Source organism: Adiantum capillus-veneris, chromosome 23 (assembly GCF_014529385.1).
Source record: "Adiantum capillus-veneris isolate H3 chromosome 23, ASM1452938v2, whole genome shotgun sequence".
NCBI classification, from domain to species: domain Eukaryota; kingdom Viridiplantae; phylum Streptophyta; class Polypodiopsida; order Polypodiales; family Pteridaceae; genus Adiantum; species Adiantum capillus-veneris.
In genome coordinates this window covers 18,578,150-18,650,238 of record NC_140953.1, presented here as the reverse complement: position 1 = coordinate 18,650,238, position 72,089 = coordinate 18,578,150, and the positions used below count along the sequence as shown (strand labels likewise).

At 40.3% G+C, this 72,089-nt stretch overlaps 1 pseudogene; it reads right to left on the bottom strand.

Annotated features, from left to right (window-relative positions):
* Window positions 1–44,338: 44,338 nt before the first annotated feature.
* LOC147427479 (putative L-type lectin-domain containing receptor kinase S.7) lies at window positions 44,339–46,820 on the bottom strand (annotated as a pseudogene).
* Window positions 46,821–72,089: the final 25,269 nt, after the last annotated feature.

The window sequence follows — 72,089 nt, the reverse complement described above, 5'->3', positions numbered from 1 at the left end:
TATTACAATTACTGAGTGACTCTGACTCTCCATCCACTTTCATAATTATAGGGGCTTTCTCGAGATTTACAACATTAAAAGGTCTTCCCCTAATCATTGAGCTACAATAGCCGGCTTTAGGCAAAAATGATATAATTAATTAATGCGCCTCCGTTGACCACTTGGATTTGGTGTGCGTTGGTCAACCGCTTCAACACACATATGCTACACTTGTTCCTTGAAGCACCCATCAACTCCACATTGCATGCTTTTGTTTGACAAATTTTTTATATGCATATAGAGTGTCCCATACTTGGAATTTTCATTAGACATTGTTCCTTTGTTTCTCTCAAGCACTCACCTTGCATGAACATGTACTTAAATTCCAATTGCTCAATTCCAATAAGAGCGTATACCAAAGGCACTTTTTTTCCACCGGGTTTTTTTACTTTGTTCATCCAAGTTTTAGACCCTAATCTAGAAACACTCATCACTATCTTCTTGTACATATTCCTTCTACATGAGCAATAAGGAAATTGCTACCCATATCATTTATCAAATAATCAAAGCAATGCCTGTAGGAGTCAACAAGAGAGCTACCAACAACAATCATAAGTAGCTCACATAGTTGGCAAACCATTGTTGACAACTCGTATTGTAGTGGAATTCAAGGACAAAGATCCATCATAAAGTCAACAACCCAAAGCGGTTCAATTCCCAAAGAGGCAGGCAACACCAATAGCCATCTTCACGGCCATAAGTGACAAGAAAAGGAAAATGTCCAACAAACTATAAAATTTCCTTGACAATCAAAGTCCAACACATGCATCAACCATAAGACGGTAGATATGAATCACGCAAGGAAGGGGGGAGCATCATCAACTGCAAATAAGTTTCAAAGCTCAAGATCAACCTTAAATAAAAAGATGCGGACAATCCTAACAACAAGATTGCACATGGTTGTTTCAAGGGACAACTCGAGCTAGGAAGAGGGGAATATTAGACAAATACAATACACGGATGCCCACCTAGTCGAACACTTAGTCAAACACCACATTTGTACTCAAGTTATTCTTTCGAGCTAGTGTAGCTACATTGTGTGTAAATTTCAATTTGAGTGTAGCATATCTATTCCCGGAGTTGTAATTTTGTAATGATATCTGTAAAAGCCCATGTGAACCGGCCACTAGCCATTTAAAAAGCCCTACGTATAAAAGTTAATAACTTTAATGTGAAAGGAGGCTTATATTTTGAAGAGAAAAGAGCTCTGATATACGGATGCTCAAGCATCCAAGATGCTCCAACTTGTAATCAATATATCTTGGGATTGGGTAATCATATTTTGATTCCAAAACTTACATAGTGTTCCTCTTTCCTTGCTCTTTCAATTAAGTATAAGAACTTCTAGTTTTGTTGTGGTTCGTGATTACGCGTTTGTGAGCCTTAATTGTAGATTTAAGGCTTAAATCACTATTTTTCACATTTTGACCATAGGAGAGTGTTCATAGACCATAGGGTGACCTTCTCGGATAGTTTTGTTACAATTTTTGTGACTTGGGTCATGATGGATTGCGATCCATGTACCTTGCTAGAATGTGACAAGACTTTCCTTAGTTCCAATATAGCTTTTGTTAAAGTTTTATGATGGTCCTAGTCCATTTAGTCTTTGAAATGGCGTGATGACCGAGAGCAGTAAGAAGGACATAGGCAAATTTTCCAATCATTGAGTGGAGATTTTCTTGTTGAGCTGATACATTTTTTTTGTTAGGTTCACTTCTTGAGGACTAACAACCTCAAAGTCTCTCCGTACCCCATTTGAGTCACTTTCTAGAGTATTAACATATTATGTTAGTGCCAAATAGTTATGCTACAAACGTCCAATCATGATGAACTGCTAAATGTCCAATTGAGATGAACCGTTAACGGTATTGAACAAGACAAGAAGTATGTTAAGGTTTGCGAGAGGAAACAAAAGTTAACTATCAAACTTGATGACAACAAACATAAATTACCAGCAACTGTAAAATTCATTAGGCGGAAGAAAAAAGCTGAAGTTGAAGCCAAAGCACTGGACCGGGAAGCTATCCAAGATGATTAGGTTCCAGTTATTTGGGTGGACTACAAGCTGAGAAAGCAATGGAACCATTGTTAGAGTTATACTAGATGGTGGCGTTGGTGTGAATATTTTGGGGGAACATCTTAAGCAAAAGCTGGGAATCAAGAACTTAAAACCAACACCATTCAGGGTAAGGATGGCTGACCATAGGGTGGTTCAGGTTATTGGATTAGTTAAAAATATTGAAATCAAAGTGGGCAAGGAAAGACCAGATTCTAATTGTTGGATGTGCAAGGAGCATATGGGTTGCTTTGCTTTTAGATTGACCTTGGCTCAAAACCACTGGTGCTATACATGATTAGGCAAACTAGACATTGACTATTCAAGGGGTGAGCAGAAGGATTTAGATCAAGACTGACAACACCAGAAGCTGGAAGAAATCTTTGAGGCCTAAAGAATTATGCAAGAGCTATGGGACAAAGATAATTGAAAAGATGATTGCCTTCATGAACATCTTTCCCCTGATAGAGATCGATCTAAGTGATGTGCTTATGGATAAGGAACGTGTTGAGAGGCAAACAAATAATTATCCAAAATAATTTGCTAAACTAAATCCTAGAGAAAGATCAATCACCAAAATAACCATCACAAAACAAATTTTATTTTAGATCATTTGGGAAAACCAGTTTAGTAGATTCTGAAAAGGGAATCCATTAGATGGCCTTCTAGAATTAGATAATCCTTTCAATGATTACACCGTGCTGAATAGAGAAGGAAGCTGACTCAATGGCCAAACGTAGGGAAGGAGGTCCAAATTGGCTGCTTCCAGATGATAAAGAGGTTGAGGAGTGGAATATCGGCTCAGAGGAAAACCCCAAAATGATCAAGGTCAACAAGCATTGGAAGTCAAAGATCAAAGAAAGGGAGAAGGCAATGTTCCATAAATATAGGGATGTATTTGCATGGGAATATATGGATCTGAAAGGAGTAGATCTGGAAGTTGCCAACATCGAATTCCACTCAAACTAGATGCGAGGATAGTTAAATTACTGAGGTACATGATGAACCCCAATTATGCAAAGAATTCAAGGAGGAGATAGATAATCTTCTCAAAGTAGGGTTCATTACTGAAGTAGAAAGTAGTGACTGGGTGGCTATTTCTGACAGTTGGTGGCGGCTATTTCTGATAGTTGTAGTCCCCAAAAAGAATGGGAAACTCGGAGTATATGTGGACTACAGGAAGTTGAATGATCATACATAGTAATGATCCTTTTCCATTACCTTTTACATACATGATGCTATATGAAATTGAGGCCACGAAATGTACATCTTCATGGATGGATATAGTGGCTACAATCAGCTGAAGATTGCACCTGAAGACTGGGCCAAGACTAGATTTATCACTGAATGGGGAGGATTTATGCATTTGAAAATGCCATTTGAATTGTGTAGTGGTCCTACGACATTTCAAAAATGTATTATGGAAATTTTCAGTGAGTCTCTACACAAGTTCTTGGCCATATTCGTAGATGAATTTACCATCTTCTCTACTGAAGAGATGCATTTTTTATTTTTGGAAATGGTCTTTGAGATGTGCAAAAAAAAGAGGATCCGTTTGGATCCCTTCAAATCAAAGTTTATGGTCTGGAAGGGACAACTTCTGGGACACGTAATGTCCAAAAATGGGAGTGAAATGGCTAATGACAAACTCAAGTGTGTTCGGAAGGCCAGAGCACCCACAACAATATCAAGGTTGAGTTCCTTTCTAGGATATATCAACTTTTACAGGATTTTTGTTGACATGTTTGCAGTTAAGGCATTGCCTCTATATGAACTGACTAAGAAAGGAATCAAGTTTATCTGGACTGAAGAATGTGAGTAGAGTTTGCAGTGCTTAAAGGATGCAATCAACAAGAGGCCAACCTTCGCCAACCATACTGGGATGTGATTTTCCATGTACATGTAGATGCTTCTGGCATGGCTATGGGAGCTATATTGGCCCAGCCTAATGGGAAAACGGACACTATATATTTGGCAAACTATTATATTTTATTTATATCACTAAGCTATGTTGTTTTTGATCGACAAAGTTATTATACAAGGAAGGTTAATCAAGTGGATGATGTTTCTCATGGAGTTTGAATTTAAGATGTTCCACAAGCCACGGAAAACACAATGTGGGGCAGAATTCCTTTCTAAAAGCACAAAGGGATGTTTAGTAAGAGATGAGCCAGAAGACACTGAGTTATTTTAGAATACAACTGAGGAGTATCCATACCCAGAGTGGCAAGATCTTTATGATTTCCTTCATATAGGAATTTTTTCAGACGAGTGGTCCCAAAACAAGAAGAAGGCACTGATCATAAGAAGTATGAAGTGTACCATCATTGCTAGAGCACTCTACAGATTAGCCATTGATGGTGTACTTCACAGATATGTGCCAATGAAAGAACAAATGCAAGCTATTACTGAAGATCACAATGGAGATGCAAGGGGACACCTTTTGATTGATATAACTTATGCGAAAATGCTCCAGGTAGGTCTTTGGTGGCAAACAATGATAGATGATATCAGAGCTTTCTCTAAAACTTAGGATATTTTGACAGAGAATGGAAAGGCCAATAGCTGCTGATATGACACCACTGACTCCAGTACATCCATTGGGAATATTTGTGAAATATTCCCTCTCTCTACCACCACATCAGCTTCTTTGTCTTCACAAGATAACACAAAGGACAAATCTATGGCGAAGGTAAAGAAACCAACAGAGAAAATGTAGGAGAATGTGGACGAAGTCACACAATCTATTACTGAGTAGGTGACACACAGAAAACCAACAAAGTATGTACCTCACACTAAGATAGGGAAATATGTGTTCCATCAGCAAGAGAGAGCACTTCTCAAGCTCTAGGACATAGAGGTGGTACTAAAGGATGCATATCTGGCCAAGCAGGTAATATACACATTCGACCTAGAACAAACCTCTGCTGAGATCAATGGTCAAGAGATTTAAATCACAAGAGCGGCTCTAGGACACATTCTTAGAATGCCCTACCATGAAAATTCCAAGCCATGTTAGACAAGGGGAACTAGGACTTAGGAGTCCACCTCCCAACCACCCACTATATAGCATGGCTCCTAGCCCTTTGCCCTAGTTGGACTCCCTTTCCACACTGCCTAGACCGGCCTTGCCCTTGTCTAGTCCGGCCTTGCCATTGTCCTGACATTACATCCCCCTTAAAGAAGAGTTTTCATCCTCGAAAACAAAAGTGGGGAACTTCTTCTTAAGAACACTAATGTTTTCCCAAGTGGCACCTTCCTCAAGTCGATCTTTCCACTTGATTAAGGCTTGTTGACGCACATGATGACGTGTACGCAAATCATGATAGTCAAGAATACGTTCAGGTTCATGCGGTAAGGTAGGAGGTTTAATGAAATCAACCAAAATCTGTTGATCAATGACATTGTCATCCCCATGTAACCGCTTACGCACTATTGTAGGCAAACTCGAGAATAGGTAAGTATTCTTCCCAGTGTGACTGTTTTTTGCTAACGTATGCTCTTAGCATATCCTCTAGCACTTGGTTAACTCGTTGAGACTGACCAATTGTTTTTGGATGATCGACTGTATTGAGGTTTAGTTGTGTACCCAATTGTTTGAACACAGTCCTCCAAAAGTGACTGTTAAACTTGGGATCATGATCATTGACAATGTTACTTGGCAAACCATACAACTTGTATAGATTGTCCACAAATAACTTGGCTAGTTTTGGAGTCTTAACAATTGATCTGGTTGGAATAAACTTACATAGTTTAGTCAACCGGTCTACGACCACCCATACCAAGTCATGACCTTGTATAGTGGTTGGTAAACCCACAATAAAGTCCATAGAGATACTTTCCCATTTTCCATTGGGAATCTCCAAAGGATGTAAGAGTCCACCTGCTTTCACGCACTCTGCTTTGTTAACTTGACATTTTTGGCAATGCAAGACAAACTTGAACAAAGCCATGTAAACCTGGCCAGTAAAACTGTCCTCGTACGAGAGCATAAGTCTTTCTAATACCCGGGTGCCTTGCACTTGGAATATCATGACATTCATAAAGAATTTGGCGTTGAATGTCTGTGTCCGTCGGTACACAAACTCTCCCCTTATGGAGTAGGTATCCATTGTCGATGGTGAAATGCTTCCATCGCTGTAGTTCATCACTTGATAAAGGAGAACTATGTGTGGAGGTTAACGTTACACTACCATCATTGGAGTGAGAAGGATCCCACATTTGTACATGGCTCCACACTTTGGAATATGCTTCATCATGCTCATATTTGCCTTTGAGAGAATCCAAAAATTCACCGTGAAGTTCTGTGAACAAGAGAGAATTGATCTCCGGCATACGACTTAGAGCGTCAGCCACCACATTGTATCGTCCTTTATGATACCAAAGCTTGGCATCATATTCATGAAGAATCTCGGCCCACCTGGCTTTCCGACCCTTCAAATCAGTTTGTTGTGTAAACCATTTAATGCTTTCATGGTCAAACAAAATCTCAAACTGAGCACCATACAAATAATGCTGCCATGTTTTTAAGGCAAACACTATTGCATAGAGTTCGCGCTCATAAGCAGAGTAGTTCTGCTGAGCTGCATCAAGCTTCTTGCTTTCAAATGCAATTGGCCGTCCGTCTTGTAATAGGACTGCTCCAATAGCACGGTCACTAGCATCCATTTTCAAAACGAATGGTTTCAAAGGATCTACAATAGCTAGTATGGGAGCTATAGCTAATGCATCCTTGAGCGTATCGAAACTGTGCTATTGAGTGGGTCCCCACTGGAAAGCTTTGCCTTTGCCTTTCAGTTGATCCGTCATGGAAACAGCAATATTAGCATAGTTTTTAACGAACCTTCGGTAAAAACCTGCGAATCCTAAAAAAATTGTAACTCTTCCAAATTTTTAGGAGAAGGCCACTGCCAGATTGTATCCACTTTGGATTGATCCATATATATCCCATTAGCTGAAATAACATGCCCAAGATATTGAATTTCTTCTTTCAAAAAATCACACTTAGATTCCTTGGCATATAATTTATTTGTTCGTAGCAATTCGAACACCTGCCTCAGATGTTGTAAGTGTTCTTCTTCAGACGCACTGTAGACTAGAATGTCATTGAGAAAAACGATGACAAATTCGCCCAAGTATGGCTTCAAGACACTATCCATAAGTGTCATGAATGTTGCGGGCGCATTGGTTAACCCAAAGGGCATCACCAAAAACTCGTAGTGTCCAAACCTTGTTCGAAATGCAGTTTTGGGTATATCAGCAAGTCAAATACGGACTTGGTGATAACCTGACCGCAAGTCTATTTTTGTAAAAATGCAAGCATGAGTGAGTTTGTCGAACAACTCATCCACTCGTTGCAATGGGTACTTGTTCTTAAATCCACGGTAGTCTACACACATGCGCATACTGCCAAAGAACTGGGTTGGATAAACCGTCTGCTAAGGTAGTCAGCAAGCTGACGTTGCACCTCAGCAGCTTCCGAGTAACTCATACGGTAGGGCGGTTTACTGACAGGTTTACTGCCTGCAACCACATCGATGCTATGTTGCACCGATCGTGTCGGCAGTAATCCTGGAAACAAATCATTAGGAAAAACATCTTGAAATTCCTTTAATAATTTTTGTAACTCACTAGCAATGTTTGCTTGTTTGGAAGTAGCCATTGGTGGAAGAGATGAGAGAGAAGCATGTGGCGTTGAGGAATGTTCAACAGATTCAATGTTAGAGAGAAAATGAGACAATGAGTAACACAAGAAATCTTGATCTATTTCATTATCAGAAACGAGCTGCATAAGCTCATTTGTACAGATCAATGGTGAAGAAGGTACATCCTTCTCTCCTAACAACAACACATGTGCGCCATGGGATTCGAACATCAAGCTATTGTGCTCATAGAGCTATGCTTCAGTGATGGTCCTAGGCTATGCAACCATTCCTACCAAGGACCACGTCTGCCCTCTCCATGTTCATAACCTGAAAACCAAGGATATGGAGTAACCTTGTACTTCCAACGGAACAGCTCAAACTTGAGTATCCCAGATTTTGGTATCATGTCCATTCATCATTGCTACCTTGTAGCGATGGGTACTCAGACTTTGAGGCAATTTGAGTTTTTTCACCAATCCGTAATTGATGAAATTGTGAGTAGCACCGTCGTCTACCAAGATGCGCACCTTGTGCCCTTGCAAATATCCGTGCATACGTACTAAATCATGTGCTCCAAAGGTCTATTGCCACATGGAAGCTGTGAGACAACATTCATGCACCACCTCGGTGTGTGTTACTTCCACCGTAGAGAATCGTGAGGAAGACTCAAGAGATAGCAGTTACGCCGTGTGCACTGCTTTCTCCTTGCCATGAGCAGCATATTTCCCCTTGGGACAATCCTTTTTTCCATTACCGCTTCCTAAACATTGAAAACATAATTTCTCTTTCTTAGATTTATCAAAGTCCTTAGGAGAGGGAGGACCTCTGGACCCCTTGGGTTTTTTAGATGCTTCTGAATTGGCTACTATAAACTTCCTTTTATTGTGCCCATATTGTGTGCGTGTATTACCATGTGTATTAGCAGGCACATGAGTATTATGTGATTTCTTTTCATCCGGATCATCGTGAATATGTGCTTTCACCATGGCTTCCTCAAGTGTTTTGGGTCTTGACGTGCTTCTTAAGCTCTTGTGTCAGACCACGTATAAATCCCCGTACTTGCTGAAAGTTATCTAAACCTTCCAATTTGAGGATAACATCCCGATAGTGAGATATATATATTCAAGTAATGATGGGTATTGGTGCATAGAACACGTGCCCCAAGCCGTGCAATTCCGATCTGCCTCATTTGTTGGCAAAAATTCTTTGCGAAACATAGCTTCAAAAGCTGCCCAACTCTGTGGTATGATATTATTCTCCTTGAGAGACATCCACCATTTGTAGGCCTTGCCTTCTAGAGTTAAGCTTGTTTGCAGTGCTTTGACTGCATCCGGAGTACTCCGTAAGGTGTGAATTCCGTCCCACTTTTTGAGAAAGATATTCACTGCATCCTTATTGGGATCGCGATCTTCTCCCTTAAAAGTCGGTGGTTTGGTGTTTTTCAACAACTCATCCACCTCTTTTGCAATAAGTATCAACAATTGGACCTTGTCCCTGATTAGAAGGGCCTTGCCCCTGTGTAGCAACGTGCTCATGCATGTGCGTGTCAGTAGGACCCTTGGATTGCTGCTGCATTAATTGGATCACTAGCGTAGATAATTTAGTGAAGTTTTCATTTAAAGATTTAAAATTTCCTTCCATGACTGATATGCCTGTCTGAAGTGCATGAAATTCTTGAATGTCAAGCAATTCATAGGTGTCGTCACCTGCCGTAGCATCACGGGCACTCTCCGTGAGAGCGTCCAGACGCGATCCATCATGGGCACGATCAGGCGTATTTTTCTCAAAATCAAACATCATATTGATATCTGAATCCATGGTGACACAGTGCAGTGCAAGGAATAGCAAGAAAAATACCTGATGTACCACAACTGGTAAATATTGATAAAGAATCCTGTTGTTGATACTGGTAATTAGCCTTGCTAATTTTGTTTGTGCTTTAATAGCCGCTAAGGATGTAATCTTGCTCCGGGTTTCAAGAAAACAATTCAATAGTGTAGGTGTGTTTGCCTTGAGCACCTGTACTGCACTTGGTTGTGTATTTTGGATAACTTGCCGATGACTTGAATGAAGGTACAAAACAATAATATGCAGGATATGCAGCAGAAATAGCACCTTGCCTTTGTATTTCCCGGCCTTGCCCTTGCTTGGCTCTGTCGGTTTTCCTAGCTTCGCCCGCTGTAAGTACTGTCCTTGGTTGGAAAAAAAATTTGTAGCCACTAACCCCAAATGGGTTGGGCCGCCACCAGGTGTGAAAAAAAAAACTCTTCACGGGCTATGGCGGCCCGCAGACAGCGTGAGGGGGAGCTTTTGCTCACCCCGCCTTCCATGGCGGTCGAGAGTGCCTGCTATATAGGCTCGTGAAACACTCAGTGCGCTCGCGCGATGCCGTCAAGCCCAAGAGGGTGCAATTTTGTGCAGGTCGCTTGTCGGCCTCTTCCCCTCGCAAGTGGTGTTGCCCACGCCGTCCGCTTTGTCGTCCTCCTCACAGGGGTGAGCTCCACGGCCTCCTTCACCCTGACATGCAAAAGCATGCAAGAATTTGTGTGTCTCTCCAACACCGCGGTTGTGCCTCCCCAAAAATAGTAACCTTGCTCTTGATACCAGTGTTAGACAAGGGGAACTAGAACCTAGGAGTCCACCTCCCAACCACCCACTATATAGCATGGCTCCTAGCCCTTTGCCCTAGTTGGACTCCCTTTCCACACTGCTTATCCCGGCCTTGCCCTTGAGTAGTCCGGCCTTGCCGTTGTCCTAACAAGCCATGCACTTCTCACGAAGTCAACAAATTTTCTAATGAAGATGAAGATGCTAAAGCTCCCAAGAAACGGAAAAAGGGAGCTCAAGGAGTTCCAATCACAACTCTGAAATTTGGTCCAATTTACAAGTTCATCATTGAAGCCATTAGTGTGAAGAATAACCCCACCTTTGTCCATGAAAATATTTTCAAAATGTTTCTGAAGAGACTGAAAGACCCTAAATCCAAGATCAATCTGACAAGTTTTCTTTAGGGTAGCCTTGTTTAAAAAACAAGAAAGGCAAAAACCCAAAACAAGAATGTATCTAAAGGATGGTATGCTTGACAATTTCTCAACAACTGGGCAACCTGCATTCCATGCAACCCCAATGTTGAACTTGTTTGGAACAAGGCAACAGGAAATAGAGCAAGCACCAGTGAGGGTGCTAGATAGGATTTAGCTAACTAGTGATAGGAACAAGAGATGGCTACCAAAATGACTGAACTGGCAATTGACACTATTCGTAAAAGAACAACAATACAAGATGACTTGGGTACATCGGAAGCCAAAACCAGTGATACGAGTCAACCACCTAAGAAGCAAAAGACTATAGATTTGCTAACCAAGTTCAAACTAAAACATCACACACCAAACAAGCCAGCATAATAGACCATAGATCAAGGGGCTTTTGTAGACAAACCCATTGACTTAGCTCAGACATTGCTAGACAAGGCACGAGAGAAAACTACTGAAACCCAACAAACCCCACCAATCAATACACACGGTCAAGGTGAGCCTCAGACTCAGTTGGCACTTCCATCACCTCTAGTTTAGATCACACAACCAGATAAACTACAATTCCTTTAACACAAACCATTGCATGGTAAAATGGTTGTGCAACAACTAGATAAGGAAAGCATGCCTATCCAACCTCTTTCATTGCCTATAAGACATCACAGATAGATCTGGATACCATCACATATGGCTGTGTTGCCCTAGTTGGAACACAGAGTTTTCCATGATATGGGGAAACTACTTGAAGCCCAGTAAAGATCTCTAGGATCTTCACTTATGGACCTTCAAATTGAGCTCCAGGAGACTAAGACAGAGCCGAGAAAGGCTAAAAATGAGTTGATTGAGCTCAGACAGAAGATGCTACAAATGGACATTAAAGACAATTATGATGCCTGAATCATGGCATCTCTACAACACGACATTGTCAAACTCTAGAACGACAATCAAAGATTGATAGAGGAAAAGAGATTTGCTAAAGAAGCCACTGCTGAGGTGCAAGGAAGGTTAGAGGAGAAAAAGTCAGCCCTTAAATCCCTGATGGAAAATGACCATACTCTTAGATAGGCTTTGAGAGAAAAATACATAGATCAATCCTTAGTGGACATTGCTGATCCAGAAGGGAACCTGACATTGAATATGGAAGACCTTTAAAGTCTTCTTGAGTCTATGAAGTCAGACGTAGAAGAGAAGTATGAACAATACACTGGTGCACTTGTCAATCAAGTCTTGGTTTACATAAAAAATTAGGACGCGGACGCAGATAAAGAAGATCAAGAAGACCAAAACCAAGACCAAGAGGACACCAAAACTGGTCATGTGGATGATGACAATGATGAAGATGAGGACCAATCACCTCCATATTCCACAACATTAGGGAAATTTTGGACTCTCAAATGGGCCGTGTAAGGACTTTGACTTTCTCCTTCTTGTCCAAAACGAGTGCACGGTAAATTTTTCATAAAAGAAATCAAAACTTGTTGAACCTTTTAGATTTAGAATGTACTCATTAAGATCTACCCATTGGTATAGAGCATGCCATCAGATTCCTTATATTCTAGAAGGTTCCATTTTTTGATGTGACAACTCCATCTCATAAATGGAATCTCTACCCACATTTCAGCTTTAGTGGGGAGGCCATAACTTCTACAAATCAACTCCAAATTTGTTAGAGTTTGGGGCTTTGGAACCTACTTTCTAAGATCTTTCCAATGATATGTTGGTTGATACGGTTTTGACAAAGCCTTTATGTACTTCAGTCGGGTCCACTTTGTGGACAAGAGAGGCAAAGTCAAACCTCCTTACAAGGCCCCTTTGAGAGTCCAAATTTTCCCTAATGCTAGAGGAAATCAATCCACACATGGTAGTGGTTCAACCAGCCAGGATGACCAACCTCATAACCAAATTGAACATCAGAGTCAATTTGACCAGCATTAGACTCAAGACCAATTTTAGACATAGGGCTACATTGATTTCCTACAGGTGGCAACACAGCAAGAAATTGTTCAATATACAACAAGGAACCTTGACAAGGGCAAGGGAAAGCTAGTGGAGTCCAATTCAAACTTCAAATCTGGACGGTCATTTGACTAAGCTACTAGATTTAAATAAATCTATGAGACGACAAAAAGCACTCCAAATTTAGAAATTCCTTGATGATGAAATGGCATACTCATATTTGGAACGCTTTCAGATGTTGTTTGTGGAAACTAGAAGAATGGTTAATTCTTGGAAAACAATCATCTACCATAACCAGCAGCTCTGTCAGCCCCCTCCACATCCAAGTTTCATTCCAAATGTTGTTTTCGGGATCTAGAAAAATGGTTAACTCTTGGAAATCAATCAGCACCACAACCGATAGCTATGTCAGCTACCTCCACATCCAAGTTTCATTTAGGTCTTGGAAAGAATCCATGAATGGCGTGTCACAAAATAGGACCTTGCGGTCAATCCTCATCTTCACAATCATTCTACAGTTAATCTTAAATCTCCGGGCTTAGATTTGGAAATTCTCTTGGGGAATAAGCCAACCTACAAGTGTATAAAAGATAACAAGGCACATGTAACATTTAATGGCCTAAAATCTTTTGTGTAGCGGAATTTAGCATGAACATAGTGGGCATTTCATTAGAGTTGATTCCTAATGAGAATTACAAGAGTGCTTGGGTGGAGAGAGCAACAAAAAGCATAACACCTAGTTAGATAGCATCGACAATACTTTCAAAAGAGAGAGCAATTAAGCTATTGACAACAGTTGAGGACCGGATTTACATGGAGCCGGTCCCCCCTCCAAAAGGCTTTGTATTATGGTTTCTCCCATCAAGAGAGACATTGTACAATACAATTCTTTGTGTTCCTTCAAGACTAGCTAGTGCAATGAAGATGGAAGCTTCATACACCAAGCAAAACACTTAATCAAACACAACTTGAATTATCCCCGTTCTCAGACCCAAGACCTCACACACCTTCGAAGATGGTGAGAGCTAGCAGGGTATGAGAGTAGATTGAGAGGAAAAAGAAGTATCTTACGAGAAAGAAGTACATCTCCTCACATAATCACTCATATTAGCATAGCTTAGCTTAGTAATTAGCTTGGTAGAGAAGATGAGCATGCATTGAAGCTTGGCTCTTGGTTGGATTTGCATCCACATGCCAAGAGAGTGTTGATGTAGGCTTCTATCTCACAAGCTTGGAGTAGGTGATGAGCTCTCCATTAAAGCTTGGGAGGAGATAGAGTATTTTCCCTTCACACATGGTCAAGTGTGAGAGTGTGTGTGTCAATGCCAAGCAAAAATCAGCCCCCCCTCTCTCTTGGGCGAGCCCTAGCTGCTAAATAAGTCTGGCCTTTGCCTCATTGGACCTCCCCAGGTCAAGCCAATAGGAATTAAGCAGCATAAGTGATAGCCTTTAGACATGTGTCCCCCTTTCCCCTTTTGTGAGAGCTTTAGGTAATTAAATAATTAAACTAAACTCTCATTGGACCCCTTTGCCTCCTGGCCAATAGGAATCAGGCAAGCCATGGGGCTCCTGAATGCTCATTGGACCCCTTGGGAGACTGCCCAATAGTCTTCTAGGAGACTTAATTCTCATTGGTTTCTTTTATTAAATGTTTTTAAATTAATTAAACTAGATTTACTCTAGCTTAATTCTCATTGGTCCACTTCAAGGGTCTTCCAATAGGAATTGGGCACACCTTGTGGGCATCTGGCCTAGGGAGCTGACATGTGTCCCTCATTCCCTTTGTGTAAAGGGAGCCTGTGTGTGTGTGTGTGGCTTTCTCTCTCATCCCCTAGCTTTGGGGCTCGCCCCCTCCCATGTAGGGATGTAAAAAGACTTTTTGGGCACACACTAAGCATCCAATTTTCCCTAGGGTTGACCTTTGGACACAACCTTTGAATTTTGGAACCTTAGCATTTTGGAAGTCTTAATGGACTGAACCTTAGGGTCTTTTTGGCCCATTGTTTCACATGGCTCTTTTGCAGATGGCCCCCCCTTTGGATCCCTATTTTCCCTCCTTTGGATCCCTATTGTGGCCGGTCTGCTAACTTAACCAATATTCTAGCTTTTTCTCCCTTGGCACTTCCCCACATTAAATGATCAGTTTAGAAAATCATTTAGGAGAATTAGATATTGATTATTATGACATTACCTCTCTCTTGAAATCATAGTCGTCCTCGACTATGGTGTAGAGAAGATAAAGCATATGCATGAGTCCTTTTCTTAGCGGGTAGAGGATCCCTATGTTACCCTACGACATCATTCCATAATGGATGACTAGTCCATTTGGCGCTTGAGAGCCTGAGGCTGCCGCAAGCATGTCTGCACATTAGTCCTATCAGTCTTCCATCGTAGAGTGACAAGCTCTACTTGGTGTTAGGTCATGTATACCTAACATTTTTCTTTGTTAGGTCATGTAATGGTCCCGCAATTTGTGAGAACTTTTCTATGAAGCGTCTATAGTATGCACACATACCTATAAAGCTTCTTAGTTCATGAAGATTCCTTGGTTTAGGCCATCCTTTTATTACCTCTAACTTGGATGGATCCATTTGGATTCCATCTTGAGAGATAATGTGACCTAAATATTGAATCTCTTGCAAGAAAAATTCACTTTTCTTTCGATTAACATAAAGTTTATTCTCTCTTAAAACTTGAAATATTACCTGGAGGTGTTGCTTGTGTTCCTCTAATGAATTAGAGTAGATGATAATATCATCAAAGAACACTCCAGTGAAGGTTCGATGAGGTCTGAACAGCTTCTCCATCAAGCGGTTAAATGTGGCTGGTGCATTAGTCAAGCCAAAAGGCATGACAATGTATTCGTAAAGACCAAATGTAGTACGAAATGCGGTCTTTACAATGTCTTGATCAACTATCCTTATTTGATGATAGCCACTTTTTAGGTCAATCCTACTGAAGTAGGTCGATCCTTGTAGCTTATCAAATAGGTCTTCTACCCGTGGAACGGGAAACCTATTCTTGATAGTGATCCTATTTAGTGCTCTATAGTCGACACACATACGATATGTGCCGTCTTTCTTTTGCACTAATAGCACAGGTGACCAAAATGGAGATGAGCTAGGCCTAACCATGCCCTTCTCAATTAACTCATGCACTTGCCGCATAATCTCCTCTTGTTGAGCTTGAGAAACTCTATAAGGAGGTTTGTTAGGCGGTGAACTTCCTGGAAGAAGTTCAATTGCATGGTCGTCATTACCTCGTTTAGGAGGTAGCTCACAAGGGATGTCGTCAATAAAGACATCTTGAAACCCCTTGAGAAAATTGGATAACTCTAATTCCTTTTGGTTGCTTTTATTTTCTTTTGCTAAAGCATTAGGTTCATTTTGAGAATCTTTAACAAAAATCATGTACACGGAAATAGAGCTCTTTATTGACTTGTTGAAAGCTGGTGTATGTACAATGGGGATGGTGTTACCCATCTCCCTAGCATCTATATACATGTCCTTTTCCCTGAACTTAAAGGAGATTCTCCTTTCAGGAAATTTAACATGGGCAGCCAGACGGTCAAACCATGGTGCCCCTAGGATTACATCCTCATGCTTGAGAGGAGAGATAAAGAAATCCTCTTTGTCCACATAGCCTTGGACATGAAGCCTCAATTTCCCGATTAAGGGAGTGACTGAAGCTTCTTGCCCCTTGAAGGCACTGTCTGCGGGTAGGATATCTCCCATCTCGTAGGATTGTATGCCTAGCTTGGTGGCTAACTCCATAGATATAAAATTGTGAGTAGAACCAGGGTCAAAGAGAATAAAAGCATCATGTTCTCTTACCTTTCCCCAAGCATGGCATAGAGGAGATCCTTTGTGGTGAGTTTGGTGAATCTCCTCCTCTTGGATTTCAACCAAAGAAGCTCTAGGAGGATCTTGGCGGTTGTTCTTTTGGGGACAAGCGCGGTACGCATGCCCTTGTTCGCCGCACTTGAAACACCGGTTATCTTTACGATAACGCTCAAGCTCTTCAGGAGAGAGTTTATTCTTTCCTTTGTAAACTCCCTTCTCTTTAGCTTTGTTGGAATTGCCCTTAGGAGACTTTTGGACATTGTCCTTCCCCTTAGGCTCATTGGAACCTTCGTTTTCCGGGGGCTTATTATTTCTTTTACCCTCCGTTTGGAAATTGATTCGCGAGGCCACCATAGTATGGTGTATTACCGCCGATATGGTACGTGGCCTTTGGGAGTTGACATACTCCGCCATTTCTTCGGTTAAGCCCACACAAAATTGTTGCTTTTGCTCTCCAAAATCCAACTTTTTGAAGAGAGTGGCTTTGAGTTGTAGGTCCCAAAACTTGTCTACATATTTGTGGATGGATTCATTGGGAGAGAGCTTTAAGCTTCGCCATTCGGTGAGTACTTTGTCTTTGGCATCGGTGGCCAAAAATTGCTTCATAATGGAAGCTCTTAAAGCCTTCCATGTTCGTGGAGCTTCACCGTTGGCTCGTAGGCTAGACCACCATTGTCTGGCGGACTTTTGAAAGTGCATAGCTACATGGCGTAGCTTAGAGGACTCCGTGAAGCCCTCATCTCCAAACGCCGCATCGAATTGTTGGATAAAGGCCAAAACTTTGTCTGTAGCACCGAAGGTGCCATCATAGGTAAGGAAAGAGATGCTCTTCCCTCCCTCTTTGAATTTCTTCAGCTTGGACGACCTCTTCCATGCGGCATAGGATTTTCTATGGCCTCTTCTTTTTGATGGTTCAAAAGTTGCACCATCACTTTCTTCAGAAGATGAAGAATTTGAAGAAGGTGGAGAAGAGGGTGACCTCTTTCTCGCCTTTTTCTTGTCTTGATCTTTGTCGTCTTCACCATAGCTTTCATAAGAGGAAGAGGATGAAGAAGATGGAGAAGAGGGTGTCCTCTTTCTCGCCTTTTTCTTCTCTTGCTTTTTATCATCCCTCTTTGAATTATGGCGTGGAGAAGAGTGTGATGGTCTTCTCCGCTTTGGTGGTGATGGAGAGCGTTTAGCCCGCCGTCTTCGTGGAGCCATCTCCGCCGAGGTGGCGGGAGACTCGCTTCTTTCTCGTTCTTTTGGTGGAGGCTCTTGAGTTCTCCTTTGGGAAGGAGATGCATCATCAAGAAGTAAGTTCTTGAGCCCTTCATATGGATTCTCTTCTTCTTCCCGAATCGGAGAGAGACCTCTTTTGGTAGTCTCACAAGGAGGCTTCCTAGGTGTTCTCTCGTCATGGTGATGAGCTTGGAGAATCCCGTGAGCACGGAGCTGCCGTTGCACTTCACTTTGGAGAGATGGATTGCCCATGGCTTGTTGAAGCCTAGAAACAAGATAATTAACAAGCATTGAAGCATCATTAGTAGCTTGCTCATGAGCAAAATCAAAGTTATCAACATTAATTTCACTCTCTTTAATATTGTCAGCCATTCTAACAACTTTTAGGTGTAAACTTTTTAGGTGTACTTTGGCACTTCAAGCCCTAGTTGCTACTCCTCTTTACCCCTTTAGAAAAAGCACTCAAGCTACTGTACCCGCGGCTCGAATACCATTAATTGCAAGGAATAGAAGAGAGGGTCTTTCGACACCAAAACAGCACCGGCTCCTGTCAAGCTTCTAATAGCTCAATAGTGGTTAAGCCGTAGGCAAGCCCCGTAGGACTCCACTATTAAGACCATAGCTCTCGACGGTGATGCCCCGTTAACTGCACAAAGGCAGGCGCACTGAAAGGCTGAAAAATCCCTATTCTACTTACTCACAGGCAATTAATAATACCAACCATTTGTAGCTAGCTTGAGGACCTCCCTTCTTCAGCAAGAAAAGAGAAACCTTGAGCTCTGATACCAATGTAACATTTAATGGCCTAAAATCTTTTGTGTAGCGGAATTTAGCATGAACATAGTGGGCATTTCATTAGAGTTGATTCCTAATGAGAATTACAAGAGTGCTTGGGTGGAGAGAGCAACAAAAAGCATAACACCTAGTTAGATAGCATCGACAATACTTTCAAAAGAGAGAGCAATTAAGCTATTGACAACAGTTGAGGACCGGATTTACATGGAGCCGGTCCCCCCTCCAAAAGGCTTTGTATTATGGTTTCTCCCATCAAGAGAGACATTGTACAATACAATTCTTTGTGTTCCTTCAAGACTAGCTAGTGCAATGAAGATGGAAGCTTCATTCACCAAGCAAAACACTTAATCAGACACAACTTGAATTATCCCCGTTCTCAGACCCAAGACCTCACACACCTTCGAAGATGGTGAGAGCTAGCAGGGTATGAGAGTAGATTGAGAGGAAAAAGAAGTATCTTACGAGAAAGAAGTACATCTCCTCACATAATCACTCATATTAGCATAGCTTAGCTTAGTAATTAGCTTGGTAGAGAAGATGAGCATGCATTGAAGCTTGGCTCTTGGTTGGATTTGCATCCACATGCCAAGAGAGTGTTGATGTAGGCTTCTATCTCACAAGCTTGGAGTAGGTGATGAGCTCTCCATTAAAGCTTGGGAGGAGATAGAGTATTTTCCCTTCACACATGGTCAAGTGTGAGAGTGTGTGTGTCAATGCCAAGCAAAAATCAGCCCCCCCTCTCTCTTGGGCGAGCCCTAGCTGCTAAATAAGTCTGGCCTTTGCCTCATTGGACCTCCCCAGGTCAAGCCAATAGGAATTAAGCAGCATAAGTGATAGCCTTTAGACATGTGTCCCCCTTTCCCCTTTTGTGAGAGCTTTAGGTAATTAAATAATTAAACTAAACTCTCATTGGACCCCTTTGCCTCCTGGCCAATAGGAATCAGGCAAGCCATGGGGCTCCTGAATGCTCATTGGACCCCTTGGGAGACTGCCCAATAGTCTTCTAGGAGACTTAATTCTCATTGGTTTCTTTTATTAAATGTTTTTAAATTAATTAAACTAGATTTACTCTAGCTTAATTCTCATTGGTCCACTTCAAGGGTCTTCCAATAGGAATTGGGCACACCTTGTGGGCATCTGGCCTAGGGAGCTGACATGTGTCCCTCATTCCCTTTGTGTAAAGGGAGCCTGTGTGTGTGTGTGTGTGTGTGGCTTTCTCTCTCATCCCCTAGCTTTGGGGCTCGCCCCCTCCCATGTAGGGATGTAGAAAGACTTTTTGGGCACACACTAAGCATCCAATTTTCCCTAGGGTTGACCTTTGGACACAACCTTTGAATTTTGGAACCTTAGCATTTTGGAAGTCTTAATGGGCTGAACCTTAGGGTCTTTTTGGCCCATTGTTTCACATGGCTCTTTTGCAGATGGCCCCCCCTTTGGATCCCTATTTTCCCTCCTTTGGATCCCTACTGTGGCCGGTCTGCTAACTTAACCAATATTCTAGCTTTTTCTCCCTTGGCACTTCCCCACATTAAATGATCAGTTTAATATGAGAAAATCATTTAGGAGAATTAGATATTGATTATTATGACACACAGATTAAAGAGGTACTCATCTAGCTTCAGAGTACCAGAAAGATTTTGGACCATAAAGTTCATCTCGTTCTAGAAACAACGCCACTTCTAGTAGAGGGGCTAGAACCAGATTAAGTCTGGGAGAACAAGAAAGAAACCTTAAAAGCTTATTCCACATGGTAAGAATTGGTAGGAAAATAATGCAGCAAGAGAACCAGGTGGTAATGACTTTTTTGGAGTTTGTCCGACATTGCCCCACATTGTTATATGCCCTTTTGACTAAAGAGTTTGAGCTCCCAAGGTTATTTCCGGTGCTATATTCAATATACTCTGAACCTTCAGATCAACAACGCTACATCAAGATTGTTGATGAGTTGAGAGAGTGGTATGAGGAAACCACCACCGAATGGATTGCCTTGAAGCAAGCAAGACTGCTATTTTAAAGAAAGATCTGGTCTCTAATCTCATTCAAGAAATCCAAAATTTCCAAATCAAGATGGGCTGGTGGAAGGTGCAACTCCGATGATTGGTCAAGATCACAAACCAACTCCTACAGCTAACAGTGGAAGCTTTTAAGATTCCTGAGATTGAACTGGCCAACAAAGCACCCTCTGGTTGGAATCTTGTTTGAAGCTACAATTAAATGCAATCAAACACTACCTCAAGGGTGGATTCATACTGCCTCATATTGTCATAAGTTGACCAGAGCTCGCTTGACCAGAAGCAAGAGAACTTTATATGACCTTGACACAAAGACATGGAATGCACTAACACTATATGAGTTGAAATGAAGATAATGAGAAAAGACCAGTTGGAGCAAGAGGCATTGTACCACCTGATTCAGAAGGAGAACACAGGTCCTAGTCCAAGCACTTTAGAACCATACAAAGTATTGTACCATACCTCCAAAGATGAAAGCACCAGATAAGAAGAAGCGTGTTCGATGGATTGACACTGGTTGACTGTTCACCAGAAAATTTTGGTATACACCAAACTCTAAGAAAGGGGAGAAGGAATGTAAACGGTGGGAACGATTTCCAGACTGGGGCGCCTAGATTAGTAATTACCAGAGTCACTCACTAGCGTAACTGGCACATGGAACAGTCAATTGGAGAGCCACTTCAAGAAATATAAATATGGCCCATTACTTCAGTTGCGGGGACGGAGTACCGAATCCCTAATTCCCCAATTCTCAGCCTAGAACTATTTATATTATGTAACTCTCATTAAGCTGAAGGCCGCCTCCTTGTCTCATTGACTACGATTGTCTACAATCATATGATTTGAATAATTTACAATTCCACTCCTAGTTCTCAGTTTCAATGTCAATCTCTTTTCAGTTACAATCTTGTCTTTCAATTACTTTCTAGTCTGATCTGAAGTCTCTTTCCTAGTGTGAACCCCGAATCTGAACTAACTCTAACATCCAACTTGGAATAGCTGTGTGAAAGTGTCGAGCTCATTCCACCATCCTCTTCCTAGTGCTTGTACAATAAACCTACCAAGTTTCCTCATTGTCTTTGGTAGTGAAACCTTTGCTATGGATGATATCTTCTTTTCATATAGATACCTCAATGCCATTCTTGAAAACGAAAAATCCAAGCAGGACTCCTTTGATGGCTCCAAGGGCACACTAAGATGGATTTAGAGATATATCTGAGACTTTGTACTTTTGAAAATAGAATTTGAGATGTTTCCAATAATCCTCCATTTTTCCAAAGACATTGAAATCATTCAAGACTGCTCTCATGAAAGTTGTTAGATAGGGTTCAAAGATTTCTTCTATGAATTTCTAAAAGGTTGAAGGAGCATTCTTGAGCTATCCTCTATTGCCATGGGAATTTTCTTTAAACCACTAAAACCAAGCAAAAAGGTGTAAATCTTCATGCCTATACACTGCATGATCTATCACAGATTAGCAAGGAAAAAGGATCTGATATAGTTGCAACATTCAACTTTATGTAATACACACATAGTCTAATCTTCCCATTTTTTTCTTTAGGACCACCAAAATTGGTGAGCCAAGTAGCTTGATGTATAGGATAAATAAAGGCTACTTTTAGTAGCTTTCCTAGTTCCTCCTTCACCTATTTTGCAGAGTTTGGGTATCCTATACCTCTGTTATACCTTTGGCGTTGTATCCTTCTTCAAATTGGTCTAACGTTAGCAAAATCTAGGATCAACTCTCCTCATATCTGTGAAGTGCCATGTAAAAATATCTACAATAGGTTCCTTACATCATCCTTCAAATTTCCTCCAAGGTTAATACTCATTGTAAAATTTTTGGGTTTCTCTATTGTATTCACTGGTTCATGCCAAGCAAATAACCTTCTTTCTTTTTGGATGCATTTGACATGTATTCTTCATTAGCCTTCTCAAATTTAGTAATTGCTTATATGCCTTCCTCATTTCCTCTGTCAATTATTCCTACATTGCCTTACCCAACTTTGCATCTATTTTAATTGCTTTCCTTGAATCTTTCTTCTACTTACCATATTTATACTGATTAACTATTTTAACATGAGCATCAACTTCAAAGATAGGTACCACTATTGGGTTCCTCCTAAAAAATTCTTCTTCCTGGTCTTATTGCATTTTGTGGATCATGTTTACGATCTATATAACCTTCGTTGGTCTAAAGTTCCTTGGAGCAATTGCTTTGGACTTTGCATTGAGGGTTACTTTCTTTCTCCCTTTCTTCAACACAATTTGATACGATCCCCACTCCTACTTCACTTTGGCTACCGTTGTCTTATAAAGATCATTGGTACTAATGGCTTTCTACTTCCTCCAGCTTGTGCATTTATAGAAGGTTGAAAATAAAATTCATGCCTGCCCCCAAGGGGTTTACCTTCCAAAAATACGTATAGCACGTATGCTCAAGAGGTATTTATAAAATTCCATTCCTAGATATTGTTTATTTCCTTTACAAGCCAAAAGGTGCAAGCGGCATCATCTACGCCGTTGGATCAGGATTATGCATTGTTGTGATCACGGTGTGCATAGTATGGGATGTGATCACAATGTGATCTTGTTGTGATCAGATCATAATCTAAATGTGAGCCACACAAGATGTGTGAACAACATGAGATCCATTAGTGAACATGATGTAAACCATGTGTGAACTATGGCGACGGGGAAATAGGAAGTTTACTATGTGTGGTAGGCAATGGATTATGAAATTGCGAGAAATAATGGTGTAATGGTTAGGGCTCACAATTTTCTTTTCCAACTAGAGAAAAAGGGAACATGTAAAACTCTTCTCGTTCATAGGTCAAAATTTGAAGGATTTGCCGGTTTTCACGCCAAAACTTGTAAAATTTCTTCAAAGCAAGCTCAGACTGCCAAAGTTTTTGCATGTGCTAGTACGCCACCTCGCGAGTTGATCAGCTTACCCAACACTAGTCCTCTACCTAGTCGATGCAGATCAAAAGCATGGACTGATGTCTTGACGGTAGCTGGTTGACCGCAACTGGCCCCTCAAATAACAGACCATGAGAACCAAGAACCTGCAGAATCCTGCAAGGCTTGACAAGGCCATGGTGAAATCCCAGCTTGCATAATAGGGCGCAACAACGGATGCAACGTAGATCATGTCCAACACAAGCAGCCCATGTCCCAGCAAGTAAACCAACGTGTGCAGCCATCCACATATATATGTATGTATGTATACAGCATCTGCAACCATCTACATACATATAGATGTATATACAAAAGAAGATTTATAAATTTTCTCATACGATCCATAACATCATGAGCTTTTGCTCGAGAGGCACCGCATACCTAGCTAGGTAGGATTGGGGGCAGAGGACCACAAGCCCCCCCACAGGGTTGGCGGTCCCTGCCCCCAATCGTACCCAGCTAGGTCGGTGTCCAAAACTTCTTGTGATAGGTGTACATGAAGAAATCAGAGCCAAAGAGTCCCAAGAGCTATGTCTCTTTTGAATCGACACCTAATTAATATCTTTTGAATCGACTCCTAATTAATATCAAAAAAAGAATCTTCTAAAATATAAGGAATCTCATGGCGTGTTATATATCAGTAGATAGAGCTTGAAGAGGACATTCTAACTGTCAAACCTCCCTCAACTTTGGAGTTTGTTTGCAAAAATTTATCCATGCGTCCGTTTTGGTAGAGAGAGGTAAAGTCAAACTCCTTAAAGGGCCCCTTTGTGAGTCCAAATTTTGCCTAATGAGAGCTTCTAAGCACATAACTTCTAAAATTGGATGTTAACTATTTACATACTTACTTGTTCACAATGCTCGGGTAGTACGAAATTATCTCTTAGGCCGGTCCGCTTTTTAGTTGAATACCACCCCAAGGAAACCAGACTCTCCTCTACGCACAGTAGTGTTGCGACCCTCCATGTTTACCTTGAACCATTGCATGTCGAACAAGTCGACAAAAAATCCTCTATAATCGATCCTATGGCAATTGTCTTCCCCTTCTCCACTCGATCCGTGCCCTTTGTCGCTCTTGCTTTGCATCCTCGTATTGTGAAATCCACTTTTGCATCATTGGATTGTGAAGCATGCAAAATCGATTGATTTTAGCCTTTGGATCTTCCGTTATCTACTTCTCAATACCGAGATTGTACATGACAATCCCAGATATGCGCTCATCATCTATGGTTCGCCATAGCGTGTCCCAGGCTTTATCAAATCCGTCTAGCCACTCTCCAATGTAAACTAGAGACTCTGATACCAGCCAACCTTCTGCCATGCTACCCTCTGGACGTGCCTTCTGACGCACATATCCCTTGAGTATTTTCATGAAACATTCTAAAAAGAACATCCATCTGGAATGTACTATGCCATCTATTTCCACCTCATCAACTATGTGAACAAGAAGATGCACTTGAATGGTTAGCATGGTAGTAGTAAAGTGTTTCTCAAACATGCACACAACCTCCACAACGTTTAGTTTGGCAAATGGTATGGAGTCTACATTAATCTCCTTTTGTGAGATCCATTGCACACAACCTCCACAACGTTTAGTTTGGCAAATGGTATGGAGTCTACATTAATCTCCTTTTGTGAGATCCATTGCACCAACTTCGCAAGTTTGTAGATTGTGTTACGAACGTCAGGAGACAAACATCCCTCAATGGCCACCGATAAAATAAACTGCAAAACGCGTCTAGCAATGATATTAAAGTCCACACACGAATTTGTTACACAATTCCCACTATGATATATTCCACTTCAAACATACCTGATACATTTTATGTCAGTTGTGTGACTTCAAATTGGTAAGCTTTCCTTCTTTAGTGAAACACGTTCGGAGTGGGTGCATTACGCCAGTAGGGGTCCGCACAGATTGAATTTCTCTTTTACTTTGCGTTCTTGGGCCCCTGTCAAAATCCATGACACTTTAGGGAGTTTTATCGATCCATCGGATGCTGTCTGCGGCCAATATTGCTCCATACGGTCCACATTTCTAAGGTCAACCCTAGCCCCCAAAGTATGTTTCTTGCCGGTCAAATGGTCTTACAGCAGATTACACACATTCTTGAATATGTGCATTGGATTGATCAAGTGATTGATCATGAGTCTGGGCCAATATGGTAACTCGTACCATAGAGAGAGTCTCTTCATCCCTGGGGGCAAACCATCATCACACATCTCATTTTGCTCTAACCATGCTTGTGCAGACATCCTTGGTGGCTCTGATCTTCCCAAAAAGCCTTCGGGTAACAAATATGCTTGATGACCTTCATAGATTTGTTTATTCAATGAGGGCACCCGACGTGCATTAGGTCTAGGTCCACATGTGACACATGCTCTGTATCCGCTTGTTTGAAGCCCTGCATGTATACACATGACAATAGATGAGCTTGAGAAAAACCAAGATTTACAATGTTTGAGTTTGAGTGTAGATCACCTGAGCATTTTGTTAGTCCGAGATAGTCATGCATGGTTCACATTAGAATGCATCTGATCAAAGCATTCTGTCACCTGTGTGTCGGCTCATATCCACCACTTCTATGCCAATCCACAAATGTTGTAGCTCTTGCAATAGTGGACGAAGATAGACATCCATATTCTTCACTTTATACAACCCCAGCACAATCAAGCTTAGCCATAGGTGTCCCTTCTTGGTAGTCAACCACGGGGAAATCTTGTAGTTGATGATGGCAACGGGCCATACACTGTAAGATGTTGATCTCTGACCAAACGGATTCACGCCATCCATAGCCAAGCCTAAGTGCAAATTTTAAGCTTCCCTGGAAAAATCCGGCCATGTTTCATCTATATGTTTCCAGGCTTCACAATCTGCAAGAATCTAGCACACCATCCAAAGATTTATTCTCCTCATGCCATGATGCTAGGGTGGCTATGGTCTTACATTCAAAGAAATGCTTGATGCGAGGAAGTAGAGGAAAATGTCGCAAAACCTTTTGTGGAATTTTGTTCCGTGGAGATCTACTCGATATCTCTCGGAATCACATTTCAGACACTTCTCCATGTCTATGTATTTCCCTCTGAAAAGAATGCAATTGTTAGGACAAGCGTGAATTGAATTGTAATCCATCCCCAAGTTTTGCAAGATCTTTCTTGCTTCCTCTCTGGAATCTGGCATCACATTATCAGCTGGCAGTATGTGCTCTTTGAGCAATCTACACAGCGAAAAAAATGTGGTACACTTGTGTAAGTAATCTATCATATCATTATACATCTAGAGTTTTTTATTAAAGTAAACACATTGTAATAGATCACCTAAAAAGCACTGTGACGCTAGTGTCACTCCATCAAAACTTTGCCTTCATGTTGAGAAGAACCAGGAGCGTCTTCAATCTAGACACACGTGCTCCATCATACAATGGCGTACCGGCTTCACTTTTCATATCATCATAGATAAGCCTTTCTGAATCCATGAGCATGTCGATCATTTTGTCGATTTCAGAGTCAAACATTGCCTCGTTGGAAATGTGGTATGCATGATCATCCTTCAAGCTTTCAGAGGCTACATCTTGTGGCCTCACGTATGCTGCTTGGCCAAAAAGCCTGCAAACACGTCTATTGGGTTGCAAGATTGTTGCATGTTGGCCAGTGTCAGAGTCCGACGAGTTATAATTGGCAATAACTCGATCTATAATAGATGGATGAAACTTGCCAAATTTGCAAACGTTGTCGAGAAATTTGCGGTCTTGCCAGGAAAGCACCGAGCTTATGGCTGTGAGAGTTTGTGAGAGAACTCGACAAAAACTATATGAAGGAGTTAAACCATAGATGCCATGAAGACTAGGGTTTGGAAAGAAGTACAATCAAAGAAGCCCACCCATTCTCTCTTGCACTCACACGCACAAAGAAAGAACACAAAAGAAAATGTCAAAATAACACAAAGATGAAAACATCAAGGCTATGGTCATATCGTATCATGGGTAATATGAAAGGGTTAACAGATGAGTTAATGGTATTCAATCTTGGCTGCCCAAATAGGCTACGAATTGTTCTTTGGAATTGTAATTTTGTGCTTACCATAATATATATATTTTGTCTAGTGATTGGGATTAATTGTGTGTACAAATCCTCTTGGTTCATAGCAAGATAACTACGCTTACGTCAAAAGAAAAGTTATAGTCTACGAGGGTGATAGAAGTATTTCATTGAGCCTTTCTGGGCCAAAGAGAAACACTATACGTTGTTGAAAGTGTATTTTACGGCTAATCCATACGTTAATTTTAATAGATCGTACAGAGTGAAAGCGATAGAAATTATCATCATGTGGGTTATTCATCTAGGATAGTATGTGAGAAATGTAGATATGAGAGAAGTGAAGAGATGAGAAGTTTCCCTCCCAAGCCCTATTCTTGCCCGTAAGCAATAAGGATACTGCGGGGAGAGATGTACCTGTAGCAAAGAGAACCTAGAGAGGATGAATTACTAAGAATGAGAGAGATAGGTTTGGTTAAGGAGACGAGATTAGATACATATATATATGTTGGATTAGAGATGAAAATGAAAACAACAAGAAATCAAGAAAACATCAATGTAGAACACATCTTACTTGAAACCCTTCGGCACCATTATTGATGGGAGAGAGAAGAAGAGGGGAGAATTCAACGTTGATTGATACGCCAAGTACAACACCTTCTTTGATTAGAGTTGATCCTCCAAGGATGGCGTACAAGAATGGCTAGTTTTCCTCTAGGAGAAAGTGTAGGCTTGGGCTTATGTTAATGGGGATAAGTACAATTAGGCATTACTACTCACTCCCTCAAGAATTCCTCTCATCCATGGCTTGAATGCTTGAGTTGTTTCCAAGGAAGAAGAGGTCCCCTTTTATAGGTGAAGGGAACCCACAAGGGTTTACACAAGAAGAGAGGAGCCAGTGTGAACAGGAATTGGAAAAGTTGGAAATGAGCTGTCCCTGCATGATGTGGGCAGACTGGGGTTCATTATTTTGATCATATCTCCTCAACCGTGGCTCCAAATAAAAAAGTAAAAATATGGGCAGAAACTTCAGCTCATTAACTACGTTTTTCATTTTTAAATCATTTTCCAATTCAGATTGGAACCTTGTGTAAAAAATTCATCAAAATAGGGTCCATTTATGGCAGCAAAAGTCTTCATGTGGTCCCCTTAGCTTAGACTTTCATTTGATTCCAAAGGACACCTCATGCCATATGAAAGCATGACATTGCTCCTTGACAAAGTTTTGTAATCATGCTTGCAATAATGCATTAAAATAAGTGTATCTTTGAAATCATGCCACCTAGTGTCCCACTCGGATATGATTCTCTCCTAGTAGCTATTTAAAAAGAAATATAAGAAAAATATGAAAAATACATAGAATATATATATATTGGAGTTTACCCTAGATATAGGATCTAGCTAGGGTGTGAGATGATAATGAGATAGTAGAAATAAAGAATCAATGCTTTTTGCCCCAAGTTAAAGAGGTGGAGCTATTGACACTTTTCCCATAGTATTTTTTGATGGTAAAGTAAGAATACATTACCCTTGAGATAAATAATAGGATGAGATAGAAGGCTTATTATTATACTTAAATATGCATATGTACATTATAGGAAAGATAATTATGTATCTAAAAAATTACAGGATAAATCCAGTAGCATGCGTTCCCACTATGTACGTGTCACAGCACGACAACGTGCTGCAAAGAAACGCTTTTGTTCGTCGCACAGCATGCTAGTCCTTGTTGAGAGATAGGTGTTTCGGTTGGACGGCCCCACATCCTAGTCACTACACAGAATGAAGGTAAAAACCTTATAATCTGGACATAAATTTAATCTTCTATTGGCATCCTCCGTCTTATCTCTCTCTCTCTCTCTCTCTCTCTCTCTCTCTCTCTCTCTCTCTCTCTCTCTCTCTCTCTCTCTCTCTGTGTTCAGATTGTAAACCACCTCACATTCTCTAGTCATGTCCAATCCCCGCACACCTCGGTCTAGAGGTGCACGGAGATCAGAACCACCAGGTTATAATCTCGTCTTTATTGGTCAATGCCTATATTTGTGGGTACGAGAATTCTACACACCCACGTCTACATGATAGTGCATGTATTGGACGAAACCCCTTTGCCTCTTCTCTAGCTGTAGCAATTCACAGCATCTTAACATCTCTTCACAGCAGATCTTTGTTCGAGGGATTACTTAGCACATTACATGTTGGCCTCCAATCTTAGTATCATGCCGTTGAAAGCTTTCCAACTTAAGGTCGCATCCGTAAAGAGGAAGAGAGGGATCACCGTTCACCTAACTCTAATTTTTTTACAATAATTCCAAAGGTAGACTTTAATATAAAAACTAAATCCAAAATATAATCTTAAATCTAACCTAATTGAACATATGGTGATTCGCCGCTAATTGAATATGGTTAGTGTGAGTTAATTAATAGGTGTCAGATTTTGATGGGAATATACATATTGTTGTGTAACTAGTGTTTGCTCTTTGGGCAAAGCCTTCATTGACATGCACTAAAATCTAACCTAAATCTAATATAATCTTAAATCAAACATAAATCTAGATCTAATCTTATCTTAATCTCAAATTAAACCTAAATCTAATCTAATCTTAAATCTAACATAAACCTCAATGTAATCTAACTTAAATCTAAATCCAATTTAGTTAATCTTAAATATTGTCTTAATCTTAAATCTAAATCTAATTTAATCTTAAACTCAACATAAACCTAAATCTAATCCAATCTTAAATATTAAACCTAAATGTAGTCTAACTTAAATCTAACGTAGCTAGCTAATCTTAAATCTTGCCCTAATTTTGAATCTAACATAATCTTAATCTAACGTAAATCTAAATCTAACTTAACCTTAAACTCAACATAAACATAAATCTAAATGTAATCTAACCTAATCTTAAATCTAATTTAAATCTTAACCTAATCTTAGTCTAACCTAATTTTAAATTTAGCATAAATTTTGAATATAAGTTAAATGTAATCTAACTTAATCTTAGATCTTAATTATCTAACCTAATTTTAATTAAATGTAATTTTAAATCTAACCTAACCCTAAATCTTAATATAACATTTCATTTCATATTTTCTCTACTTTTTTTAATTATCTCTCTCTCTCTCTCTCTCTCAATGTGTGTGTATGCATTCTTTGTTTATGCATGTGTGTGTGTGTGTGTGTGTGTATGTGCTTTTTGTTTATGCATGTGCTCTCTCTCTCTCTCTCTCTCTCTCTCTCTCTCTCTCTCTCTCTCTCAAAGACACAATGTGTGTGTGTGTGTGTGTGTGTGAGAGAGAGAGAGAGAGAGGGAGAGAGAGAGAAAGAGGGGAAGGGAACATGAGAGAGACAAGAGGGAAGAAGCATACCTGGCTCTCCTTCCTCTCCTCGTGTGTGTGTGTGTGTGGGGGGGGGGGGGGGGGGGGTGGAGAAAGAGAGAGAGAGAGAGAGGGAGAGTGCGGGTTACCTATTTTGCTTGAGCGTCGAAAACTCAAATCTGAGATCTGAGTTTCTCACACTCTCGGTTTATTTTTTACCCATGTCGGCGTCGCTATGAGCGTCACTATGCAACAAAGAAAATAAGGATGCCTACAGCGATGCTCATAGCGACGCCATGGATTTTCACTTTTGAGCGTCGCACTACGAGCGTCGCTAATGTGAAGTACCTCTTGTAGTGCATGGCAGTTGTACGAACAACTTGAAAATTATGTTTGGTTTGTCATCTAGTGGCAAATCACCGGTTCCTAATGCTTTTGCTACTGGCAATACCGCGTCTAGGAATATGGTGAAAAGGGCAAACAGAAGATGTGTTGCCATTATTGCAAAGCGAATGATCACTTGATTAAGCAGTGTCCTAAATTGAAGCCAAAAGAGGCCAAGAAGAAAGAGGCTAGTTCCACTACAAGTGGAGCTATTTTAGAATCTTCTATGGAAGGATATTGTGATGCTGATGTAGATGCAGAGTGGACATTTAATGCATAGTGCACTTATGATCCTTCTGTTCATGATGCATGTATGTCAATTGCTATAGATTCACATGTGTGGTACTTTGATAGTGGTGCTACAAAGCACATTACTTCACATCGTCACTTGTTTACCTCTCTCAAGTTTGTCCCTCATGGGACTACATTCACTTGCGCCACCAATGCCTCTTATCCAAGTCTAGGGAGTTGGAAAGATTGTGCAAACTACTACAAATAGTAGTTCTTTCACACTTGTTGATGCGCTTTATGTACCTGGGGAAAAAAAGAACCTTTTGTATGTATCTGCACTCGCTAGACTTGGTCTTGTTGTGAAGTTTGTGGATGACAGATGTACAGTTCATGATCTCAGTTTTAATGCTGAAATCGTTGCATCTAGTATTTTGTGTCCTGGGTTGTATAAGCTTGCTTTGTATGACAAGTGTGGGTAGAATTTTGCAAATGCAGTTGTGGATTCAAAGGCTATTTTAGATGCAAAACTTTGGCATGCATGTTTTGGGCATCTTAATTTTGCCAGTTTGTTGCGTTTGTAGAAATATTTTTTGTACATGGATATAAGCATGAGGTCCCATTCAAGTGTTTTTGTTCAAGGGGTAGTCAGTACAGATCATTCTATAATGTGACAAGAGTCAGGTACATTCTACCTACTCTCTAGTCTTAATGCCAAAGAAAATACATCATTGAGAGACATTGTCTAAGCCAGTACCATATTTTAAATGCTTCAATTTTAAGAATCTATGAAAAACCCAAGCCGGAGATGGAGCCACATATTGCTCAATCAATCTCAAGCCCTCTAAGCCAAATAATTGAGAGTGCACAAATAGACGAGATGACATCCCCTATTTTTCCTAGTTCAAGTAGAAAACTCGACATCCATGATTTTTTCTTTAAAAAACCATATATGAATACCTTTAGTATGCAATTAGGACAGGCGACTGTACCAAATGCCAAGTGCCTAGTTTGTGAACAAAACTGCTAGTATAAAAAGCCAAAAGAAACCTTTCAAGAGAGTATGTGTATATTATGGAAAACTATATCAAGCAGACAGACATGCAAACATTGGTACTGCTGCTAGCCATAATTGGTTGAGCCTAGGCCATTAAAAAAAAAAGCAAATTTTGTGTTGAGCAAGGTAAAAACCCTTTAAACAATGAATGTACAGATTACGCAGTCAGGTGTAGCACAACCATTATGCCATGTATCAAGCCAATCATGCGGCAGTTTTCAGTATGCAAAGATAACAAGTTGTGACCCCCCAGATGGGTAGTACACGCAGTAAGGCCTATTCAACTTAAGTAATCACAACATGATTGAGAATGTGGGCGAGGTGCCATCCCCCCCCTTTTTTTTACCCAAAAAAACTAGCGTCAAATTATCAGTTTACGTCATATGCAAGCCAAGAAAAACACCAAAAGGCAATGAGAATCATCTACTGACACATTAATGCCAGTATGACGACATTTTATTAGAAAAACATAAAGTATGCGCAAGGTGCAGTAAAGAAGCCCAAGCAAAAGGTACGAACCAGAACTTGAAAATCACCAACTTGAGATAATTGTTCCACCAAATCCATAATTCTTAGCAAACAGCAATGCACACTCTCCTCTCTTTCACATACACACACAAATGCAAACAAGGATAACTGAGGGGCCAAAGCAACCCTCACCTCTTTTATAGCAAAGTCATATGGTTGAGCACCATGAGTTTACAAGGCAGCGAATCCCCACAATCTGAGGTGCTAGTTTCTAGGCAGCAGCACACCCCATGCGGTTGCCATGGGTAACACAATTGGAGATGAGAGAGAGGGGAAGGGTAGGTGAATGCACAGCAGGGCGGGGTGCCTGTATGCACTCGACAAAGTTTATGCAACAAGGGAAGGAGGGAGAGGAGATAGTAAGGTCATGAACACATCTCATAAGAATAAGGTGAGGTTAAGACAACTTTAACTGCCATGTCCAAACAGTTGAGAATTATCACGCTCCCATTAAGGGTGTAATCCCACGAGGGTCAAGAAGCCACCAAGTCTGGAACACCCCGCAAGAGAGAGGAACATTAGTTCCCGCGGGGAAACCCCCCTTTTTTAAAATATATTTAATGTGTCATGAGGGTTTAGGATAAAAAAATGCTCAAGGTCCCAGGTTTCCTTAGTTACTAAAAACATGCTTTAAATATTAGTAGCTATAACAAGAACTTGGTGAAGGGAAACCCCCAAGCTTCTAGTGTATTTGAGGGAGAGAGTGTGAGGGCCTAGGTTCAATCAACTGTGGCGTAATAGCAATACCTGTGTGTGTGTGTGTGTGTGTGTGTGTGCGCGCGCGCGTGCACCCACCTTATCCCAAGCTCCATACACAATGGGTCGGAAGTGGGCCCATTGTGTATGGGCCTACTACCTAATTAAAGAAATGAGATTGGTGCAATCAAGTCTTAGGCCAGTTGTTCAATGAAATAGCCTTAGTGATAGTATTAATTAGATCGTTTCTCTTGAAGCCATTGAGGCAAAATTTGTGAATGAGATGGTTGATGTCTTCCCATGCCGAGAAGCAGTTAGAAGAAGATTATAAGATCATGTAAGTAGACTAATACATGTGTTTAGCTCGATCTTAAAGTAGTCTGAGTTATCAAGTTGATCTCGTCAAAGAAGGTTCAGTTGTTGAGGCTAAGTATATCATCCATGTATCTATAGGTCTGATTAAATAGAGAAAGTTTATGACTGGTATCTTTCTTTTTCATGGTTTCATGGAACCATTTATATTCAAAAAAGGCTAGGTATAAGTTACACATAAGGTGTGAGCAAAAAAATCTGATTGGTATCCCGAGGCTTTGTTTATAATAGCAATGGCTACCAAAGTGTACTAAACAATTATCAAGAAGCCATGAAATGATGTTATTAAGTTTATTCTCGTCAAAGTGGGAGGCATGCAGTGAGTTAGATTTCTTCATCCATGTAGGTTTATTGGCGAGAGGAATGTGGGAAATTCCTCTTAACTGAGAGTGGCTAAATGCAATCTTAGTCATTTTTTTCAAAACATTTTTCAATCCTGTATCCCAGCCACTAAGAGGAAATTTTTTGTAACATTGTGTAACGTCAGCAAAGAAAAGATGAAAGATTTCACTAGGGAGGTTAAGAATAACCTCTGTGAAGTTTTTGACCAGCCAAAAGGGATTGCAATGGATTTTGAGAAAGTATAAACATAGCTTTTGTTTTGATGCACATACAAATTAAAATTTGGTTAATAAAGGTCAAGGCATAAAGTAATATCCTTATTAATATCAGTAAAGATACCATTTGAGGCATCAATATCCATCGAAACTTGTGTTTGTGATGTTTGTAGGTCAAAAATAATACAGGTAATTTGGCTGACTCAAGGGAATACCCAAGATTACTAGAGTGTTTGGAAAAAGGGTTACTTTTTGTCAAAAACTGTTGCACCAATTTGGTTAAGTCTAGCAGGAGTGTCTTCTCCAGTCGGAGAGTATTGACTAGTTCAGTCATACAACTAAGTAAAGCTGGGAGGGCAAGGTATGGGTTTTTTTGGGAAGGTTGGAATGTGATTTAATCCTTTATTAGCAATGATTTTTTGGACTATAGGGTCACCAATCAACATAAGATCACAAGTACAGACATCCTTGCCTAAATCATCAAATTCTTCACAAAAAGCATCAAACCTTTCACAAGAGTAGTCTAGGACAGTATTCTGGCGTAAAAAGTCATTGTTGTAGACTAGAATTTTAATAAGCTGATGATATGTCCATCCAATTAAGACGTTATCTAACATTTCATGGTTACCAAAACGTAAATCAAAACACTCACAAAAGATAGACTTGGGTGAAAACCAATCCAGGAGATCATTCTGGAACAAACAGTGTATATAGATAAGCTTTGTCGTAGAAGTCTTTTTTGAGAGATGCTTCCTTCCATAAGGGCCAAAAATCACCTGCATGGTACAAAGGTCACATGTCAAGGAGGTGTCTGATGGGTGTGTTTCTTCCTCTCCCTCTAGTAAAGCTACGAGATTTTCCTCTATTGAAGCTAGAAGAAGTGCCATGTGTTAGAAAGGAAGTGAAAGATCTATTAGGGGTGGTTAAAGAGTTAGGTCTTTTAAGTGAGGGAGAATCCTCATCTTCAATGCAAGGCTTGAGCAGTCCAGTAATAATTTTGACTCCCTTGTAGTTGGCATAAGTGGTGAGATAAGTGTCAGGTTCTTTTGATTTGAGTTCCTTAAGAATATCAAGCATCAAGCCATGGAAGGTATTAAAAGAAATTTGAGCAATGACCTGTGGTTTGGCTTGTCCACCCAACCAAGAGCAAATGAGGGATATATGAAAGTCAACAGGTTTCTCAAGGAAGAGTTGTTCTAACTGATTAAGAATAAACCAAATGGCATGGTCAAACCACATGATAGTGGACTCACACGAGGCTTTAGGGTCCAAAAACTTGCTTACACACTTTATGGAAGGTCAAAAGAAATTCCAAATAGACTCAGTGTAGAAGTCTGGGTTGCTCTTGGCAAACTCCATATTTCCAAGTTCCGTGTGAATATATAGACCAGCATTAGACGAACACTTGGAGTGGTCAATAAAATTTAGTTTATAAGGTGCCTTAATTAGCTCCCCTTTTTTCAAGGAATTTTCCACCTTTAAGAACTTTGAGTCTGTAGTCCTCCATAATGGAAGCGGGGAGGTTGGCCAGATAAACCCATGTTTCACTAAGAATATGTGCCAAGAAGCTTTGTTGGGAAGGACCCAAAGTTGATGGTCAACCCCAAAACATTCTACCTCAATTTGTCTGACTAGAAGAAAAGGAAAGAATTTAGAAACTTTGGGAACCATTTTCAAAAGATTGGAGTCACTAAGAGAGCAAAGGTTGTTTTGAAATTCCGTGATAGCTTATAGAGTAGCACTATCCCTACAGAAGATGCCACCAAATTGTGGGATAATTGGGGTACTAATAAAAGTGGGATTGAGGCTGCATAACTTCTTGAGAAAATTGGACAGTTCTGCTCCAGAGGAGGAAACTTGAGCCAACTCTGGGTTGTATTGCATGGCAAGCATAGCTAGTTATGCAATGTATTGGGAGATCATATCTACATCTTCATTACCATCTTTATTTAAATTAGCTAGAATTTTGATGCAATCATTAAAAGAGACCATGTGTAAAATAGAAGACTTTTTGTCAAAAGTAAGGGTCGATTTGTGGATAAGTTGTGAGGCTTCGAAGCTGCTTATACATCATAGAAAAGGGAGGTCGCCACAAAAAGAGGTTCCAAAGATAACCCCAGACCTTGGGAGAGAGATATGGCCTGTAACAAACGTTTTGAAGAGTTAGAAGAAGGCCATTATTTAGGGTAAGAGATTAGAATGCTTTTGGCTTTGCGGGCAAGAAAGGGTCTAGATCTAGGGGCATGGGTTTTTTAGAGAGACGATCTTTTATGTAGAGTCTAATTTGTTCTAAAATCCTTGCATGTTTTTCTGGGTCCTGGATGACTCTCATGCAAGCAATCATTTTATACGGAGTGTGTACCTGAAAGATAATGTAAAATCAAGGTTAGAGTTGGTGGATAGACCTGCAACCCAATAACCGGCAAAGTCCAAAGACTACGATAGCTGTGAGCAGGAATCTTGAATTATAGTTTACGAAAGGACCACCTAACACCATCCAAGCTAACCAGGAGTTATAGACACTGGGTCCGACCTAGCCCTATAGTTCGACAATGTCTAAATCGAGCGTACCGGTTCACCCAAAAAACTGGGAGAACCTTGTGTCTAGGACGTGTGTGTTGCTATTTTAAATTAATACAAATACATAAAAGAAAATAATAGTTCAAAATACAACTAGCACAAAAACAACTCAATCTTTGAATTATTTTGTACATAGATATAAGAATGAGATCCCATTCTAGTGTTTTTGTTGAAGGGGTAGTCATTACATATCATTCCATAATGTGCAAGAGTCAGGTACATTAGTAACAGACAGCAGCAATGCCAAAAAGAATCCAAGAAAAGATAGAGTCCTCACCTGCATCCATTCAAACAAGACAACATATATGTTAGCCTTGAATGCATTTTACAGGTGTCAATGGACTTTATCAGTTGTTATCCATATCCATCTTACAACTTTTTTAACATAAAACCTATTGTCCCAAGTATTTTTAGCTTAATCTTTTTTCTTTTGAAAATATGTTTTTTGTTTCTTTTTACATTCCATTTTTTCCTTGCAATTACAAATTAAGGTCGTCACTCCTTTCAGATACAAGTGAGTCTATTGTAGGTAATAAATAAGGTTATTATATACCCCAATTCTTAGAGCCACTAAATAGTTATTTAAATAACTTAACATTCTAATCAAAATGCCACTACCCCTTCTGATCCAAGTGTCATATGCCTATCCCTACCCTTAAAATTTTTTGTAATTAATCAAACCATTGGTGCCATGCAGCATAATGTTGTTTTTTTGTGGTCCATACAGAGATAATACCACTTCCTGCCCCACTGGCTACTTACCAAGCCATTCAGAGATTTATCCACAGCAAAGAGAAGCCCTATTCGATGTATTAAAAAACCAATACCCGCTCCCTAGTCTTAATGCCAAAGAAAATACATCATTAAGAGAGATTGGCTTAGCCATTACCATTTTTCTAATGCTTCAATTTTCAATATAATTGAAAAACCCAAGCCAGAGAAGGAGCCACATATTGCTCAATCAATCTCAGGCCCTCTAACCCAAACAAATGAGAGTACACAAATAGACGAGATGACATCCCCTATTTTACGACGACTAGTTCAAGTCAGAAACTCAATATCAGCCATTTTACATAGTAAATAATGATAGGTAGTTAGTTAACAACTTGAGAAGCAGGAGGTTGCTCGATCAATGCCATTACGCAGGTTTTGGACCACCAAAATTGCACACAGTGATCATCTCTTTCCTTAACATTTTAAAAAACCAAAAACAAAAAATGAAGGCTAAGTGAGGGTGTAGAAAACCCTCACCTTGGTTAAATATGCAACCCATATGTCAGTCGAGTCCCCTCAGCCTCCTTGAGACTAGCAAAGAATTAACCAAAGCCAACAGGAGGATCTTTGAAATCTGCACAATATCGTAGTAAGCCAGCTAGAGAATCCACATTCCAATCGAGTGTGCAAGAGCTCATGGAATGTATATGGAAGCATTGTGAGTATTGCCTTAGCATCGGCGTAGGGGAGATAACACAAATGTTGAGCCCGTTCTAGGAGGTATGGTCAAATAGGATCAAGCTCGATATAAAAAGTCATGCTACCACGCGGCTTTAAAGGAGACAAAGATCGATACATATAGAGGGGGCTAAAAGAATGCTTTGGTGGTACAAAAAGGACTGTCCTTGACAACACCTTTGACAAATCTTTGAGTTACAATTTCTACATGTCACATGAAAAACATCCTATCGTACTATATATCAGTGGATAGATCTTCAAAAGAAGAATCTAAAAACACAAGGTCCGAAAAGTTTTGACCTAAACTACAAAAAATTTACTAGTCCCCACTTTCTCATTGGTAGAAGTAAAACAGGTCCTTTTTTGTACCACCAAACCACGCTTTCACCCAGGGAAGAAGGAGAAGGATGGAAATACACAAAAAAGGTCGGCTCTGATGCAGATCATGAGGGAGTACAAGAGATAATTACATTTGGTATTTCACATTTAAAGTGGTGGGTGATAGTACAAGTTCCCACACAAAGAGCCCCCATCCCAAAATATTAGTCTAAATAAGATGAGTTTCCATGGCATAAGATTAGAACAAGTAGCAAGGTAAGTCCCTATAACCAAGGCCAGTTTCCCATCCAGGGTTGTTATGAACTCACTAAGGCATATTGCCATAAGATTGTGTGTGTGTGTGTGTGTGTGTGTGTGTGTAACTATTTTAATTATAATAAATACACACCAAGGAACAGGATGTTCAAAAGACGACTGGCTTAAGATGTCTAGGCAAGATTTTTACAGAAACAAGAAACAAGTCAATCTTTGATTCATAACTGTATAATATAATAAGAATGAAGTATCATTCCAAATGAGCTTATACAAAGTTATCAGAACTATCCCAATTGAATCATCAAGTGTTTTCAAAGTCGGACTGTAACAAGCTAAACCTTTTTAAGCCAAGATCGAAGTCTCACTTGCATCCATATAGTCAAGACAAGAGATATGTTAACCTTGGCTACGTATGGTAGGCTTCAAAGAATCTATCGGTTTACGTTGTTATCCATGTCAAACTTAAAAATTGTTAGACTAGCTATTGTCCTACATATTAAAAAATCTCAAGGATTTTTTTGAAAATATATTCCTGCTAGAGTAGCACCGTTGGTTTTTTTTTAATTAACCATTTACTGTAACAAATGTTGAATAATCCATATTATTCTATGTATTGCTTTATCTAAGAATGTATGGAAAGACCTTGCATGCAATGCAAAGTTTTGTATCCTTATCTTTAAAATATGCTCCGAGGTTGAGCCATTCATATAGATCAAGCCAACTACCCATAGTAAAATATAATGGTTAGAAATTTCTTTGTACCCAAATTATTTTTAATACAAAAGCAAGCTCCCAAATTATTGTAATCAAGGTATGTTAGTCCTATACCAGATTATCAAAAAAATGATGATTCATCATATGTTAAGAATTTATACAAAATCCAAAGTTTTAACCATCAAAGCAGAAGATATATATTGGCTCAGCAACTAGAAATGAGCCCAGAAGATTTATTGAATCCGAGCCTCGAAGTAAAAGATTTTGTTGGGTAAGCAAGATAGTGGAAAAAGGTTGAAATCAACTAGGAATATTATGAGACCAGATAAAGGCCAGTACTTTGCAATAGGTAAGCATATTCACAAGTATTACACCATAAAAGATTGAGTTTTAAAATATTAGCTGAATTATCATCCCAGAGAAGTAATTTTCCAAGGTTAGAGAAGTATTAGCCAGAGCCAAAGCCACAGCCAGCCATAAAGCAGGCCATCTCAAACCAATCCTTCCTCTATTTAAAGAGGTGAGAGTTCATTCTGCCCCTCATTTAGCTTTGCTGTGTTTTACGTGTGTCAAGAGTGAGGCCTGTGTGTTTTCTTCACCTCTGTTGCACCAAGCATGGAGCTTACAACTCAGCCAACTTAGGCTGGTCACTAAGCTTAGCATCAATAATTTCGTTCCCATCATTTTTTAATTAAATGGTAAAGCGTTGTTTCATAAAAATGTCTGTACTAAACAAATGGTGTACTTAGATAGTTTGGGTGACTATACTTAGCATGGCATCATATAAGTGGTTGGACCTCTATTTGGTTGGTTGAGTTCCTCTTTCTTCAGTCTGGTAAGGACCACTACAGTGGTCGGCTGTGATGACTAGTCATTACCTGGTAAAGGTGGTTTCCTTTGGGAGCATTACTATGGTACTATTACTGGTTTTTTTGTGGTCATTATTTGACTTGCAGGCCATCTCTTATTGAAGCACATATATCAAATTCTAGTTAGCAAGCCAAGGCCACCAACCTTCCCCATGTAACAATATTAAACCCCTCTCAAGTAGCATGTAAAAAATCAATTTTCATGCATAAGTTTTTTATGATAAGCAACCAAAACTGTTACAGAGAATGCATAGATTAATTTTGATGAATTCTTAAGTGAGCAGGATTGGAGACCATCAAAACCAGTCACATTCAATACTCTCTTTCAGTTAAAAAAATATATCATTCAATATTTGAAGTAAGAAAAATCTGTCATAATCATCCAATAGAGCAAAAACTGAGATTTTTGAGTGAAATGTAAAAGTTGTGAGTAGAAGTAATCCTAAAATAATCTCCAAAGTGCCAGGGGCAAGCCAAATACAATTCCAATGTCATCTTGCTCTCTCAATCCCTCTTTCTTTAACCAGCACAACCAAGTTGCCCATATAAAGTTGCATGGGGCAAGATATATCAAAATCCCAATACCCAAAACCTAAATCATAGCAGCTTTTCCTATATGCTAAAAGGCAAAAGACAACCCCAAGTCTAAGTGAAGGAAAGAACCCCTCACCTTAATATAGGGGTAGTGGATGGGTATGTGTCTGCAAAGAAGCGTGTCAGTAATCATCACCCAAACAGCATGCCAAGTATGGCCACATCCTGCAAGCCATCCAATGCGCGCACTCCACATCGGGATTGTGAGTGGGCCCCAAAGAGGAGGAGATATTATAAAAAGGTTGAGCTACATGCCTTTCTAGGCCGCCAACATCATCAAAAAGTGAAGGGGATCTGTGGCTACAGATAGTGCATAGATTTCCTTGTAGTGAATTGAGCCAGGAGGCACGATATAGGGATGGGGGTAATATTTACCCTTTAGGGTTTAGAAACTTAAGGGCTTGTTATTACTGTTTTACTTTCTATGGGTTAAATCCACAAGGGACTGCTCCCAATTAGTTTATTAGAGGCACTCCTTAAATGCTAACCAAGACAACATAGTGGATAGCTCCATTTAGCCATCATAGCAAAAGTTAGGAGTAATCATTGTGGAAGGTGTATAGTAAAGAATAAGGTAAACAACTCAAATTTAAATTGAGTGCAAATAGTTGGATGTCACAGTTTTTAGCTAGATACAGTGATTCCGAGCACAATCAGAACCCCTCCAGATGCTATCCTGATCAGATGTTTTGACCAAGTGTGTGTGTGTGTGTGTGTGTGTGTGTGTGTGTGTGTGTGTGTGTGTGTGTGTGTGAGAGAGAGAGAGAGAGAGAGAGAGAGAGAGAGAGAGAGAGAGAGAGAGAGAGAGAGAGAGAGAGAGAGAGAGAGAGAGGAGGGTCAAAAATCACCCACAAGATAGTATAACCATTAGCTCCAATAAACATAGCATGAGACAAATATACCCATGGAGATTAGAGAAAGGTAAAGACTACTAGTAATTACCATCCATTGAGAAAAATGCCAAGTACCGACACTTGGTAATCACCTACAAGAAATTATATTCAGCAGCTCATAGCTAGCACCAAAAACTTCCATTATTAAAGAAAAGTACATGATAGAGACTTATATAAAATCCCATTCCTAGATATTGTTTATTTCCTTTACAAGCCCAATCCTAATTTCTTTGTGAACATCCCACTGAATGGGATCCTCCTTCATTGCCAACTTCTCAAACAAGGGTTTCATTGGTTTTTTGATGGATTTAGTCGAGATTTACTCACTGTTAATTCTAGTGCGGTAACTTTCTCCTTTGGCACTTCTTCAATTTCAATATAATGAGAACAATCACAATTTATGTGAGGATCTGAAATTTCCTTCATCGTATATTATGGGAAATTTCCTTGAAAGTCCTCCAAAAAATCACCATATTTAACGGGACTGGGAATTTTATGTGAGGATCTAAAATTTCCTCCATCATATGTTATGGGAAATTTCCTCCAAAATCACCATATTTAACAGGATTGGGGCTTGATTCTCTTGATTTGAATTGGACGATGTCCTATCATTGTATCTCACGATTGGGATACCTCTCTCTACTTTGTGCTTGCAGCACATCTCAAAGGATGGCCCTAAGCACTTTATGTAGATGGCTTGCAAAGAGGATATTGTGTAAAGTGGGAAGCCCTAGCGTGATCAAACTTTCAGTAGCATCTATTTCATAGACCCTTTCAATTCATGCATAGCTACCATTAGCACACCCTTACTTTATTTTCGCTATAGTGTTAACAAATCCAATGAGCAAATGAGCATGCCTTATGATTTTATCAACTGTTTCATTTGCAGTTCTCTCTGTGTTGCGGTGCACACATGCACCAAAAAGCATCACCAACTGCTGGAGATTCTTGTAGGGTCCACCTCTAATTAGTTGGTGTTTTTTGCAATGCGTTTCCACGGTATTGTTGTCGCTTCTAATGGGAAGTGACTACCCTCCCCTAGTTATTCCCCATTACCAATTCACATGGGGATCAATGGGCCATGTCAAAAGGTGCAAGCGGCATCATCTACGCTGTTGGATCACGAATATGCATTGTTGTGATCATGGTGTGCATAGTATGGGATGTGATCTTGTTGTGATCAGATCGTAATCTAAACGTGAGCCACACAAGATGTGTGAACAACATGAGATCCATTAGTGAACATTGTGTAAACCATGTGTGAACTATGGCGACGGGGAAATCGGAAGTTTACTATGTATTTTGTGGTAGGCAATGGATTATGAAATTGCGAGCAATATTGATGTAATGGTTAGGGCTCACAATTTTTTTTCCAACTAGAGAAAACGGGAACATGTAAAACTCTTCTGGTTCATAGGTCAAAATTTGTAAAATTCTACCAGATTTCTTCAAGGCAAGCTCAGACCCTCGTCTTAACTGCTAAAGGCCGGTTTGGTAAGATTGCGAAGGTGGGGAGTTCGAACCCGCCTCAAGCATCACAAGTTTTTGCATGTGCCAGTACGCCACCCCGCGAGCTGATCAGCTTACCCAACACTAGAGTCGATGCAAATCAAAAGCATGGACTGATGTCTCGACGGTAGCTGGTTGACCTCAACTGGCCCCTCAAATAACAGACCATGAGAACCAAGAACCTGCAGAAGCCTGCAAGACTTGACAAGGCCATGGCGAAATCCCAGCCTGCATAACGGGGCGCAACAATGGATGTCCAGCACAAGCAGCCCATGTCCCAGCAAGTAAGCCAGCGTGTGCAGCCATCCACATATATATGTATGTATGTATCTATGTATACAGCATCTGCAACCATCTACATATACATAGATGTATATTATACACAAGAAGATTTATAAATTTTCTCATGTAGGAAAACAGTCTTTTTCAGTGTTTTTCATACGATGCATAACATCATGAGCTTCTGCTCGAGAGGCACCACATACCTAGCTAGGTACAATTGGGGGCAGAGGACCACCGGACCGGCCGTGCCTGCCCCCAATCGTACCCAGCTAGGTAGGTGTCCAAAACTTCTTGTGATAGGTGTACATGAAGAAATCAGAGCCTAAGAGTCCCAAGAGCTATGTCTCTTTTGAATCGACACCTAATCAATATCGTACATCCAGGCTACAAGTGGGGCTCTTCATGGCACACACCCATTCATTTGAATATTGCTGTCCTTGAAGGACCACCGGCCTTTGGACCAAGAATTTGTGACACCCAATCCAGATGTTGATGTGGTCGAGGACGCAGATGATAGAGATGGCCAATTTGGGAATGTGGGATACAAAGGCCTTGTTGCTGGAAGAGGCTGGCTAAGTAGGAGCCCAGTATCTCCTTTGAGAGCTTGGTATACTTGCTTCATTGTGGGGCGAGCTTCTGGTGAAGGGTTGCAGCACATGAGTGCCACATGCAATACAGATCTCCATTGCTGCTCCTTTTGTGCACTGTCCTCCATGCTCATGCAAGGGTCAAGGGCCTCCATGAGCTGGTCTCTTTGGTGAAGCATCCACGCATAGTCTACGATTCGGGCTTCCTCCTGTTGCAAACTAGATTGTATTATGGCAGGACATCCATACCATCTCAAGAGCAAGTACTCCAAAGCTGTACACATCTGCCCTGTCGGTAAACCTACCTGTATAAACAACCTCGGGTGCAACGCCCACAACAGTCATTTTAACGGCACCCTCATCATGGGCGACGAGACGTGCAAGGCCAAAATCGCCTAACATTGGCTCAAACCCCTTTGTCAACAACACATTGGCAGCCTTTACACCCGCGGTCTTCACTAAGGGTCACCGTATGGTGTCACGTGAGTGTACAATAGGGGAGGTTTATGAGGCCAAAAATGTAGATTTTACAAAGGAGGGTACCGTATATAGGGGGTGAAATAGCAGTTTTGGTGCACGCAGGTGACATCTTCCTAGTACTACTAGTGAATCCCCCGGGCCTTTACATCCCTATGCAACACACATTCCCCTAGATTACCATGCAAATACTCCAATGCAGAAGCCACTCCTACAAGGATCTTCAATCTGGTGTCACTTTGCAATTCTCCTTTTCTCTCGCTGTACAGATATCTCTCCAAGCTTCCGTTGCTCAAGTAATTGTACACCAGCATTGCCTCGCCTTTCTCGTAGCACCACCCCTGCAATTGCAAGAGATTACGGTGGCGAATGCTACTGATGATGTTCATCTCTGCAAAAAACTCCGCCTCCTTTCTCACACCCTCCTTCAGTCTCTTGATTGCCACTACCGATCCATCTGCCAAGGTACCTCTATATAAAATGCTAAATCCACCTTTGCCAATCTTGCTCTGTTCACTGAAATCATGAGCAGATCATTTGAGCTCTTTGTAGCTATAGCGCAGCAAGGTGCAATGACCGGATCCAAGCACTATAGTGCGGCCACTCTCTCTGCCCACCAGTCGTACGGTTGATGGCAGACGATTCATTCTCTTTTCCCTCCTCCTCTTGACGAGGAACACAGCTATACCAAATATTAAGCCCAATGCAAAGAGGATGGGAAGTGTTATAGAAATGGCTACAATCACCTTTACATCTTTACCAGGTTCCTTGAGATCCTCACTAGAAAAAGACCAGGACTTAACAACATGCCCTTCCATGCCATGCTCACCCACATGTTTGTTGCTGAGAACCCCACATACATGAAGTCTTCAAAAACACCAGACAGATTGTAAGAAAGCTCTAGTAGTAAAGCTTGAGACTCACGTTCATCAGAAGACGAGGAATTTTTCATCCACACTTGGATGAGGTTTGTGAGAGAGTCATAAAAAATCGTTGCTGTAAATGTGTCATTGCTGTAGAGATACAGCTGTGGGTAGACTTGTGTCAGTGTAATTGAGGGAGACCAAAGAATTAACTTCGATCCCGATGTGGCTGGCGCTCGGATCATTCAAATCAGGTGTCGAATTCAAGAGCAAAGAATTTATGTTCTTCTGCCACCGCAAGTGGGTACAAGAGACCGAAGAATCTACCATTACTATTGTTGGGGGCTTTGTCAAAACGAGAGATGAAGCAAACCATGCCACTACCACCTGTATTATATGGACCAGTTGTGATGATTTGAAAGGTGAATTTGTTGGAGCTAACGTTGATGGGATTTGGGGTGAGCCAAGTGCCGGACTTGTCAGGAATTGCATTCTGGCCTTGATACCAAGAGTCTTGGTACACAATTTAATGTCAGAGACGTCTGCTATGGTGCTGAATGAAGGGTGCTGGAATTGGATACTCTCAGAGGGGCATATGCATGCTTAGAATAATATTGCGATATAATTCGCAAGGAAGATGCTTAGAAACTTCTTCTTCATCATTTTAGAAACTAAAGGTAGCATCATACTTTTGTACCCAACCACCATGCTGCATATTGACAAAGGTCCGACTCTAGGTACTGGTTGACGTGACCCCGCTGCAACACCACGTCTCTGATTGGCATGGTGTGGTTGTTGAGAGCGGATCCATGGCTAAGATTGGAGCAGTCTAGCGATCCAATGCTCACCGAAAGCATTTTTAAGATCCAATCACAAGAAGTTTTGGACAAATTCTCACAATAATTGCCACATTGTGACTTACCTCAACATCATGAGCTTCAGTGAGAGGGAGGCACCAGGTACGATTGGGAGCACGGAACCGCCGGCCCAGTGGGGGGGGGCGGGGGTCCCCTGCTCTCAATCGTACCTAGCTAGGTATGCGGTGCCTCTCGAACAGAAGCTCATGATGTTATTCATTGTATGAAAAACACTGTAAAAGACTTTGTTTTGCTGCATGCGAGAAAATTTCTAAATCTTCTTGGGTTAATGCAGAGGAGGACGCCTCAACGCTAAGTAACACCTATATCGGGGGGGGGGGGGGGGGGGGGGGGGGGGGGGGGCGCAAGGGATCAAGGGCAGGGAAGATCAAGCATGAAAGTCCAGGAGATCGTAGCCGCAAAAGTCAAATCAAAAACTAAACCTGGACGGGCCCTAAACCTCAACAACCTGGGGAATGCATGTCACCTCACAATATAAGGTCATAAATACGACTGTAGAAGGGGCCTAAACCCTAAGAAGAACAAGCAACAGCAGAAGAAGAAATCCTACCAACTTATGGGACCTCGTCCGATGGGGGGGGGGGGGGGGCGCAAGGGGATCAAGGGCAGGGAAGATCAAGCATGAAAGTCCGGGAGATCGTAGCCGCAAAAGTCAAATCAAAAACTAAACTTGGACGGGCCCTAAACCTCAACAACCTGGGGAATGCATGTCACCTCACAATATAAGGTCATAAATACGACTGTACAAGGGGCCTAAACCCTAAGAAGAACAAGCAACAGCAGAAGGAGAAATCCTACCAACTTATGGGACCCCGTCCGATGGGGCCCAAGTGACATAAAGGAATTAAAATAAAGCTGGATCCTCACACACACACAGAAGACAACGTAGAAACTGATGACGTCACTACAAGAGGTTGTGTGCACTTGTGACGTTTTTAGCGACGAAAACACATTGGGATTTTATATTCCCTGATGTCGCTAAGACCATCGCTAATAGCGTCGCTATATGCGTCGCTATATAGCGACGATAACATGCTACCTATAGCGACGCTCATAACAACGTTGCAGAGCTTTATATAGCGACGCTTATAGCGACGTTCGAGAGTAAAAATTTTGGGTGACAGGACATTGAATACCCTGCCACCCATCAACCATATTGAATGTTTCAATGATAGAGTAAACCTAAATGAATCCAAGATAAGCCCAGATTCACCTTTGAGAGAAAGTGCAAGGTATAAACCCAAAGTTGTCACCCACAAGACAATATAACCATTAACTCCATCATCCATAGTATTGTTTCCAAAATAAAGATACAAAACTGACAAAAGTAAATTGATGAAAGTAAATCAATGACAATTGTACACATCATAGGCAAAATCACTTGATTAAGCTTTGTAAATGTAATAGTTACAACACCATTGTCATTATTGAGAAAATATACATGATTTTTCAATAGTTATAAAAAGACGTATATACGTCATCTCATTATACATGCTATGAAAAAAGGAAATTAATGGTATCTAGCTACGGCTAGACTGACGTCATCTAATCCGACGTCTCATTGCATCCAAGCGGCGTATCTGTCGGATTCTCCAAAAAAAACAATAAGACTTTCTGTAAATATAAACATATACCACTTCAAACATACCTGATACATTTTCTGTCAGTTGTGTGACTTCAAATTGGTAAGCTTTCCTTCTTTAGTGAAACACGTTCGGAGCGAGTGCATTACGTCAATAGGGGTCCGCACAGATTGAATGGTCTCTTTTACTTTGCGTTCTTAGGCTCCTGTCAAAATCCATGGCGCTTTAGGGAGTTTTATCGATCCATCGAATGCTGTCTGCTGCCAATATTGCTCCATACGGTCCACATTTCTAAGGTCAACCCTAGCTACCAAAGTATGTTTCTTGCCAGTCAGATGGTCTTACAACATATTACGCACATTCTTGAATATGTGCATTGGATTGAGCAAGTGATTGATCATGAGTCTGGGCCAATATGGTAACTCGTACCATAGAGAGAGTCTCTTCATCCCTGGGGGCAAACCGTCATCACACATCTCCTTTTGCTCTAACCATGATTGTGCAGACATCCTCGGTGGCTCTGATCTTCCCAAAAAGCCTTCGGGTAACAAATATGCTTGATGACCTTCATAGATTTGTTTCTTCAATGAGGGCGCCCGACGTGCATTAGGTTTAGGTCCACATGTGACACATGCTCTGTGTCCGCTTGTTTGAAGCCCTGCATGTATACACATGACAATAGATGAGCTTGAGAAAAACCAAGATTTACAGTGTTTGAGTTTGAGTGTAGATCACCAGAGCATTTTGTTAGTCCGGGATAGTCATGCATGGTCCACATTAGAATGCATCTAATCAAAGCATTCCGTCACCTGTGTGTCGGCTCATATCCACCACTTCTATGCCAATCCACAAATGTTGTATCTCTTGCAATAGTGGACGAAGATACACATCCATATTCTTCACTTTATACCACCCCGGCACAATCAAGCTTAGCCACATGAGGTGTCCCTTCTTGGTAGTCAACCACGGGGAAATCTTGTAGTTGACGATGACAACGGGCCATACACTGTAAGATGTTGATCTCTGACCAAGCGGATTTACGTCATCCATAGCCAGCAGACCTAAGTGCAAATTTTAAGCTTCCCTGCCAAAATCCGGCCATGTTTCATCTATATGTTTCCAGGCTGCACAATCTGCAAAGAAACGCGTTTTTGTCCGTCGCATAGCATGCTTGCATTGATTACAAGGACATAAGATCCTTGTTGAGAGATAGGTGTTTTGGTTGGACGGCCCCACATCCTCGTCACTACTCATAATGAAGGTAAAAACCTTATAATCTGGACATAAATTTAATCTTCTATTGGCATCCTTCGTCTCTCTCTCTCTCTCTCTCTCTCTCTCTCTCTCTCTCTCTCTCTCTCTCTCTCTCTCTCTCTCTCTCTCTCTCTTTGTTCAGACTGTAAACCACCTCACATTCTCTAGTCTTGTCCAATCCCCGCACACCTCGGTCTAGAGGTGCACGGAGATCAGAACCACCGGGTTATAATCTCGTCTTTATTGGTCAATGCTATATTTGTGGGTACGAGAAATCTACACACCCACGTCTACATGATAGTGCATGTATTAGACAAAACCCCTTTGCCTCTTCTCTAGCTGTAGCAATTCACAGCATCTTAACATCTCTTCACAACAGATCTTTGTTCGAGGGATTACTTAGCACATTACATGTTGGCCTCCAATCTGATTATCATGTCGTTGAAAGCTTTCCAACTTAAGGTCGCATCCGTAAAGAGGAAGAGAGGGATCACCGTTCGCCTAACTCTAATTTTTTTACAGTAATCCCGAATGTAAACTTTAATAGAAAAACCAAATCCAAAATATAAATTTAAATCTAACATAATTGAACATATGGTAATTCGCAGCTAATTGAATATGGTTCGTGTGTGAGTTAATAGGTATCAGATTTTGATGGGAATATACATATTGTTGTGTAACTAGTGTTTGCTCTTTGGGCAAAGCTTTCATTGACATGCACTAAAATCTAACCTAAATCTAATCTAATCTTAAATCGAACATAAATCTAGATCTAATCTTATCTTAAACTCGAATTAAACCTAAATCTAATCTAATCTTAAATCTAACATAAACCTCAATGTAATCTAACTTAACTCTAAATCTAATTTAGTTCATCTTAAATATTGTCTTAATTTTAAATCTAAATCTAATATAATCTTAAACTCAACATAAACCTAAATCTACTCCAATCTTAAATCCTAAACCTAAATGTAATCTAACTTAAATTTAACGTAGCTAGCTAATCTTAAATCTTGCTCTAATTTTGAATCTAACCTCATCTTAATCTAACGTAAATCTAAATCTAACTTAATATTAAACTCAACATAAACATAAATTTAAATGTAACCTAACCTAATCTTAAATCTAATTTAAATCTTAACCTAATCTTAAGTATAACGTAATTTTAAATTTAGCATAAATTTTGAATATAAGTTAAATGTAATCTAACTTAATCTTAGATCTTAATTATCTAACTAATTTTAATTAAATGTATTTTTAATCTAACCTAACCCTAAATCTTAATATAACATTTCATTTCATATTTTCTCTACTTTTTTAAATTATCTCTCTCTCTCTCTCTCTCTCTCTCTCTCAATGTGTGTGTGCGTATGCATTCTTTGTTTATGCGTGTGTGTGTGTGTGCGCGCACGCTTTTTGTTTATGCATGTGCTCTCTCTCTCTCTCTCTCTCTCACACACACACACACACACACACACACACTCAAAGACACAATGTGTGTGTGTGTGTGTGTGTGTGTGTGTGTGAGAGAGAGAGAGAGAGAGAGAGAGAGAGAGAGAGAGAGAGAAAGAGGGGAAGGGAACATGAGAGAGAGGAGAGGGAAGAAGCATACTTGGCTCTCCTTCCTCTCCTCCTGTGTGTGTGTGTGTGTGTGTGTGTGTGTGTGTGTGTGTGTGTGTGTGTGTGTGGGCGGGGGGGGAGGGGAGGGGGGTGGAGAAAGAGAGAGAGAGAGGGAGAGTGCGGCTTACCTCTTTTGCTTGAGCGTCGAAAACTCAGATCTGAGTTTCTCACGCTCTTGGTTTATTTTTTACCCATGTCGGTGTTGCTATGAGCGTCACTATGCAACAAAAAAAATAGGGATATCTATAGCGACGCCATGGATTTTCACTTTTGAGCGTCGCTAATGTGAAGTACCTCTTGTAGTGCATGGCAGTTGTGCGGACAACTTGAAAATTACGTTTGGTTCGTCATCTAGTGGAAAATCACTAGTTCCTAATGCTTTTGCTACTGGCAATACCGCGTCTAGGAATACAGTGAAAAGGGCAAACAGAGGATGTGTTTCCATTATTGCAAAGCGGATGATCACTTGATTAAGCAGTGTCCTAAATTGAAGCCAAAAGAGGCCAAGAAGAAAGAGGCTAGTTCCACTACAAGTGGAGCTATTTTAGAATCTTCTATGGAAGGAGATTGTGATGCTGATGTAGATGCAGAGTGGACATTTAATGCATAGTGCACTTTTATCCTTCTGTTCATGATGCATGTATGTCAATTGCTATAGATTCACATGTGTGGTACTTTGATAGTGGTGCTACAAAGCACATTACTTCACATCGTCACTTGTTTACCTCTCTCGAGTTTCATGGGACTACATTCACTTGCGCCACCAATGCCTCTTATCCAAGTCCAGGGAGTTGGAAACATTGTGCAAACTACTACAAATAGTAGTTCTTTCACACTTGTTGATGCGCTTTATGTACCTGAGGGAAAAAAGAACCTTTTTATGTATTTTCACTCGCTAGACTTGGTCTTGTTGTGAAGTTTGTGGATAACATATGTACAATTCATGATCTCAGTTTTAATGATGAAATCATTGCATCTAGTATTTTTTGTCGTGGGTTGTATAAGCTCGCTTTGTATGACAAGTGTGGGTAGAATTTTCCAGATGCAGTTGTGGATACAAAGGCTATTTTAGATGCAAAACCTTGGCATGCATGTTTTGGACATCTTAATTTTGCCAGTTTGCTGCATTTGTAGAAATATTCTTTGTACATAGATATAAGCATGAGGTCCCATTCAAGTGTTTTTGTTCAAGGGGTAGTCAGTACACATCATTCTATAATGTGACAAGAGTCAGGTACATTCTACCTACACTCTAGTCTTGATGCCAAAGAAAATACATCATTAAGAGACATTGTCTAAGCCATTACCATATTTTAAATGCTTCAATTTTAAGAATCTCTGAAAAACCCGAGCCGGAGATGGAGCCACATATTGCTCAATCAATCTCAAGCCCTCTAAGCCAAATAATTGAGAGTGCAGAAATAGACGAGATGACATCCCCAATTTTTCATAGTTCAAGTTAAAAACTCGACATCCATGAGTTTTTCTTTAAAAAACCATATACGAATACCTTTAGTATGCTCTTAGGACAGGCGACCATACCAAATGCCAAATGCCTAGTTTGTGAACAAAACTGCTAGTTTACAAAGCCAAAAGAAACATTTCAATAGAGTATGTGTATATTATGGAAAACTATTTCAAGCAGCCACACATACAAACATTGCTACTACTGCTAGCCATAATTGGTTGAACCTAGGCCATTAAAAAAAAAAAGCAAATTTTGTGTTGAGCAAGGTAAAAACCCTTTAAACAATGAATGTACAGATTATGCAGTCAGGTGTAGCACAACCATTATGCCATGTATCAAGCCAATCATGCGGCAGTTTTCAATATGCAAAGATAACAAGTTGTGACCCCCCAGATGGGTAGTACACACAGTAAGGCCTATTCAACTTAAGTAATCACAACAATATTGAGAATGTGGGCGAGGTGCCATCCCCCCCTTTTTTTTACCCAAAAAAACTAGTGTCAAATACTCAGTTTACGTCATATAGCAAGCCAAGAGAAACACCAAAAGGCAATGAGAATCATCTACTGACACATTAATGCCAGTATGACGACATGTTATTAAAAAAACGTAAAGTATGTGCAAGGTGCAGTAAAGAAGCCCAAGTAAAAGCTACGAACCAGAACTTGATAATCACCAACTTGAGATAGTTGTTCCACAAAATGCATAATTCTTAGCAAGCAGCAATGCACACTCTCCTCTCTTTCACATACACACACAAATGCAAACAAGGATAACTGAGGGGCCAAAGAAACCCTCACCTCTTTTTATAGCAAAGTCATATGGTTGAGCCCCATGAGTTTACATGGCAGCGAATCCCCACAATCTGAGGTGCTGGTTTCTAGGCAACAACACACCCCATGCGGTTGCCATGGGTAACACAATAGGAGATGAGAGAGAGGGGAAGGGTAGGTGAATGCACAGCAGAGCGGGGTGCCTGTATGCACTAGGTAAAGTTTATGCAACAGGGGAAGAGAGAGAGGGAGAGGAGATAGTAAGGTCATGAACACATCTCATAAGAAGATGGTGAGGTTGAGACAACTTTAAGTGCCATGTCCAAATGGTTGAGAATTATCACGCTCCCATTAAGGGTTTAATCCCACGAGGGTCAAGAAGCCACCAAGTGTGGAACACCCCGCAAGAGAGAGGAACATTAGTTCCCACGGGGGAACCCCCCTTTTTTTAAATATATTAAATGGTCACAAGGGTTTAGGATTAAAAAATGCTCAAGGTCCAAGATTTCCTTAGTTACTAAAAACATGCTTTAAATATTAGTAGCTATAACAAGAACTTGGTGAAGGGAAACCCCCAAGCTGCTAGTGTATTTGAGGGAGAGAGTGTGAGGGGCCTAGGTTCAATCAACTGTGGCTTAATAGCAGTACCTGTGTGTGTGTGTGCGCACGTGCCCACCCTATCCCAAGCTCCATACACAATGGGTCGGCAGTCGGCCCATTGTGTATGGGCCTACTGCCTAATTAAAGAAATGAGATTGGTGCAATCAAGTCTTAGGCCAGTTGTTCAATGAAATAGCCTTAGTGATAGTATTAATTAGATCGTTTCTCTTGAAGCCATTGAGGTAAAATTTGTGAATGAGATGGTTGATGTCTTCCCATGCCGAGAAGCAGTTAGAAGAAGATTATAAGATCATGTAAAGTAGACTAATACATGTGTTTAGTGCTGCTTTATGAGGTCGATTACAATCTTTTTGAAAAATTCTAAAGAAGAGATTTCAAGATTCTCCCTTTCTCATATGAAATGGAAATCAAAGTTACCAGTACAGGGACTGTGTAGCAGAATTGAGAAGTAAAGGAATTGTATAGATGTGAAAAAAAACCTGAAGACGTAGTAAAACCATTACAATAAGTTGGCTCGATCTTAAGGCAGTCTGAGTATATCAAGTTGATCTCGTCAAAGAAGGTTCAGTTGTTGAGGCTAAGGATATCATCCATGTATCTATAGGTATGATTAAATAGAGAAAGTTTATGATTGGTATATTTCTTCTTCATGGTTTCATGGAACCATTTATATTCAAAAAAGGCTAGGTATAAGTTGCACATAAGGTGTGAGCAAAAAAAAGCCGATTGGTATCCTGAGCATTTGTTTATAATAGCAATGGCTACCAAAGTGTACTAAACAATTATCAAGAAGCCATGAAATGATGTTATTAAGTTTATTCTCGTCAAAGTGGGAGGCATGTGAGTTAAATTTCTTCATCCATCTAGGTTTATTGGCGAGAGAAATGTGAGAAATTCCTCTTAACTGAGAGTGGCTAAATGCAATCTTAGTCATTTTTTTCAAAACATTTTTCAATCCTGTATCCCGTCCACTAAGAGGAATGTTTTTCTAACATTGTGTAATGTTAGCAGAGAAAAGATGAAAGATTTCACTAGGGAGGTTAAGAATAACCTTTGTGAAGTTTTTGACCAGCCAAAAGGGATTGCAATGGATTTTGAGAAAGTATAAAAATAGCTTTTGTTTTGATACACATCCAAATTCAAATTTGGTTAATACAAGGTCAAGGCATAAAGTAATATCTTTATTAATATCAGTAAAGATACCATTTGAGGCATCAAATATCCATCGAAACTTGTGTTTGTGATGTTTGTAGGTCAAAAATAATACAGGTAATTTGGCTGACTCAAGGGAATACCCAAGATTACTAGAGTGTTTTGTGATAGCACTGGTAACTTCAATAGGAGATAAGTCAAGTGAAGTAAATTCATTCATAAGTGAGCAGATTTCCATACAAGGTTTTTACAAATAAAAGTAGGGCAATTAGGGGCTTTATCAAGGCCAACTCTGTGCGGGTTTTTGGAACTTTAGGCTGAGGTCGGGTGTGACCCAAGTACTATCAGTAGATAACCATTTATGTGGCTGTGGCAAAAGGGTTACTTTTTCTCAAAAATTGTTGCACCAATTTGGTTAAGTCTAGCAGGACTGTCTTCTCCAGTTGGAGAGTATTGACTAGTTCAGTCATACAACTAAGTAAAGCTGGGAGGGCAAGGTATGGGTTTTTTTGGAAAGGTTGGAATGTGATTTAATCCGTTATTAGCAATGATTTTTTGGACTATAGGGTCACCAATCAACATAAGATCACAAGTACAGACATGCTTGCCTAAATCATCAAATTCTTCACCAAAGCATTAAACCTTTCACAAGACCAGTCTAGGACAGTATTCTGGCGTAAAAAGTCATTGTTGTAGACTAGAATTTTAATAGGCTGATGATATGTCCATCCAATTAAGACCTTATCTAACATTTCATGGTTACCAAAAAGTAAATCAAAACACTCACAAAAGATAGACTTGGGTGAAAACCAATCCAGGAGATCATTCTGGAACAAACAGTGTATATAGATAAGCTTTGTCGTAGAATCTTTTTTGAGAGATGCTTCCTTCCATAAGGGCCAAAAATCACCTGCATGGTACAAAGGTCACATGTCAAGGAGGTGTCTGATGGGTGTGTTTCTTCCTCTCCCTCTAGTAAAGCTATGAGATTTTCCTCTATTGAAGCTAGAAGAAGTGCCATGTGTTAGAAAGGAAGTGAAAGATCTATTGGGGGTGGTTAAAGAGCTAGGAGTTTTAAGTGAGGGAGAATCCTCATCTTCAATGCAAGGCTTGAGCAGTCCAGTAATAATTTTGACATAAGTAGTGAGATAAGTGTCAGGTTCTTTTGATTTGAGTTCCTTAAGAAGCATCAAGCCATGGAAGGTATTAAAAGCAATTTGGGCAATGACCTGTGGTTTGGCTTGTCCACCCAACCAAGAGCAAATGAGGGATATATGAAAGTCAACAGGTTTCTCAAGGAAGAGTTGTTCTAACTAATTAAGAATAAACCAAATGCCATGGTGAAACCACATGATACTGGACTCACACGAGGCTTTAGGGTCCAAAAACTTGCTTACACATTTTATGTAAGGTCAAAAGAAATTCCAAATAGACTCAGTGTAGATGTTTGGGGTGCTCTTCGCAAACTCCATATTTCCTTCCGTGTGAATATATAGACCAGCGTTAGACGAACGCTTGGAGTGGTCAATAAAATTTAGGTTAAAAGGATCCTTAACTAGCTCCCCTTTTTTCCAGGAATTGTCCACCTTTAAGAACTTTGAGTCTGTAGTCCTCCATAATGGAAGCGGGGAGGTTGGCCAGATAAACCCATGTTTCACTAAGAATATGTGCCAAGAAAGCTTTGTTAGGAAGGACCCAAAGTTGATGGTCAACTCCAAAACATTCTACCTCAATTTGTCTGACTAGAAGAAAAGGAAAGAATTTAGAAACTTTGGGAACCATTTCCAATAGGTTGGAGTCACTTAGAGAGCAAAGGTTGTTTTGAAATTCCTTGATAGCTTCTAGAGTAGCACTATCCCTACAGAATATGCCACTAAATTGTGGGATAATTGGGGTACTAATAAAAGTGGGATTGAGGCTGCATAACTTCTTAAGAAAATTGGACAGTTCTACTCCAGAGGAGGAAAATTGAGCCAACTCTGGGTTGTATTGTATGGCAAGTATAGGTAGTTATGCAATGTATTGGGAGATCGTATCTACATCTTCATTACCATATTTATTTAAAGTAGCTAGAATTTTGACCCAATCATTAAAAGAGACCATGTGTAAAATAGAAGACTTTTTGTCAGAAGTAAGGGTCGATTCGTGGATAAGTTGTGAGGCTTCCAAGCTGCTTATACATCATAGAAAAGGGAGGTCGCCACAAAAAGAGGTTCCAAAGATAACCCCAGACCTTGGGAGAGAGATATGGCCTGTAACAAACGTTTTGAAGAGTTAGAAGAAGCCCATTATTTAGGGTAAGAGATTACAATGCTTTTGGCCTTGCGAGCAAGAAAGGGTCTAGATCTAGGTGCATGGGTCTATTTTAGAGAGACGGTCTTTTATGTAGAGTCTAATTTGTTCTAAAATCCTTGCATGTTTTTTTGGGTCCTGGATGACTCTCATGCAAGCAATCATTTTATACGGAGTGTGTACTTGAAAGGTAATGCAAAATCAAGGTTAGAGTTGGTGGATAGACCTGCAACCCAATAACCGGCAAAGTCCAAAGACTACGATAGCCGTGAGCAGGAATCTTGAACTATAGTTTACGAAAGGACCACCTAACACCAGCCAACCTAACCAGAAGTTTTAGACACTGGGTCCGACCTAGCCCTATAGTTTGACAATGTCTAAACGAGCGTACCGGTTCACCCAAAAAACTGGGAGAACCTTGTGTCTAGGACGTGTGTGTTGCTATTTTAAATTAATACAAATACATAAAAGAACATAATAGTTCGAAATACAACTTTTAACCCCTTCGGCACTAAGTCTACTTCATGGAGCACTTGGCCTGTGGTGATCGTCAACTACAATATTCCACCATGGGAGACAACCAAGAAGGCCAATATACTTCTTTCCTTGCTTGTTCCAGGGAAGTACAAAGTGTCAAATATTGACATCTACCTCAAGCCCCTCATCGAGGAGTTGGAGGAGTTATGGAGAGGCATTCATGTTGTCAATGTATCACTTGCAAAGGGGGGGAGAGAGGTCATTGTGTGGGGAATCCTTACGTGGACTATGCATGACTATCCTGGGCTTGGAGATATTTCTAGTAACCCCCTTTCCTCTATCTGTCTCTCCCTCTTTCCCTCTCTCCCTTTAGTTCACTCATCTCTCTAACCATATGATATGTATGCAGGGTGTCCACATCAGGGCACAATGCATGTCCTACTTGCAGGCCATCGTTGGTGACAGAGAGGCCCGATTCCTTGCACAAGGTAATCTATCCAAACAACCATCATTTCTTACCCCAAAGGCATAACAAGCACAAGGCTCCAACAAATGGGAAGACCCCTCTAAAGCTCACGATGGCAGATTGGACAGCCATTTGGGAAGAACACCACCACAACAATTTGGCTCCGTGTCCTCCACCAAAAGGTATGTCAAGGTATTCCATATTTTTAACGCTTCCATATTGGAAGGACTTAAAAATACAACACCGCTTGGATCCTATGCACATATTCAAGAATGTAGCCCAAACACTATGGGACCACATTATTGGCAAGAAGGACTCTTTGGGTGCAAGGAAGGATTTGAGGTTTTTAAAATGTCTCCCCACCTCTGCTACTCCACGTCGTGCCCCAAATGGAAAGATTGTGCTTCCTAAAGCACCATGGATGCTAGCCAAAGAAGAATTAGACAAGGTGAAGGGTACCATTGCCTCTATTTGCACACCAACAGGATACATGAGGTCGCTAAAGGGAGCTTTTACAAAAGCGAAGAAGGGTGGAAGCGTTCAATTCTATGGGTTGAAGTCCCATGATTGGCACAAGATGATTCAAGTAATCTTCATACTCCCTATTCTATTTATAGTTTGTGTGTATGACTGTCACTCACTTTCCCTTCCCCTGATTTACATTGTAGTTCATTATGCTAGTGATTAAATGTATATGTCGGGACAAGAAAGTCAGAGATGCTATTTTCAAACTAGGAGAGCTAGCAAGGTACACCACAAGACTCCACTCAACTACACCTTTTTTATGTACACAATAATTTGAAGTAGAACTTAGTGTATCCTTGTGTGTTTTCTTGAAGATTTGTGAGCTCCAAGGAAATCAAAATAGATGCTATCCCTGCTGCTCAAACACTTGCAACAAAAACTGTGTGTGCCATTGAAGATGCATTTCCTCGATTGGTCCTTCTTAGTCAAATTCATCTCTTGGTTCACGTGGTGGACGAGATCGCTATATGTGGAGTAGTGCACGCACGATGGATGTTCTTCTTAGAGAGGTTTTTAAAGACTCTCAAAGATTTTGTGGGGCTACGGTCTCAACCAGAGGCATGTATGGCCGAAGGGTGGATAGTTCAAAAGGCATTTGCTTACATATCAGAGTATTTGGCACAAGTTGATCCTTCAATGCCTCACATGTGGTCAGACGAGGAAGATGCAAGGATGACTTCACACTTGCCAAGTGGAAAGGGGAAACTGCTTAACAAGGACATGAATCGTTCCCGAGTGGTGGTCAATAACGTTTGTATTCTTAATGCAAAGATTATGAACAAGTGGGTGGACTTGTGGACAGTGGCAAAGGCAAGGTGTTTGCAAGAGAGGGAAGCATGGAAACAATCACATGGAGGAAGGAGGGCACCCCTAGTGCCTAGACACCTTACATATTTCGAAGATCTCATTAGTGTAGAGTGGATTCATGAGAGAAATGACCGAGGCAAAAGCGCGCAGAGAAGACATCACCAGCAAAGAATGGGAGTATGCACGAGGCTGCGTACCAAAGGTAGAGTACTCACATACCTAAACCATATTGTAAATTTCTTTCTTGAAATTATCTTTAATATGTATTTGATAAATTAATATATTTTTCTATTTTGTAGTGCCTTTCCTTTATCTCTATGTGTCAAAGGGTCATCACTTTTGTACGCGCCACATTGACAAGCGTAGAACCACCATGGAACTGCCATCATGGGCAACTTTGACACAGACGGTGATAAGCTAGGTACCACGGAACTATTGAAATGATACTAAAGGTTAATTTTAGAACCTTTCATACCTTCATCTTCGAGTGCAAGTGGTTTGCAAACGTGTCTAGAGGACATGAGAATGGCCTCTGCATGGTGGACTCTAGTGTGCATCACACAGGGAGGTATGACAATTTAGTTTTACCGTGCAATTGTGAGCAGGTGAGTGACATGTACCTTTTTTATTTTTATTTGCTTGTAGCATTAGTTATACCAATGTTACTCACTTTGAGCTTCTATTTTATAGGTCATCTATATCCCAGCAATCCACCAACCAAAACTTTGGTTCGTAATTCCCGTAACACCTCGGGGAAGAACCATTTTTTCCACTAATAAAGTGGAGACTATCTTCGACCCTCTTCCACCTCCGACTTTGGATGAGGCGGAAACAGAGGAGAGGGAGGTTGATGAATCAAGTTCGGCGGTAGCAAGTCTTAGGAAGGATGATTTTCATGATGATGAAGATGATGAGATGGAAGATGACGAACTCGAAGATGATGAAGGCGATGCATTCACAAACGATAATTCCATTTCTCTCTTTATTAATTTAGGAGCCATGGGGTTAGAAATTGGATGATGCCTCATGTAGAGATCTTTTCGAAGATGATTCATTACCATTTTGTAATTATATAAAGTTTCTTGGTCGTGTAATCCATTCATCTCTCTCTCCCCCCTCTTCCTCTCTTTAGATTTGGGAATATGCTCAATTATGTTAATCAATTGACAATGATTATTTTAGTTGCAACCAAGTGTAATCTTATATCACCCCCCTCCTCCTCCTCCTCTCTCTCTCTCTCTCTCTCTCTCTCTCTCTTCTTTTTAAAATTTGAGATTTTAATCAATATTCTTTAATTCTCATTGAGAGGAGGGAAACACCAAATTTTGAAAGGGGGGGGGAGGGGGGGGGGGGGGGGGGGGGGGGGGGTTGTTTATTTTAAGCCAAAATTTGAAAGTTTAGGCGCTAAATTTGGTTGTCGGATATAACAGCGGAAATAAACACGGTAATAATAGTGGTACTAAATACGATAATAAAAGCAAAAACTGTCACGGTAATATTTTAAACACAAAAAAGACCCCTGCCCTCCTCTCTCTTGTTTCTCTACTTGAATTTGTACCTTCTCTCTACAAAACGCGGTAAAACAGTGCGATAAACACTTATAGATTTTCATAGTGCATGTTCTTTCCCCTATAGGTGAAATAGATTCTCCTTTCAGGGAACTTCATGTTGGCAGCCATGCAATCAAACCATGGTGCCCCTAAGATAGCATCCTTATGTTAGAGAGGAAACATGAAAAGGTCTTCTTTGTCGACATAGCTTTGGACATGAAGCTTTAACTTCCCAATCAAGGCAGTAACGGAGGCTTGCTACCCCTTGAAAGTTGTGTCAGCCGTTACAATATCTCCCATATCAAAAGCTTGAATGCCCAACTTGGTGGCCAAATCCATTGATATGAAGTTGTGAGTAGAGCCAGGGTCAAACACGATGAAGGCATTATGCTACCTTACCTTTCCCCAAGCATAAGAGAGAGATGATCCTTTGCAATGAGCATCCTCTTTTGGAGCTTCGATGGTGGAAGCCCTAGGAGTCTCATTGCAAGCATTTTTCTTGGGGCACAAACGATAGCCATGTCCTTGCTCCCCACACTTAAAACACTTATGGTCCTTGCAAAAAGCTTCAAGCACTTCATGAGAGAGTTTGTTTTTACCTTTGTAAACTCCCTTCTCCTTGGACCTATTGTTGTTTTTGTAGTAAGTGGCTTGGGAAGAATTTTGGGCATTGGTTTTTCCCTTTGCATCATTTTTGTCTTTGTTCTCCATGGGTTTGACATTCCGTCTAGCCCCTTGTTGAAAATTGATGCGGGAAGCAACCATGGTGCGATGGATTACTTGGGTGATAGAACCAGGCCATTGAGAGTTGACATACTTGTCCATTTCTTTAGGTAATCCCGGACAAAATTGTTGCTTTTGATCAACAAAGTCTATCTTTTGGAAGACAGTAGCCTTGAGATGTAAATCCCAAAACTTGTCCATATATTTGTGAATAGACTCATGTGAGAGAAGCTTTAAGCTACGCCATTCGGTAAGCACTTTGTCCTTTGCATTGCTTGCAAGGAATTGCTTCACGATGGAAACTCGTAGATTTTTCCATGTCTTTGGGGCTTCACCGCTGCCACGAAGGCTAGCCTACCATTGACGAGCCAATTTTTGGAAGTGCATAGCTACATGGTGTAGCTTGGAGGACTCCGTGAAGCCCTCGTCTCCAAAGGAAACATCAAATTGTTGGATGAAGGCCAATACTTTGTCTGTGGCACCAGAGGTGCCATCATAGGTGAGAAAAGAGATACTCTTTTCTCCCTCTTTGAACTTCTTGAGCTTTTGTGATCTTTGCCATGCAGGGTATGATTTGCGATGTCCTCCCCTCTTGTATTCTCTAGGAGAATAACTATTGCTTTCGTCGAAAGAGGAGGAAGGTGAAGAAGAAGGAGAAGAGGGTGACCTCTTTCTTGCCTTTTTCTTCCTTTGTTTCCTCTCTTCCCTTTTGGAGTGATGAGGAGAAGGAATATGGGTTGATCGTTTCCTCTTGGGAGGAGTTGGCGATAGTCTAGACTGTCGTCTTCATGGAGCCAGATCTTTAGAGGAATTTAGGGATTCACTTCTTTCTCTTCCTTTGGATTCCTCCTCTCTTATGGGAAAGAGTCTTCTTTGTCTCATCAAGAGGCCTCCTAAACTCTCTCTCCTCTTGAAGAGGAAAGGAAATCCCATAAGCACGAAGTTGTTGAGTAACTTTGGCTTGCAAAGTAGGGTTGCCCATAGCTTAATGCAACCTAGTAACAAAATAATTGATAAACATGGGGGCATCATCATTAGCACCTTCATGTGCAAAATCAAAGTTATTAATGTTCATTCCAGTCTCTTGGTTATTGTCAACCATGCTAATTATACTTATGTGTTTACTTAGTGTACTCTTTGGTGATTCAAAACCTTAGTTGCTACTCCTGTTAACCTTTGAAAATAAGCACATAAGTATCTACACCCATGGCTCAAATTGGTTAATTATAGAGAGTAGTGGTATGGGTCTAACATAGCAAAATTGTCGAGAGGGATAGCCCCTTTTAGACTTCTTATGGCTCAATAATGGTAAAGCCATAGGCAAGTCTAAAAAGAAGTGTGCAGCATATCCCACATAATGGGCTCAACAAAACCGATAATAGATCCCAATCCCACTTACCCTAATATAATTAACAAAATCAACCATTAATAGGCTACTTAAGGACCTCTCTTCTTAAGCAAGAAAAGAAAAACCAAATGCTTCGATACCAATGTAATGGAAATGGCCTATGAGCTTTGAGAATAGCGAAATTAAGAGAATTCGAGTGAACATTTTTGTGAGATTATTTTGAGAACAAAGAGGGTGAACTTAATTGATGGTAGCAACATAAACATAGTACTTAATTAACTTGACATGAACAATACTTTTGCAAGAGAGAGAGTATTGGAGAACATGACAATAGTAGGCATTTGTATTATATTTTCTCCCATCAAGAGAGACTTGTTACAATACAATCTTTGTGTTCCTTGTGACCTAGGTGATGTAATGAAGATGGAAAGCTTCATGCATCACAAGCATAACATAAACTTCATGGAAAGCATTAGCTATCCCAAGCCTCACTCCCAAGACCTCAAACACCTTCTAAGGTGGAGAGCTCTAGTAGAGAATTGGGGTAGGGAGAGGAATAAGAAACATTTCATAGGAGAAAGAATTAGCTCCTCACTTATCATCACTCTTCTTGCTAGCATACATAATAGCATAGTAATGAAGAGGAGAAGATGGGCAAGCTTAAGCATTGAAGCATGGCTATTGGTTGGATTTGCATTCAATAGGCAAGAGTGTTGGTGTAGGCTCTCAACCTCTCTACTTGCTTGGAGAAGGAGAGGGAGCTCTTGCACTTTGCACTTCACACAATGATAATGTGTGTGGGAGCATACACCCCTCAAGCAGGCCCCCTACTTGCTTTGGTCGACCCCCCCTTGTAGATCATGCTTGAAGCTCATTGGACCCCTCCAGGTCTTGCCAATCACAAGCAAGAGTCATACCAAGCAACAAGGGTAGCCTTGGTGTAGCCAAGAGTGTTGGTGTAGGCTCTCAATCTCTCTACTTGCTTGGAGAAGGAGAGGGAGCTCTTGCACTTTGCACTTCACACAATGATAATGTGTGTGGGAGCGTACACCCCTCAAGAAGGCCCCCTACTTGCTTTGGTCGACCCCCCCCTTGTAGATCATTAGACCCCTCCAGGCCTTGCCAATCACAAGCAAGAGTCATACCAAGCAACAAGGGTAACCTTGGGACAAGTGTCCCCCTTTCCCCTTTGAGAGAGGGGGCTTGATAAATGCTAAATCAATTAATTGAATCCACTAAATTATCATTGGACCCCTTGGGTGGCCAACCAATAGGCTTTAGGCACACCATGAGGGTAGCCTAGCTAGGGCCTTGACATGTGTCCTACTTGACTCTTGGGCAAGGGGTGCCCTTTGGGAAAGAGAGTGGTCAAGAAACCACCCCCCCTTCTTGCATGGCTCGCCCCCTCCTTGTGCCACCTCAAGTCCCTCAACCTTGGGCCTACTTCTCACCACAAGCTTGGTCCTTACTCAATCATCAGGCACTTCAAGCACCTCAGTCATCAGGCACGACAAGCACCTCAAGCTTGGGCCGGGTTCCCACCTCAACCATAGTCCTAGCTTACCTAAGGTCAAAGGACTTTTAACACTAACTATTGGAGGTCTTCAATGAAGCTAACCCTAAGTTCTTTATGCTCCATTAGGTTAACCTTGCTCTTTGATAGACCATCTCTCATTTGGGCCCCTTTACCATTGGACCCATGTTGAGATAGATCTATAAGCACATGTCTATATCCTAACCCTTGTTCCCGTTTATTCTTCCACATTAAATGATCAGTTTAATATGAGAAAATCATTTGGGTTGGTTAGATATTAGATTTTATGACATTTGGCAAAAGGACAAATCAACTTGGTATGAGTAAAACCTTGGCTTAGGGGGGCGCATGAAATGTACCTAACATGATATATCTCAGGAAAATATTGGAAAGACATAAAGAGAGTGCTAAGAGACTGAGTTAATCAATGCAATAACAAGCGATTATTTTGTGTTATTATGGTCAAAAAAATTATTTTCGAGTAAGTGGATTAGACCTTAATGAACAAGAGGTTGATTGAGAGTGAAAAATCAACAAGGCATTGGAGAGGAAAATCTTGATGTATACATAATACAATGACAAGCACCTCAAGAAAAGGAAAATGCATGGTAGGCTTTGCATCTGTGGTTCCTCCTTTTTTAAGAAAGGTAAAGAGAAACTTCAATTTTGACATATAGCTTGAGAGAAAGGATCTTCCATCAAGGGAGAGCTTGGTGTAAAACTATTCTATAAATGTGATCAATCCAAGCCCACTAAGCCTGAGAAAAATGTTGAAGAAAATGTTGCTATGCAGAAAGAGATTGAAGAGCAAGTAATGTACATGGATCAAAATAAAGCTGAAAGCAAAAGATTCTCCCATGCTAGCACTTGGGCCCGATCCAACAGATTACTCATTGAATCTCTTCCTTGGAGACATTTATCACTAGGAAAGTTGCAACTACAACTTGGTAGAGAAAATGACGTATTTGTATGTGAGGATATGATTGGAAGCTTTGATCCTTATGTCAAGATCATCATTTGAAGCAAAGTTATTCAAACATCCATTGTTCCAAAGAGTCTTATTTAGAATGGAACTTGGAGACCATATGCATTTGCTATATTTGTATGCGAGTATGCGATGAAAATCTTTGATCCATATGTCAAGGTAATTGTTTGAAGCGAAAGGATTTAAACCCCCATTCTTCCATTTTCATTTTGCACAGAATTTTTCATGGACTTAACCTTAAGATCACAATCTATAATCAAGACCTTGCAAAAAAAGACAGTTCCTAGTTCCTGAAGTTTGGTTTGAACTTCAAGAATACAAAACAAATCTCCTACTAATAGCATCATTGAATGTGTAATATACATAAGAGTCCTATGGCCCATGCACAATCTTTATGGTCGGTGTGTGATAATTCTCACATGCAACAAATTGAGAAGGGGGTAACAAATATATTTGACGAGGAAGGTCAATATATGCTTATCTATACTTGAAGACTTTTGTGGGTATATGAACTCCTATGATTATGAGAAATATGGACTTTGCATGGGCCTTCTAAGGAATTCTAACGTTTTAGGGATTAAGACTAATATTTTGTAGGGTTAAGGGGACAAGAGCATTCAAGAAGCTAGTTTTGAGTAGGCTTTTCTAACCTTTTTTTTAGACACATGTAGGATGTGCACCTACGAGGTCACTTTCTGTCTCTAGCTTTTTGAAAGAAGGGAGTAAAGGGGTGTGGCCACATCAGCAAAAACGTGGGTCACTAAGAGCCAAAATTTGACTTTTTGTTTTTTCAAGAAAGTTATTTTTACTTATTTTTGACTTAAAACTCCCCCCAACATATATACATATCAAAAAATCATTTTTTGACCCTTTTTAACCTACAAGCACTAAAAGTCCACTTTAAAAAAAAAAAACTTTTGTTCTCTCCTCCTCCTCCCTCCTCTCTCCCTCTCCTCTCCCTCCTTGCCCCCTTCTCTCCTCCCCTCTCTCTCCCTCTCGCCCCTTGTCCCCTTCTCTCCTCCCATCTTCCTCCCTCTCCCTCCCCCTCTCTCTTTTCATCCTTTGCTTCCTCACGCAACAGCTGCCATGGTGCTCACTGACATCACAAATCATATGCCTCCACCACCATGTACACCGCACAACAAAAGAGTACATATTCACTTGTCCACGGTGTTTGCACCGAAGGCCGCACGTGAGGGCGAGTAGAGGTCATCCCAAGAACATTCTATTGTCGATGAGACGAATGTTGATGGTTCTTCAATATCTTGGGGAGGGAGAAGTAGGTTTGTTACGCTATTGCAATTGGTTGTGTATGGGTGCAGGTGCTTCTTTGCATTTGTGAATGCACAAAATGGCAAGCTCTTCAGCTTAAAATATTACAAGAAAGTATTACCTCTTTGAAGAGGGAGGTTGAAACTCTCCAACAACAATTGCAAGAAAAGGATGTCCACATTATGAAGCTTTCCAATACCATCACATATTTGAAAGAAACACCCCTTGGTGCAAGGTAACAATATACTTCTTACTTTTGGTTGTGTTCTTCTTATCATAGACTTTGAAGTTTAAGACGCTGCCTCTACTTGTTTTGTAGTGTTTGGCACAAAGGTTTCTTTTGTGCAAAAATAGTTAAAGGGTGCTGGTTAGAGAGGTCAAGTGTCACCTTCTTTGTTACATCTTGCAGGTAGGTGCTTCAAATCCATGCTTATTAGAGGTGGGTAATCTCATCCTAATGTATATTTTAGGACTGTTTATTCCCAATTGGATGAAAATACTTTCAAATTTGTACAGCATATATTTTACAAGTGTCTTTATTATACAGCTTGCAAATGTTGAATTCATACATGTTTCTGTTTAAAGAACATGTCCCTAACACGTCATGATACAAGATGACCTCTTACTATGCTAGTTGAGTGGCATTGTTTGCAAGAATGGCTCAAGGAACTGGCATAACATGAATCTTTTACGGTGGCACAAAGATCTCCTCAAGCAATGTGGCTCCCACTACAACAAAAATCATTATGCTAACATGGAGAGATCCCTAGTAGAACAATACAACAACTTTTCATCAGCAACACACACTTTCCTAACATGAGGGAACCCCCACCAGAGATATTTTTATGTGATAGGTCACCCCATGAGCATACCATGTCATGAAATGAATGTAAGAACTATGACCGCACTACCCCTTGGAAGTTGTTCATGAATGTATGTTTATCAATGAGAAGAAAGTTGGACTTTTTTGTTTGTTGATGTGTAAGAGCACTCTTGGTCTACCATATTTTAGATTGTTTGTTGATAAGTTAAATAAGATATGTAGTCATTTAAAGTGTAAATTTGTTTTTGTTTGGTAAGATTGTACATGAGAAGACATGATTAAGTACAAGAGATCCTTACGGAATAAAACTCAATGAGATTCCTACCATGCCCTTGTGACACCGTATCTCTCCTTGAACCCTTTGATTTCTATCATTGTGGGAAGTCCAAGGGGAGCCTATGTTCAAATTTTTAGCAATAACGTTTTTTTAAAGAAAATTTTGGTTGTTTTAAAGTTTGTACACATTCTAGGAGTTCATTCTGATTGTTTTCCTTCAGTTTCAAATTTTGACCGAGGGCACTCCTTGGAAGCCACTTTTGAAGATGTTACGGTGAGATTTTGGGAAAGTTTTGTATGTAGAAAATACAGTCCTTAACACAATGAAAAACATTGGTTCTTTAAGTATTTAAAGATTCCATGGTTTTAATGCTCGTTGGAGCCCGTAGATTAAGGAAAAAGTAAGAGATGTTTGTTTTACATCTTTTTTTAGAAATTACCAACTTGCACGTTGATTTTTGGAGAATTCGAGCAAGATATGACTTTTTTGCATCACACGATGGTCAAAGAGCACAAGGAGGTGAACAAACTCATGTGAGACAAGCTTGGACAGATTTGGAGCCGAGTGGAAGCTAGAAGCTGTTGAAAACAGCCTAAAAGTTCAACACTTGAAAAAAAAAAAAACTTAACCTTGTATCATGCTCAAACACCTAAATTTTGTAAATTTTTGCCATGTAAAGGCCTCCAGGGCCCTCAACAAGAGTGGCCGCAAGGGCGTGCAAAATGCCTAAACAACGACCTCTGTTTGGGCATTTCGCGTGCCCTTGTGGCCACTCTTGTTGAGGGCCCCAAGGGCCTTTACATGGCAAAAAATTTCTTTTTTTCATGCATGGTCATGAGATAAAGATGTGGTGTTTGATGTACAGAGAGCAAGAGCTCCCCCCCCCCCCCAAATCCCCCTAGAAATCAACCAAACAAGGAGCCGGTTTTTACTTCCTTGTATCCACCCCTTATTCTTTAGAATCTCTTGGTAAAGGCATGGCCAAAAACCTAAAATATGCCCCTATTTGTTATTTTAAATCCCTAGGGACCCTCAACAAGAGGGGCCACAAGGGCGCACAAAATGGCCAAACAAGGGTCCCTGTTTGGCCATTTTGCGCGCCCTTGTGGCCCCTCTTGTTGAGGGTCCCTAGGGCTTAAAATGACAAATAGGGCCTTTTTTTAGTGCAGGGCCATGAGATAGAGGTGTAGTGTTTGATGTACTCAGAGCAACCCCCCCTCCCACCTTTTTCTCTGTGTTCAAAGGCCCCGCGCATTCACTATGTAAATTTTTTCTATAACATGTGCGCTCACCAGAATGGATTAAAAGTAAAGTTCCTTGTAGGCCTTATCTACACATGTTTTTGTAACTTTACAAGAATATAAAATTCCTTCTTTTGAACACATGTGCTATGTTACATATACTTTAGTGAACTCCCCGGGTCAAAGGCCTCACAAATCTTGTGCACTAACCATTCAGCACTAGAAATCGACCAAACACGGAGCCAATTTTTACTTTCTTGTGTCCACCTCGTGTTTTTGGAATGTTTTGGTAAATCCATTTCTTTGATATTTGAAACCGCATGTGATCCCTATTGTTATAGTATCCAACCAAAGGTTTCTTGATTAGCAGTTTACATCTGCTCGAGTGGTACATATCTTCTTCTATGTTAACAATGCATGTATCTATAATTTATGTTTACACTTTCTCTATCCAAATGAGCTACATAGTAAAAATCAAATCCTCAATTTAACAATTAAGGTCACAAGGTGATAGCTATTGGTATCATTTTTAGCAATACCGAAGAAATAGCTACCAATAGCTAATGAATAGGGATATTTAAGAAGATTTGATACCAAAAACTTGTCAACACTACTTAAAAAGGTGGAAACTCAAAGGCTTTACAATATATGTATGTTGAAACACGAATCAATAATAAGTCACCCCTATAGATCGACACCTCCATCTCAAGTTGTCATTTCTCTAAGTCAAGCTTGGCATAGGCATAGTATGAAAACAATAACATGTTGGAAAGCAAGAATTTAGCTTTCTCATTTTGTGAAACATCGCTAATGATATATATTCAACATCCCCAAGTGAGGGCCCCAAGTGATGGCATATTGACAAAGGTTATGATCCACTTTAATAAAAATAACCATTAATGATTAAATTGAAATCAAAATATTGCTTGAATTTCTTCATGGTGGAGTAATTAAGACTTGAGACTTGAAACATCTTATAGACAAATCAAAATATCCATAAAGGTCAACAATATTTCTCAAATTTGTATGAAACTCCAGTAATCTGAATTAGATACTCTCACTCAATGCGACACCATTTAACAAAAAAACATATTTATATTGCATTTATAGAGAAATCCAACTTCATAAAAATAATTGCAAAGGGAGACAATGTTGTTGCTGTTTGGCTTCTCTTACAATTATTTGTTTTCCTCATCTAAGACATCATATACACTTGAGTATTTGTGTGTCTCTGACACTTGGGCAGATAGTAATACTTTATGGATGGATTTTATAAGAGCTCCTAGAGAGTACCTATTGGTTCAAGATTCTACACAAATCCTACTATTCTTATAAAAAAAAATTAACATGGTAGGACCAAAAATTGAGTGATTTCCATCTCTGCACATTGTTGCTTGCTCATGTTCTCTCAAACAAGTTGACTCTGTAAGTAAACAACATATTTTGTGAGCACAAAGTTATAAAGTACAAAATGATATCATTCTAATAATCTAGTGACAACTATTCAAAGGATAAATTAGAAGGAAAATCTTTTGATGACTCTCCATAGGTAACACAACTTACTTGCATTGTGAGACTCAATCACATGCTACACAACTATAGATGGCGCACCAAAGCCATCAACAAAATAGCACACCCCAATGTTATGAGGTGTGAAGCTTAAACATTGAAAGTCATAAAGAGGTTAATTTTCTCCAGCATGATAAACTCAAAGATGGAGATGATGTTAAGCTCTGAATGTAAGCTACAAGGGTAGTTTTCTTACCATTATATTTTATGTTGGAGATGAACCCTTGCAATGCCAACACACTATACACACCTCCTGTATTTGTGGTATGCAAGTCATGTGAGCTCGTAATTTTTCCACATTTGGGAGTAGAGGTTTCTATGTAGTGTGAGCAAATAAATGTAGAAGGAGTAGAATCTTGTTTCCTGCTGTAATGGAGGCGAGAGAAGGGAGAGGAGTTAGCTTGGTGTGAAACTATGTGGTGGGCAAGGGGAAGTGATGGGAGAGGACCTTGCTTGGTGCTAAGATGGAGGTGGAAGAAAGCTAGCAAAGAGATAATGCTGGACTATAGGGGGTGCATGTGGTTGTTGTAGCAATAGAGAGCTTGGAAAAGGATTTGTAGAGAGATAAAATCACTTTTTAGCTATAGAATAGGTTTGGAAAGACTTTGGAGGGTGGAAAGTGACCTTTTATTTTTTTTTTGAAAAAATTTAATTTTTTGGATTTTTTAGTCTACATTTTTTACTTTTGGAGGTCAAAAATACTTTT